Source organism: Coffea arabica, chromosome 6c (genome assembly GCF_036785885.1).
Source record: "Coffea arabica cultivar ET-39 chromosome 6c, Coffea Arabica ET-39 HiFi, whole genome shotgun sequence".
In the NCBI taxonomy this organism is placed as follows: Eukaryota; Viridiplantae; Streptophyta; class Magnoliopsida; order Gentianales; family Rubiaceae; genus Coffea; species Coffea arabica.
In genome coordinates this window covers 29,387,649-29,459,737 of record NC_092320.1, presented here as the reverse complement: position 1 = coordinate 29,459,737, position 72,089 = coordinate 29,387,649, and the positions used below count along the sequence as shown (strand labels likewise).

At 35.9% G+C, this 72,089-nt stretch overlaps 1 protein-coding gene and 1 long non-coding RNA gene across 2 annotated transcripts; one reads left to right on the top strand and one right to left on the bottom strand.

Annotated features, from left to right (window-relative positions):
• The first annotated feature begins 36,606 nt into the window (after nt 1-36,606).
• Nucleotides 36,607-40,665, top strand: LOC113694127 (glucan endo-1,3-beta-glucosidase 8). The gene is made up of 2 exons (XM_027212980.2): nt 36,607-37,689; nt 39,431-40,665. The coding sequence occupies exons 1-2, from the start codon at nt 37,346-37,348 to the stop codon at nt 40,527-40,529; spliced, it is 1,443 nt and encodes a 480-aa protein (XP_027068781.1). The 5' UTR covers nt 36,607-37,345; the 3' UTR covers nt 40,530-40,665.
• Nucleotides 40,666-41,987: 1,322 nt separating this feature from the next.
• Nucleotides 41,988-45,650, bottom strand: LOC140008592 (uncharacterized). The gene is made up of 2 exons (XR_011816096.1): nt 45,199-45,650; nt 41,988-43,017 (listed from the first exon to the last, which is right to left on the bottom strand). It is a non-coding gene; the product is annotated as an uncharacterized lncRNA (long non-coding RNA).
• Nucleotides 45,651-72,089: the final 26,439 nt, after the last annotated feature.

The following is a 72,089-nucleotide window of genomic DNA, read 5'->3' as shown; positions in this document are numbered from 1 at the left end:
ACAGAGTTTCCTTCTTGATGTTCTTCATCCTTTTGGACGTCCGACAGCTTCCTTTCGGACGTCCAACATGAGTGCCCTGTTTTTGCTTCTTCTTTTGGTTGATTTTCTTTCCTTGACACCTTTGTACCTGATTCTCTAAAAAGTAAAACACTTATATTTGAAGAGAAATAGACAAACATTTCAAAGTGTTTTGTGATCATCAAAATCAAGAATAACATTCTCCCCCTTTTTGATGATGACAAAACAATGGTTTGAAATGAAATTTGATGATTACAAATAGGCTCCCCATTTCTTATTTGACAAAAGCTCCCCCTTACTTAGTCAATCATAGAACAAAAATTGAAAAACTCCCCCTCACAGGGCTACTTCATAGATTTATTCAATCATCCAAAAATAGTTTATCCCCGATATTTTACCAACTGTCCAGCCAATTCAACGCATCCCACACATATCCATATTCATATCTACATATTTCTCCCCCTTTTTGTCATCACAAAAGTCAAAAGGCAGTAACATGAACAAGAACCAGTAACATGAACAAGAACTAAACATTCATAACAAAATAGCTTACGAGCATCACAAACATTACATCCACATATCCAGTTTTGAACATTACAAGCACCAGAATCAAAGAAACAAAACAAAAAAAATCTGAGACAGCCATCTAACATCCAGCAAATAGAAAACAGTTAAACAGAATGCAAATGATCCTAATAGGGCTAGTGATCCTAAATGGTAAACTAAGTGGACCCAGGCGTCCTTCGAGTAAGCAGATACTGAGAGAGATCCCCCTCCTCAATGTCTTCATCATCTTCAGCATCTTCACCAACTGGTTTCTTACTTTTGTCAGATGTGGATGGATCATGAGGTGCCATGGGAGTAGAGGTGAGGTCGATGAGAGCAGGACTCATAGAGCGAATAGGAGCTGATGAACTGGGATCAGTAGAGCGTGGCTCTTTGCCATGAGGAACTTCCTTAACCACAGGTGAGGGAAAGAGAAGATTCTTTTTATCCAGGAAGTCTGCTTGTTGCTCGAATGACATGGTGAGCATGAGACCATATTCAAGAAGTAGAATATGTTGTTTAAGATCTCGAAAGAGCTCAACCACTTCAGAATTTGAAGAAGAAGATGCCTTAGTGGCAGTCTTCCTAGGATGAATAGAAATCAGTGCAACAGAGGATGGAGTCTGAAGGGGATCATGTGCAGCCTTAGATCTAGGTTCATTAGACGTGACCCCCTTATAAGCCCACATATTATCCCTAAAGACAAGATTCTTGCGCTCAAAATAAGCCTTAGTAAAGGCAGAAGAAAATGTTTCTTTGGGACAAACACGAAGGATGGGTACTTTGAAAAACTCAAAAATCTTTTGAAAAAATTTTCCATAAGACAGTTTCCTATGAGAATCAGTGGTAAAGCAAAGTAAAAACTTGCACATGACAAAGCCAAAGTCAATGCGAATTTTTTCTCGAAAACAATAAAAAAGATACGGCTCCATTTTATTGACATCTGTCCTATGACCATCGGTAGGCACAAGCAAATTTGAAATGATTGAGAAAGCAATGAGATTCACAGGAGCAAGGTCATTTAGTTTTGTATCAGTAGGGGCAGAAAACTTCTTTTGAAAATAAGATAACATCTTAGCACTATCAAAGTGATTATCAGCAGTGGGATACTCTTCATAAGAAAAGAAATTGACAATTTTACTTTTGCATCCTGGTTCAATAACAGTATTTAAAACAACATTCACAATCTCAGGATCAAACACTAAATCTACCACATTTACCCTGGACATAATTTCAGTGTGGTCAGTGCTTTTTCTAAAATTGGCAAAGAATTGATATAGCATTTCAAGGTAATAAATGTTAGGCATTGAAATGATATTTGACCATTTCTGGAATTCAAAAAGATGCAAAATGGACTCTAAACCTATCTTGCGAAATTCAGATGGATTTATAGTACGTTGAGGAATGAAACCTTTTTGGGATATTCAGGAGTGTTTTTCTTTGGCAGCATCATCAAAGAATGGGGAGACTGTGGTTGATTGGAAGGGCGGTTGAGATGTAGTCCCTTGTCCGGATTCAGGCTGAGCAGAAGGCTGTGAAGTTTGAGCCTTTACTGCTCCCTTTTTGACACATTTGGAGGATCTTTTGGCCCTACGAGAATCAGCATCCTCATCCCTGAGTGTGTGTTTGCGTCCGGCAGGCACTTTTCCTCCTCTTAGATTCACCATTGTGTGAAATGCATGAGATGTATGATGCTAATGATGCACACAGTAGTATGGGAGAGAATCACACAAGAATTTTGGGGTAAACGAGCCTTGAAGAAGATTGAACAGAATGGTTATGGGAAAATAAGGTTTTGAGGGAAATTTAGGAACTGTCGAAATGTGATGAGATTTGGTGAAAAGATCAGGAAGATGAACTTGCAATGATCAAGAAAAGTTTTTGGTTGAGTCAATTTTGGAATAAGTGCTTCAGAATAGCATGAATTGAGAGTGAAAAGGAGAGACAATTTTCGTCCGAGAGAGAAGAGAAGAAGAAGGGCCTGAAGCAAATGAGGAGGGAAGTTACTTTAAAAAGTGTACCGTTGCACTGTCGGACGGTCAAACGAAGTCGTGCATCCGACAGTTTCGTCCGAACAGGTGCTTTCTGGAAAAATAGCTGAAGAACATTATCGGACGTCCGTTCATCTGCTTTCGGAAGTCCGAAAGCTTTGAACAGAAAAAATTTTAAGATGATTTTTGGATTATTCCTAATTTTGATCTTAGATGTATGAATTGATCCAATGGCAAAGCTTTTATAAAAATATCAGCAATCTGATCTTTAGAACAAACATAATTCACACAAACTGCACATTTTTAAATAAGATCGCGAATAAAGTGGTGCTTTATATCTATATGTTTTGTCCTAGAATGCTGAATTGGATTTTTGGTCAAATTGATAGCACTAGTATTATCACAGTATATAGGCATGCAGTCATATAACAATCCAAAATCATTCAAGGTATGCTTCATCCATAAAAGTTGAGCACAGCATGCACTAGCGGCAATATATTCCGCTTCGGTTGTAGACAAAGAGATTACATTTTGTTTTTTGCTAAACCAAGAAACTAAGCAATTACCAAGAAAGTGACAAATTCCACTAGTACTTTTTCTGTCCACACGACAACCACCAAAATCCGCATCTGAATATCCATATAGAGCAAATTCACAAGATCTAGCATACCAAAGACCATAGTCTAATGTACCTTTCAAATACCTAAAAATCCTTTTAACAGCGTTCAAATGTGATTCTTTTGGACAAGATTGAAATCTAGCACACAAGCAAACAGCAAACATAATATCAGGTCTACTTGCGGTTAAATAGAGTAGGCTTCCAATCATGCCTCTATAGTGCTTTTCATCTACATGTTTACCTTCTTCATCTTTGTCAAGTTTTGTAGAAGTGCACATTGGAGTTCCAACTTGCTTTGAGTCCTCCATGCCAAATCTTTTCAGTAATTCATTGGTGTATTTTGCTTGATTTATAAAAATTTCCTTTAGGGCTTGATGTATTTGAAGTCCAAGGAAGAAATTTAATTCTCCCATCATACTCATTTCAAATTCACTTTGCATAATGGTGGAAAAATCCTTGCATAGATACTCATTAATAGCACCAAAAATAATATCATCTACATATATTTGCACAATAAGAAGATCATTTAACACTTGCTTAGTAAAAAGTGTGGTGTCCACAATACCTCTTTCGAAACCATTTTCAATCAAGAAATCACTCAATCTTTCATACCAAACTCTTGGAGCTTGTTTTAGTCCATATAATACTTTTGAGAGTTTAAACACATGACTTGGAAATTTTGTATTTTCAAAACCGGGGGGTTGATCCACATATACTTCATGATCAATAAAATCATTTAAGAAGGCACTTTTAACATCCATTTGAAACAATTTGAAACCTTTAAAGCAAGCAAAAGCAAGAAACATTCTAATCGATTCTAATCTAGATACGGGAGCAAATGTTTCATCAAAATCAATTCCTTTTTCTTGTGCATATCCTTTAGCAACTAATCTAGCTTTATTTCTTACAACTACACCTTTATCATCCAACTTATTTCTAAATACCCACTTCGTGCCAATGATAGGTTGATTTTGAGGTCTATCAACTAGTGTCCAAACCTTATTTCTCTCAAATTGATTAAGTTTCTCTTGCATTGCCAAAATCCAGTTTTCATCCTTTAAGGCATCATTGATATTTTTAGGTTCAAAAAGAGAGACTAAAGTAAAATTGTCTATCAATTTCTTAGATGAGAAACGAGTCTTTACCTTCTCGGATGGATCACCAATTATAAGCTCTCTTGGATGATTTTGGCTAAATTTCCAAGCTTTGGGAAGGTCTTTGAATGAATCATCATTCTTGTCTTCATCTTCTTTTTCTTGATCTTCATGAGCTTCATCCTCCATTTCCTTTGCTTCCGGTTTAGAGTTTCCTTCATCTCCAATTGTTAGCTTTTTCATTCCTTCACGAATACCTACATCATCATCCTCACACGAACTTTTGAAATTATCATCATTAGTTTCATCAAATGTTATGTGTATAGCTTCTTCTATCACAAAAGTTCTTCTATTAAAGACTCTATATCCTCTTTTGTTCTCACAATACCCCAAAAATATTCCTTCTTCAGATTTTTTTTTCAAACTTACCAAGATATTCCTTTAAATTCAAAATAAAATATTTACAATCAAAAACTTTGAAATATCCAACCGTAGGTTTCTTATCAAAAATCAGTTCATAAGATGTTTTATTCAAAATAGGTTTCAAGAGGATTCTATTCATCACATAACATGCGGTGTTTACCGCTTCAGCCCAAAGATATTTTGGCAAACTACATTCACTCAACATAGTTCTATCAGCCTCTTGGAGTGTCCTATTTTTCCTTTCTACAACACCATTTTACTGTGGAGTTCTTGCAATAGAAAACTCATGTGTTATGCCATTATGATCACAAAATTCTGGAAAACCACAAAACTTGAATTCCGTCCCATTATCACTTCTAATCCTAACAATTTTTAAACCAAGCAGATTTTGCACTTTAGCAAACAATGAAGTAAAATTCTTGAAGGCATCATCTTTATGAGCAAGGAATATCACCCAAGTATATCTAGAATAATCATCAACAATCACAAAATAATATCTCTTACCTCCCAAGCTCGTAATTTGAGTAGGACCAAATAAATCAAGATGCAAGAGTTCCAAAGGTTTAGAAGTTGATACACACTTCTTTGATTTAAAGGAAATTTTTGTTTGCTTCCCAAATTGACATGCATCACAAATTTTGTCCTTTTCAAAACTGATTTTTGGCAAGCCTCTAACCAACTCTTTTTTCGAAATTTTCTTTAGTAATTCCATGTTAAAATGACAAAGTCTCCTATGCCACAACCAAGGATCTTCATTTGAAGCTTTAAGACATTGGAAGGTAGATGAATCAATTTTATCAAGAACAACAATATAAATATCGTTAAACCTCTTACCTTTGAACATAACATTATATTTAGAGTCAAGCACAATGCATTCATGCTTTTTGAACAACACATTCAAGTCTTTATCACATAATTGACTAACACTAAGCAAGTTATAACCTAAGTTATCAACTAAGAGCATATTATGAACAAAAGTTTCACTATCCTTACCAACATCACCTATTCCAATTGTCTTAACTTTCACGTCATCACCAAATGTCAACTTTCCACTTGATTTTAATTTTAGCTTTATGAACAACGAAGGATCACCAGTCATATGCCTTGAACAGCCACTGTCAATGAACCATTTGGATTTGTTAGAACCTTTTCCCTGAACAGAGAGAGTGTTTGGTGCCCTTTAACTTTTGGGTCCACAATAGTTAGCATTGTGTCTAACTAACCACATGCATCTCATTCCTTTGTTCAGATTTCTTTTCACATAACAATCTCCTTTCAAATGCCCTCTTTGACAACAAAAACTACACATAATAGAAGAGTCTTTAACATGTAATGGTTTGATAAATCTCAATCCACTCCTTCTATATGTTGTGAAACAATGTGCATTTTTGTTGTGTGCTAATGTTCTTTCATGAACAGTAAGAAAGGTGGTTAACATGTTCTTTTTGAGATAATCTTGTTTTCTAACTTTTAAGGTCTCATCCAAATTGTCCATTATTTTATTCAAATTACCATGTCTTTCCTTTAGCATTTCACAAACACTTGTCTTTCTATCAAGTTCATTTTGAACATCAAATCCGGCTCTTACAAGACACTCATTGTCAGCCTTTAGTTGTTTATTTTGTTGAAAAAGACTTGCATTTTTTTGAATGAGAAAAACAATTTTCTATTTTAGCTGCTTGTTTTTATCATAAGATTCCTTCAAGGCATTATGCAATTTTTTAACAAAGGATTCAAGATCATCATCATCTTCATCATCACTTTCAGATTGAGAGTGTATAGAAGTTACCTCATTATCTCCAATAGCCATGAAGGCCATTTGAGCTGATTCTTCTTCTTCTTCAATTTCGTCTTCGGAGTTACATTCATTCCATGTAATCTGGAAGTTGTTGAATCTCAGCTTTCGATCAGCTTTTCCATCTTTCTTTTTCTTTAGGGAGCATTCGTTTGTATAGTGTCCAGGCTGTCCACATTCGTAGCATTTGTCCAATTGTTTCTTGTTGAATTCTTGTTTTCCTTTGTTCCTTGCGTTTGAAGACTGAATCTGGAATTGATTGCTAGGTCCTCCCCTTCTAAACTTTCTTTTATTCAAGATTCTCTTGAAATTTTTTGTGATGAAAGCAAGATCGTTGTCATCACCATCCAAGTCTTCATCATCCAACTGAGCTGGATCATCTTCACCTTGAGCTGCCTTTAGAGCTATGTTTCTCTTTGCTCTCGCGTCCTCTTCCTCCTATACTTTAGTTTTCAACTTCAACTCATAGGAGGTTAGTGAGTTAATGAGAGATTCAATAGACACAGAATTCAAATTCTTATCCTCCTCTATTGCAGGCACTTTACTTTCCCATTCTTTGCCCAACGTATTGAGAATTTTCCTGTTTTTCTCTTCCAAGGTGTACGCTTTGTCCAACACCTCGAGATCTTTGATCAAGTCATTGAACCTGCAATATATTTTGTCAATATCCTCAAAGGGTTCTATTTTAAATGATTCATACTTTGTGACCAAGATAGACTTTTTCTGTTCTCTCACGTTGTCATTACCCTCATGAATTTCTCTTAGCTTATCCCATATTTCTTTGACAAATTTACATTCTTTTACTCTAATTGATTCATTTGAGTCTAAAGCACTATAAAGAACATTCATGACTTTGGCATTCAATGTGAGATTGGCTCTATCTTGAGCATTCAAATCAGCTCTTGTTTTTGGCTGAAATTTTCAGCTAACATAATTGGAACCAGTACTTTATTGAGTTTATGCACTTTTTCTTTAATAAAAATTTACCTTCTTTTCTAGTAGTGATCAGCCAAGTAAATTTAAAGACGAGAGCAATGTTGATCAGAAAAAAGAGTGTATATAAGCAATGAGAATTTTATTAAACAAAAGGAATAAGATAGAGTATCAAACCGATTGTTTACCAAGCTTTTCTCAAACTTGAAAACCAATCACAAAGATGAGCACCTCTCTTTGATGAATAATAATTAACTCAATGTACAATGGAGGGATCACTTCCTCCTTGCCCCAAGCCTCACTTAGTCAAGTTAGGAAGTTTTACTATCACTCAGATAACCCTCAACAAAGCTGCACTTTTAAAAATTTCAAACACAAGAGAAGTGCTTACAAGAACTTCACACTAGGAGAACAAATCTTTCTTAGGAAACTATTTTCTAGCTAAAATATCTCTTGAGATCTTGTAAATGAAGTGTGCAAAAGTCCATCCCTGGTTCAGAATCGTTTGTATTTAAAGGGGACCAAAAATGGACTTCATTAATGCTTCTAACGGATAGAAGGCAGATGAAGAGTCAGCTAGCCGTTGGGGCTGTCAGACGTTCGATAGCTTAATCATCGTTCGATCCCATCGTCCGAAAATCAGCCAAGTTGTCGTTCGGATGTCCGATGGGATTTTATCGTCCGACAGCTTCTGCGTCCGAACGTCGTCAGAGAGTCATCAAAACTTTGCAAAATTTTTCGGACGTCCGACGCGATCGATGTGCGTCCGAAGCGTGTGTCCGATCCTCCCGGATGTCCGATGCTTCCTCACGAGCGTCCGACAGAGTTTCCTTCTTGATGTTCTTCATTCTTTCGGACGTCCGACATGAGTGCTTTGTTTTTGCTTCTTCTTTTGGTTGATTTTCTTTCCTTGACACCTTTGTACCTGATTCTCTAAAAAGCAAAACACTTATATTTGAAGAGAATTAGATAAACATTTCAAAGTGTTTTGTGATCATCAAAATCAAGAATAATAGTATTCTAGATTTCGGGAATAATTAGGGTGAACATATGACATTAGTAGAGTTGACTTACAATAACAGTTACCATTCTTCGATTCAAATGGCACCGTATGAAATTTTGTATGGGAGGAAGTGCCGATCACCGCTCTATTGGGATGAAGTTGGCGAAAGAAAGGTTCTAGATCCAACAACTATTCCATGGATGGAGAATGCACGAGAAAAAGTCAAGTTGATACAACAAAGACTCCAGACTGCTCAAAGTCGACAAAAGAGCTACGCGGACAATCGAAGAAAAGATTTGGATTTTGAAGTTGGAGACCGTGTCTTCCTTAAAATCACACCATTACGAAGCGTCATGGCGGGTAAAGGAAAGAAACTTCAACCGAGGTTTGTCGGGCCTTTCAAAATCCTCCAAACAATTGGGAAAGTACCGTATCGACTTGAATTACTATCAAGTCTATCCAGGATTCTCAACGTCTTCCATGTCTCGATACTTAAGAAGTATTATCCCGATCTGACCCACATTTTGCAACCGGAGGAGATTGAGATAGATGAGTCACTCACCTATGAGGAAATACTTGTACAGTTGCTTGATCGAAAGGTTAAGGAGCTGAGAAACAAACAAATCCCTTTGGTGAAGATCTTGTGAAGAAATCATGGGATAGAAGAGGCTACCTGGGAGGTGGAAGAAAAAATGCAAAAGAAATACCCTGAACTGTTTGTGAATCAAGGTGCGAAATTTCGAGAACGAAATTCTTTTAAGGGGGAGAGAGTGTGAGAACTTGAAAATTTTCTTATTTTCTAGGCTTTATTTTATTTATTTACATGCATTTTCTATATTTTCTTTATTAGAAAAATTTTCTAGATAATTTTTATGAGTGAATATAGTTTTAAATCATTTTTCTAGTATAAGTTAGTTCATGAGATTTTAGAAGTGTATATTAGACGTGGGACCCGCTAGTGCGTTAAGTGTGAATTATTCGGCCAATTAGGTTAAATTTTGTATAAATGGAATAAATTACTAGGTGTTAGGTGATAATTAGAGGTTACCCATATGGATTAATTTTGGAGAGACAAAAGGATAGGTTTAAAGCCAAAAGGTGACATGTGTCACCTTTTTACTTAAGGTTGGATTTTGACCACTATTCATTAACTTTACTAAATACCAAAAATTGACCAAAAATCATCATCATCTTCATCCTTTTGGCCGAGCTCCATAGAGAGAAAAGAAAAGAAAGCCTTCAACTTCTTTCTTCCAAATCTTGCTCAATCTTGTGATCCAACCATAGAACTTCAAATTTATTCCATAAAAATCCTTTGTTAAGTAGTATTGCAGAAGGTGGTTGAGTGGTTTGGAAAGAAAAGGTGCTAAGTTGATATTTTTCTTGAGTTTACAAGGTGAGTTGCTAAGAAATTCTTTCTTTGTTCTTGATAATGTTAAATTAGTGGCTTTAGTGGCTAAATATGTTGATTTGTGGTAGGTTTTATGATTTTATGTGGAGTTTGTGAAATTTCTGATTTTATTCATGATTTTTCTGGTTTGATATGATAAGTGTTGATTGGCCATGGATTATGGCTTGATATGGTCTAAAATGGAGTTTTGGTGTGTTAATTGTAGTTATTTCTGGAAAATTTTCAACTTTATGCGAAAATTTCAGATTTAGGGTTGTAATTTGGGGCTTTTCTAGGGTTGTTGTGGAACTCTTGATTTGGCTTTGTTTAAAGGGCATTGTAACCCTAATAAGGTGTATTGAATGGCTTAGGACTTATAATTATAATTGTGGTTGTGTTGGAGGAATATAAATGATTGTTTGTAGGATGAAAAATCTGAAATTTTAGAGGAAATGCTGTCCAATTTTTAAGTCTAGTTGATTTCATGGTAATTGACTTGTTGTGAGTGGACATGAGTGCCTTTAGGGGTTGTCTAAACATTTGGCACCCCTTGTTCCGTATTTTGTTTCCAAGTTCTATCTTAGCCATGCATTAGTCGTTTTGATTAGGTTTATGACTCGTGTGCGAGTCTCAATTGTGTTTCTTGATGGTTATAGGACGTGCCGGTGACTCAAGGCGTACGGCGGGCGGAAATTTGTGACTTTTCTTTGCTTGACTTGGTGAGTGTACTACTCACATGATTGTTATTTCATGGCTTTGTTATACTTGAAATCTATGAGTGAAATACTTGTGATTACTGATGATATTGGTGGAGACAAGAGTGTACTTTATCACTCTAGTACTCTACGGCTTATTTGACTGATTACTGTATCACTTGAAATTCTCTTGATTATACTTGAACTGGTGTTGTTTGGATGTGTATCCAACGATTTTTACTGTTGACTCTGAGCTCAACTCCATTGGTGGTCAATTGAATCGAACCAGCAAGGACATGGTCGAGGAAAATTGACCACCAATGGAGTTGAGCTCAGAGTCAACAGTAAAAGTCGTTGGATACACGTCCAAACGACACCAGTTCAAGTATAATCAAGAGAATTTCAAGTGATACAATAAACAGTCAAATAAGCCGTAGAGTACTAGAGTGATAAAGTACACTCTCGTCTCTACCAATATCATCAGTAATCACAAGCATTCCAATCATAGATTTCAAGTATAACAAAGCCATGAAGTAACAATCATGTGAGTAGTACACTCACCAAGTCAAGCAAAGCAAAGTCACAAATTTCCGCCCGCCGTATGCCTTGAGTCACCGGCACGTCCTATAACTGTGACAGCCCCACCTTCCCCTAAGGCGAACCAGAGGGTTTGGCGCGGACCGCCTGCCCAACTCTCGCCGGGATTCAGTCGTTTACTTCAATCTAAATCGGAATAAAACCACAGGAATAACTATAGCAACAATCCAAAACTTAAAGCAAACTTATGTATATCCATCTCAAAAGAAGTACAACCACCACTATACAAAGGTTCTCAATTCCTCATACATCCAGCCCGTGCCAAGCACTAGGCGAGAACCATTACAAAAGAAATTTCAAAGAACTAGACCAAGCTAGTCTATACAGAACTCTCGTCCTTGCTCGCCTTCCTCTGTTAAGGAAAACAAAACTAAAGGCATGAGTTAAAAGCTCAGTGAGGTTCCGAACACATAAGCAAAAATAAGGCCAATGTGTTAACGATAGATAACCAATAATTCTAGAAACAAATACAATGGAAAGCGATAAACATTCATTAAAAGGATACGGGCTCACTAGGAGCCATTCATTCATTCATTCGTTCAATCATGCTCCTTTCATTCCCTTATTCCTCCAATCATTTGAAAATTTCATTTTTGTCAATAAAACCTCTCATTTGCATTAACATTCGTTCATTCATTTCATTCACCCCCTTCCCGGACGTTGGCCGGACTCCACCAGATTTCAAGGAAATACTTGAGTATACCACGTTCACCCAGGTCACCAAATCGCCCGACCGAGTCCGTTTCTGGCTCGAGTCGATTGGTAACAAGGGGCAGGGCCCAATTCAGCCAAAAGGCTTACATTCATGCACAACTAATCTTTCAATCATTGAAAATTTCACATTCGTTTAGGTCGAGTGCGATAAAGTACACACTCGCCTAGAAAACTCGTTTTAGCAATCATTAAGAGCACTTAACACATTATCAACAATTACAACAAGCCATGAAGTTAAGGGAGGTTTAACAAACAAGGAACACTCACCTATTTACGCAAAATAATATCCAAAATATCTTGCCGGGTAACACCGTTAGTCACCGATGAACCCTAATATAATCAAAAGAACACATTATACTTCAACTATCAAAGATTTAAGTGATTCCAAGAAAATTCGAATACGTACTAGTACAAAATATAAATATGGTTTTGGTAGTGAAAAGAGGACATTGAAACCAAAGAACATAAGTAAAATATTTGTAAAACTTAGACTCACTTGTAAAACTTTACAATCGTTATTTGAGTTGAAGTGGCAAAGGGAACGTAAATACTCTAGATGGTTCACGTGGTATTCGCTATCAAGCCTTACTCAAGTCGCAAGTTCATCTACTTAGTTCTCGAGCGTAAATTTGGGCAGCACGCCCTTTGTGTTTATCTATTTTCCAGCCATTTATGGCTTCATTCTTTTCCTCAATCAGTCCCAAATTCTCACACAAAATCATCTCATTACAATAGCTGTTCAATAGGCTCAAAGTCATACAAGTACAAAATCAAACTAGGAAAATGTTCGGAAATGAAGTTTAAGTTGGAAAACAAAAGACAGATTTGACGTTGTTTTGCGTAACGGGCACAACTGAGGCTACCCTTACCGTATTGAGGTGAAACTTATACCGTTTCGAAGATACGAGAAAGGGCTACAATTTTGATGAAGACAACTCAGTCCAGTTTGTAGTGTATCTAAGTGAAAAGTGCAATATACGAAACCAGAATCTCACAAACAGGTTGGCTAACCGCACTATGGTTTAATGACAATAACTCAGGCTACCGAAATCCGATTGAGGTGTACCTTATGAAGTTTCAAAGACAAGAAATATGCCTACATTTCTTATGAAGATCTTAAAAGCCAAATCATGCATTTTCATGGTCAAAAATGGAAAGCTCCATGAAAACAAAATTCTGGGCGCGAAACAGGGTTCATGGACAGTCAAGGGTATTTCGGTCATTTCAAATTCTACAGTGATCAGAACGAGATGAAATTTTGTAGGAAAATATAAATCATCATTATCTACAACTTTCATGTTTTGGCCAAAATCTAATTCGGTAAGGATCAGAGTGAAAAGTCCTGGTCAGTCTGGGTGAAATGTCTACCCTGTCCTCTGGACTCTTACCTAAAGCAGTCTGGGTATTTTCGTTTTTTCTCAGGCTACACACCTCAGATCGAGCTGAAATTTTACAGGCAGCTATTTAACACCATTTTATACAACTTTTATGTTTTAAGCTTAAGCTAATTCGGCCTCTAACCTGGCTGAACAGAAACGGGCAGAACATGAAACCCTAATCTGGAATTTTTTCACCCAAGCTGGAAATTTCTTTAGGCAAGTCCATCTAGCACATAATACCTCAATAATTCATATAGCAAAGCTCTCAAAACATGAACAACCCTCAAGCATCACATGTGACCAGAATTTTCACCATAAAATTGAAATTTACCATAAAACCACTTCAAACTATGAAATATGCTCATAAATCAACCAAAACTACAACTTTAAACCACTACTTGACAATTATTAGAAGCAAAAGGAATTTTCTTAGCAAATTACCTTGGAAACACTAGAAAGATGGTAGCTTAGGCTTCTTACTCCCAAATTAACTCCACAACCACCTAGAAAACTACCTTAACTATCATTTTTATGGAGTGATTTGCAAGGTTTATGGTTGAAGTTCAAGATTGGAGCAAGAAAGGATGGTACAAGATGAAGTTTTTCTCTTCTCTCTACCCTCAAAGTTTCGGCCAGCTCAAGCACAAAATGAAGATGATCTTGGTCAAATTTTGTATTTAGTAAAGGTAAGAAAAAGTTGGTCAAGTCCACCATCCAATCAGGTCGTAACACTTGGCACCTTTTAGGTTTAAGCTTATCTTCTTGTCTCTCCATACTAATGAATCTAGCAAATCTCTAATTATCTCCTATCATCTTGTAAATTAATCCCATAACGCAAAACTTAAGCTAGTTGTCCGAATAATACACGCTTAACGCACTAGCGGGTCCCACGTCAATACTACACTTCAAATTTAACGTACACTAACTTATATCAAGAAAATAATTTGAAAACTATATTCACTTATAAAAATGTATAGAAAATTAATATATTGAAGAAAAGTATAAATTTATAGACAAGGAAATAAAATAATGTCTAGAAAACATATAAAATTTTTTCCGGGTTCTCACAATAACCATCAAGGAACACAATTAAGACTCGCACACGAGTCATAAACCTAATCAAAACGACTAATGCATGGCCAAGATAGAACTTGGAAACAAAATACGGAACAAGGGGTGCCAAATGTTTAGACAACTCCTAAAGGCACTCATGTCCACTCACAACAAGTCAATTACCATGAAATCACATAGACTTAAAAATTGGACAGCATTTCCCCTAAAATTTCAGATTTTCCATCCTACAAACAATTATTTATATTCCTCCAACACAAACATAATTATAATTACAAGTCCTAAGCCATTCAATACATCTTATTAGGGTTACAATGCCCTTTAAACAAAGCCAAATCAAGAGTTCCACAACAACCCTAGAAAAGCCCCAAATTGCAACCCTAAATCTGAAATTTTCGCACAAAGCTGAAATTTTCCGCAAATAACTACAATTAACATACCAAAACTCCACTTTAGACCATATCAAGCCATAATCCATGGCCAATCAACACTTATCATATCAAACTAGAAAAATCATGAATAAAATCAGAAATTTCACAAACTCCACATAAAACCATAAAACCTACCACAAATCAACATATTTAGCCACTAAAGCCACTAATTTAACATTATCAAGAACAAAAGAAGAATTTCTTAGCAACTCACCTTGTAAACTCAAGAAAAATATCAACTTAGCACATCTTCTTCCAAACCACTCCACCACCTTCTTCAATACCACTTAACAAAGGATTTTTATGGAGTAAATTTGAAGTTCTATGGTTGGATCACAAGATTGAGCAAGATTTGGAAGAAAGAATTTGAAGGCTTTCCTTTCTTTTCTCTCTATGGAGCTCGGCCAAAAGGATAAAGATGATGATGATTTTTTGTCAATTTTTGGTATTTAGTAAAGTTAATGAATGGTGGTCAAAGTCCAACCTTAAGTAAGAAGGTGACACATGTCACCTTTTGGGTTTAAACCTATCCTTTTGTCTCTTCAAAATTAATCCATTCAGGTAACCTCTAATTATCTCCTAACACCTAGTAATTTAATCCATTTATGCAAAACTTAACCTAATTGGCCAAATAATTCACACTTAACGCACTAGCGGGTCCCACGTCCAATATACACTCCTAAAATCTCATGAACTAACTTACACTAGAAAAATGATTTAAAACTATATTCACTCACAAAAATTATCTAGAAAATTTTCCTGATAAAGAAAATATAGAAAATGCGTGCAAATAAATAAAATAAAGCCTAGAAAATAAGAAAATTTTTGGATTCTCACACGAAGGTATGTCATTTAAAGATGGTTTGAGGTGTTTAAAGGTTAAACTTGATGTTATAATGTTAAAAATTCAAATGGACATTTTGATGCATGAAATTGAGTAAAAGAGGAATGTTAATGTTTTTAATTCTTATCATATGATTTTTGACTTGTGTGGAGGTTATCATGCAACTAATACATGTATGCAAGCACCAAATGTGGATTATAATCATGAATTGGGGCATTGCAATTCTTGTTTTGATCAATATGGTGATAATTTGAGCAATTTTTATGCTTGTGGTTGGGATAGTGATTCTTCATGTTTTTATGATTATCCATCCGAATGTGTCCAATATGAATCAAAACCATCTTGGAAATGGGTAATAGAAAGGGTAGCTAATGCATTTTTACCTTTGGAATTAGAGAGTGAACCATTAGCTAATGATTCTAAGCCATCTTGGGAGTCAACTTTAGAAAAACTAGCTAATGTGACTTTCGACCATTTTGCTAGAATCGAGGAAATGATAGATGAATTAACTTCTCACTTTGGTAAAATACAAGAGCAATTGCATGCATTGTGTGAACTTATTTCTTCTAATGATATGCAAAATGATCCTATCATGAATGGTGGGAGTGTTGTATGTGAAAATAGATTATATTTTGGTGAAAATGATGCATCTAATATGAGTTTCAATGAAAAAGAGTCCATTTCACATGATAGTACCTTTGAAGCAAACATTGAACCTCAAGAGGTGAACTTTAACGACTCATTTTTCACCCCTCTTGACGAGTGTATTGAGAGTATAGGTTTTAAAGGTATTATAGCCCAAAAAATCCATGTGAACGTTCTTTGGGTGAGTTCTCAAGTGATACACATTCAAGATAATATCTATAAATCACTTGAGATAGGTAAGCCACTTCCATCTCTCATATCATTTGATTTTGTGACTTTTGCTATTAAGTCACCTTTTAATGATCCATCACGACCTAAATTGGTGGATTATTCATTGACAAAGCCTCCTCGAGGAATGAGGCAAAATAATCGAGTTAACGACTATAAACAAAAGCGCTTGTTGGGAGGCAACCCAATGGTTTTGTTATTTATGTTTATTTTGGTGTGATCTTATGTTTAAATTATGTTTTTGAGTTATTTTGTTGTTTTTCATTTATAGGCATTGGAAATAGAAGCAAAAGTGACCAAATGAGGTGAAAAAGGCGAAGTTTGATCAAGGAACTCAACCTCTCGATTTCAGTAATTGTTGTTTTTGATTCGTTAGAAGGGGTTAAAATGCATGTTTTGATCGTTTTACATGTACGTGTATTGAAGATTTTGGCAAAAGAATGATCTAGGATGCATTTTGTGCATTTGGAGCATTTGGGGTAAAAGTCGTATTTTTGGAAAGTTGCACAATTTCTACAGAAAAATTGTAGAAATTGAAAACGCGAGCTCAGAAATATGCGACTTCAAGTCGCGTATTCATGAGCCACGTATTCAATTCTACGCCAACAACAAAGAAAACGCGACTTCAACACGCAGCTCAACGTCGCGTATTCGTTTAAGTCACATATTGTATTCTGCATCATTAAAGCAGAAAACGCGACTCCAAAACGCGAGTTCATAGGCGTGTTTTCTGCAGTCGCATTTTTAAGGTTGTTTTTAAAGAAAAATGTAGGTTCCTTGATTCTCTTCTTCTTCTTTTCCTCGTGTATTCCCTTGTACCTTGAGTAGTTTATTGTGTATTTTCTATAGGTACATCACCAAGACAAAGGCATAGGAGTTACGGATCACCGTTCTATATTTGTTAATACTTTTGTTATCACCTTTGTTTCTCATTTTCCATTTTTAGATTTATATCACTAATGGATACAAATGGAACTCATGAAGTTGTGGAGATAAATGGATCAATGGCTCGTGAACTTCATGCTTTGACACTTCAATCGCAACAATAAGGGAGTATTACTTTCTTTATCTTAAGTTTCCCTTTTACATATTGAGGATAATGTGCATGTTAAGTGTGGGGGGAGAATTGAGGTTATATGCATTGTATGTGATTGACTTGTTGGTTGCAAAATTGCAAAAATGCCCCTAAAGTTTCAAATATTTTCAATTTTATCCAAAGGGTAATAAGTTCCATACCATTAGTAATTCAAATTCCTTCTACTTTTGAGATAAATATATGTGGCTTGAGAACTTCTTTTCTCATTTAACTTGGAAATGACTATTATGTGATTATAATTTGTATATTTATAGGAAAGTATATCTTGTAAAGTGAAGAAAATTATGCCTACATTTTGCATATTTGATAAAATTTCTTCTCTTTACTTGATTTTACATGGTTAAGTGATAAATATGGTCAATAATTGCAATACTCTTCTCATGATTACTCTTTAGAGGGCATTTTTATTATTTCTTCATTAAAAAAATAGAAAACAAAATAAAAACAAAAAACAAAAAGAGAATAAGGGTTGTTCTACTCCAATGGTTCTTGTACTCAGTAACCGGGGGTTTTCATCTACAAATGTCAACTTTCACGTTAAACGGTACTTGAATTAATAGTATGCAAGGCAACTTGAGTATGTGAAGTGTTGAGTGACCAGCGATCTTCATCTAAAAATGTCGATTTTCGCGTCAAAAGGTACTTTCACAACTTAAGTATATATTTAGCTATATTATATGAATAAATCCCTCTTTAAGTTTGAATAAGGGATGATCATGAGTTAGGAAGCATTTTATTGACCATATGAGTTACTTGCTTGTGAAATTGGGTAAGGATGAGAAATTGACTTGAATTTGTTATAATGGCAATATAATTGGCTCTCCTTTACTTGATATTATGAGTACTTGAGGATTAATGGATGATTGCATAATGGTTATTTACCTTGTTTTTGAGAAAATGAAGTTAATGGTGCACATATGTTTATTTTTAACATTTTGGATCATTATTGGTATGTATTTCTTATTGCTTGAGGACAAACAATAGTTCAAGTGTGGGGATATTTGACAAGTAGATATGTTACGTGTTTAAAGTGTGCCTTAATAGTTAGTTTTGGTGTGTTTTAGTTATTTTTATAGCTAATTAACTAAGATTCTAGTGAAAATATGCATTTTATGGTTTAAAGTGTGAAAATTGCATTTCTATAGATTTTTATGGTAAAAACTTCATGCTTTTGTAGGTTTAAGGATTCAATCATCAAATGGAGTGTATTGAGAAGATATTTGGATGATTGATGATGATTTGAAATGGTTTTAAAGAGAATACGAAGTGCAAAAGAGGAAATGCAATCAAGAACAAAAGGAAGCAAGTTTCACAGCTTTGACACCTTGTGGTATTTTAGTTATATCTTGAGCTACAAGTATTGGATTGAGGTCATTATTATACCATTTTGAAGATAAGAGATACATCTACATTTGGCATGAGATATCGAAGTCCAGATCCATCATTTTCCTTGTCAAAAAGTCGAAATATAGAAGCGCAAACTTTGTAGTCGTAAGCTGAAATAGAGCTCTAACCAGTATTTGGTATTTCGGTCATATCTCAGTCCACAGAACTCCAAATTGGATGATTCTTCAGGCATTGGAAAGCTAATTCAAAGTATACAACTTTTATGTTTCGCACAAGAGTTAGTTCGGCCTCCATCATCAAGAAACTAGAAGTTGAAGTAGTGCAGAAATGAAAACGCGACTCAATGAAAATGTGGGTTGCAGTCGCGTATTCTCAAGTCGTGTTTTCTCACCTGTTTTCTACAACTTGCTCTTCAACTTGCCTTGCTTTCACACAACTTTTCCAACTCAATTCTAGCTAGAAATTCCGGCTGTATCTGACCAAGAAAAGGCTGGAAAATTGGAGAAACAACTCAAGAGAGTTTCAAGAGTCAATTTTGCCAACTAGAAACAACTCTTCTTGACCTTGGATTCCTCTATAAATAGCAGCCTTTGGAGACCATTTTCATAACTTTGGAAGGCCAGAGAAACTCATCAAAAATGTTGCTTTCATTAGAGTTTCCTTAGTTCATTAATTACAGTAGTATAGTATAGTTAGTATAGTTTTTCTTTCTTGTATTCATAGTTAGATTTGGATGAAAATTAAGGAGCAAGATGGAGAGATTGATCTCATGTGACAAGGGTGATATCTCTTCTACTACTTTCTCTTTTGTATTTGATTTTATGTTTAGCTATAATACAAGTTTGATTTTATGTTTTTATCATGTTTAGTTGAATTTATGTCTAGAGTTATGGTTGAACTTGCTATATCTTGTTAGTGATGTTTATTTGGTTATTTGATGATATTATTTTGAGCAAGTTATTGATCACTTTTGCTTTTCTAATCATGATTAACCGGCCATTAGTTGTGATTATCTAAATGTGCTAAATTTGCAATGAGAATTGGAATTTAACACTAGTTCAAGGAAGTGATAAACCTAGGGAGTTCACTCACAAGAGTAAAGGTGCATCTTTGTGGCTTTAGTGACTTGTTTCATATAATTTTATAGAAGAAATGAACTTGTAGCTAATTTCATAACCACGAGAGTAGGTATGGTTTAGCTACAAGTATAGTTGATTCACTACGAGAGTAGGTTTCACATACATTAGGAAATTACGCCATAACTAGCGAAGATAATAGCATTCACTTAACCGATAACTTCATTTGCAAGAGTAGTAAGGAAATCCATATCTCTATGAGCTTTCTTGTATTATTTTCTTTAATTTTATATTTATGGTAGTCTAGATAATAAAGGAGTTCGAAAAATACCTGTAATTGCAATCTTCTCTGTGGGATCGACCCTTAATACCCTATACTCGCTCACGATTCGTATATTTGCAATAAATCGCGTGTGGGGTATTTAGGAGTTTATAAATGTAAAACTTGATTGTGGATGAACCAATTGTATATGTATACTCCGCACTCGCCAGAACTGTAGGCCAACTCGCAGGCGACATACGGATACTATGTCAATTGTTGATAGAAAGAGCCTAATATGAATAAAAGTGATGGGGGTCATGTATAGTGGGATGTTGGCAAAGTTTTAGTGGCACCGCATACCTAAAGTGCCATGTTTATAGTGGCAGCACATGGTCTGCCTACTACTTAGCTGAGTGAAGCCCATAATGAACCACTCCCAATCATCAGAACTACCCATGGCAACTTGCTGGGCTGTGGTGGAGGTAACCTTCTTAGAGGGAGGAGGTGGTTGGTTATTCTCCGGACGACCTCTCTTGGGAGCATCTTCCTATCCTTATTTTACTAGGCATCTAGGGAGGGCTGAATAGGAATAGAGTTGATATGTTGGGTAGGAAAGCCGCTCTGCTGTTGGCAGCTTTCTTGTGGAGGGTTGAGTAGGAGTCACAAAGGATAGGAGTAAAGAGAATTATCTCTCTTTAAAGAAGAAAAATAAGGGTTAGAACTCTTAGTGAAAAAAAGGAGGAAGGAAGAGAGAGGATAAATTACAATTTCCTCTTGGGGAATATCCCTATCCTGGTTACTAGACAGAGGATCGACTAGTTTGGCTATTAAAATTGACTAGAGAAGAACTCCTTGGTGTGTAATTTGGCTTTAGAACTTAGAAGCAAATCAAAGGTGTCCATGTCCATATCGGCAGATTAGGGATTGGTTTCGACTTTCCTTACCTTCCAAAAATTAGTAGGAAAAAAGTTGACTTTTATAAAGAAGAATTCATTCTTCCACCTTTTAATGGAAGGAACTCCAAAAAAATATCATGGGTGTTTTACTATCTTTGCTAGAGGAACGCAAAGCAAAATAGAACCACCTGGGTTGAGAAATTTTAAGCATATGGTACTCTTAGAACAAAGAAAGAGAATAAAAAATTACACAAAGAGATGGTAGATTAGAAAGCATAAGATGATTTTAATGAAGTTGGGGTGAAATTGGGTTATCCTAACCCTCCAGTAGGTCAAGATATCGAAAAAAGCATTAGCAATAGGAAGTCTTAACCCTGAGGCGAGCTGTTTCCTATAGATGACAATGTAGCAAGGAGGAGATCTGTTGCCTCTTTCGTTAGGGCTAGCTACCCGAGTTCCAAAGGACTCTGGGATGAAATAAGTGGTAGTTAACTTGTCCATGTTCCTTTGAGAAAGAGTAGAGGAGAAATTGGGGATGTGGCCAAAGTTGATAGAGACAGGGTCAGGTAGGTTGACCTGAGCGTTTGGGTGGTGACCTCGGTTGCTCATCTCGACCTGACTCTCTCCCTGTTTAGTATTGAACTCTTGTGAAGGATCATGTTGGAGGATTGGGGGCTGCTCAGTAGGGTTAGCTTGCTTTACAGAACTTGCTCTAAGGTCAACAAATGGGGTTCTGGAAAAAAAAGCTGGAGAACTCATAACTTCTATGGGCTTAGATAGTTCTAAGAGATACTCAAGATTGAAATTTCGGCTAGAAGAAATAGAGGACGAAGATGAAGAAGAGGAGGAAGAAGAAATGATTTCTACTCTAATAAGCTAGCAATCTATCTATGTTTTAGTGAAGATGTAGTGATAAAGAGTGATTAGACAAAAAGGAATTAGAAGAGAGACTTACTAATTAAGATGTAGAGATGAGATTGCTAGAAAAATGGAAGAAGGAAGTGTTCACTGGAGAAGAAAAGCCAAAAATTTTCTAGACGAATGGTTGTGCAAAAGTGAAAGCTTGGAATTGGGAGAAGAATATTGGAAGCCAAAAAGAGTAAAATAAATATAAGAAGTCTCCTATTTATAAAATGAAAATGGGGGAAGAATGTAGACTTTTTTGGACTTTTGAAAATCATAAAAGGTGGTTACATGTGAAATCTATAAAGGTGCGTGGATTTCTAAGGACAATGTGATTGGTGGACACAACTTCTTAGGGAAGTGGCGTCTGGAATGTTGACTGAGACATCCAGGAGGCAATGGTGATCTAACTCAACTAATGATGGATTGCCACGTATCTAGTTCATTAAAGGTTAGATCCATTCACATAAGAATAAAATTTGACCTGGGGGGCTAGTGAAGAGCTATATATTGCATGTATGCCACGCAGCCACCGAAGCTATCCCAACTTGGTATAAATCAAACTGACCCCAAACTCGAATCTTGGGGATAGGACAAGCTTCTGATTTCCTGAGGTTAAGGATGACCTTAGTTAGTAAATGATAATGACTATCTTTATCTTGAAAAGGATGGAAAATCATCATCTGAACTAATGTCTATCCAACCAAACAGAAAGAGGTAATTTTATCCATTTATCTTTTGTCTCTTTATCACTTTCTCATACGAAAACTTATATATAGAGATACATAACACCCATTGAAAAATATAATTTTTCTTCACAAATGGAAACTAACTTGAGCGTCGAAGTAACCTTGAGGACTTGACTCCAATGCTCCTCATGAATTGCTCCTTTCCTTGCAGGATTCTTAAAGAGTTCTACTTTCACATGATTGAGTTCCCTCTTTATCTGTCTAGTTCAGCTCTATAGAAGGAAATACAGTTTCAACACAGTTCATACCAAATTCACACTATTTATCAATTTATTGTATTTAATTTATCAATTTCATTTTGAATGTGATCAATAAGTCTGGTATGTACCTAATTATACTTACTCTAAATAGCTAGAGTAATTGCACTCCACAGTTGATATTTCAAATGAAGAGAATTAGAAATTGGATTGATGAGATTAATTGCAAGATACAAATATTAACAATTGAAAAATCTTGTTATATTCTTGTATTATTTTTTTCTTCATGTCTATGGCAATTATTTTGGTTTGTTATGTCTGTTGCTTACATGCAGCGAGATTCTAAAGCACTCATAAAATTTAGAAAAATAACAAAAAATTATGTATGATACCATAGGCTGAGGTGGACATTGGTGGTTGCTGGCGAAAATTGCCAGTAATAGGTGGCGAGTGGTGAGGAAAGGGCAAAGGAGACATTTTGGAAAAATGGAGTGCTTTGGATAAATATTAGCAATTTTTTTAAACAACTATAGTAAACTACAACAAAATTAAACATAAAACTATACCATATATAAAGTGAGAGGAATGAGTTTGGGGTAAACATTTATTGTCATTTTATGAATTTCAATTTTTGCCTTTAGCAAAATTACTTTTATTTTAGTTACCTATACACATATTGTCAAGATAATCACTCATGACCATTTTGCTTTTAACCATTTAAGCATAGGTTTTCAACATAGTTATCCCTAACCATTATAACTATTGGTATGAAATTATTTTATGAAAAAAATTTAAAAGATTAAACCTTGTTTTAGTAATAAAAAATTTATATAAAATATATGACCATAAATATTATATATATTTGTATTACACACATGTCAAGTGTGCATTTAGTACTAATTATAATAAAAAGTGTGTTGGGATTGCTCAATTTTGCTAAATAATATTTCGATAGCATTATAAATATATTTTTCACTCCACCTTTTTATATTGTTAACTACTGTTTTATCTGACTTACATCACATTACAAAAGTGTTACAATAATTATTTCAAATAATATTTCCAATAATACTCTATCCAAACACTAACCACCTGTTTAGTAAATACTCTGGAATGACAATGGCAATGAATATCAAAAGGCCCTCAATGGTAATAGGTCTTGGCTATTCCTTTTCACTTGTTTGGTAGTTGTATTGCAACGGGAATCTATTAAGTATTTTTCAATTTTTTTAAGTTCACAAATTAATTTCTTTTGTTTTCTTCAAAATTTTTCTTGCTACCAAATCGGGATCCTGCAAAATCACCTCCTGTCTCCACCTATTCTGTAAAATCACACACCCATACTTCCCAAACTTCAAGGATTTCTCTCAAACTCTTCAAATCATCTCCATCAAACTTAATAAAAGCAAACTTTCAATTGAAATTGGTCAAAGTTCTGTAAATATGAAAACCAGCACCATGAATACCAACTGGGATATGCAGCATCCCAACTACACCTTTTCCAAAGCTAATCCAATTTTGTAAAATTCCATATCAGAGTCCTCTCAACAATCACCCAAACTAAAATAAATAAATAAATATAACATCTCTCAAGCTCCTATTGCTTGATCCACTTTGGCGGAAGACTAGATGAGTAAGACAAGAGTGCAAGCTAACGGGTAAAACAAGAAGGAGAGTTGGGTAATGGAGATGGAATATAATTAGAAGAGGGAGAGAACGACGGAGACAAATCTTTGGAGAGTTTCTTTTCCTATTATTTTGGTTGGGCGGTTAATGAGAGGCAAAAGTGCCCAATTTACTCTGGAATGGTGATTGAAGAATTTTATGTCTTCCATTACCATAAATTCATTGCCATAGTAGAGTACCAAACACTATTAGTCACTATCATTAAAGGTCATACCCATTGATTATGCTCAAAACCCCCCCAGGTAAATGGGTGGTAAGTTTTAAACAAACACATACACTACTTATTACAGTGTACTCCCTCCGTCCCATATATTTAATCATGTTTAGGGACATGTGTTTTTTATGTATAGTATATTTCACCAAAAAACAATTTTTTGTTTCACTTTTGCCCTTAATTATGTGTTGGTCAAAATAAAAGTAGAAAGCAATCCTATCATGTGACGCCCCCACTTCTCCCAAGGGCGAACCCAAGGGTAACGGCGGGACGCCTGCCCAACTCTCGCCAAGACTCGGTACAATCCATAATTCAAAAGATCGGAATACTTCAAATAACTTCAATACATAATTAAAGGACTCCAAAATATCTCACACTTACAACTAGTTAGCCTTCAAGCTTAAATACAACCCAACGGAATATGTACTATAACCATCCGTTATAATACAACTTAAAGTTTTCAAAAGAAAACAATCTAGTACTATTCACGAGCACTCTTGGTCTCGAATCCTGTTAAGGAAAACAAAACCGTGGAATGAGCTACACAGCCCAGTGAGATTCCAAGACACTCTAGCAGTTCTAATAAATCAATTAATTTGAGCATACCACATATATGGTTCAAGGTTGCATATTGGGCACCCTAACATGAGATAGTCATCATTGTACGAGCACTTTGAGCATGACATAAGCATGGTCCAAGGTTGCACCTTATCACATTAGCATGATACAGTTATCATTATGTAAAGTAAACACACATTGAAGGATACGGTATTCCAGTGGAACCATTTCGGTCAACTGCACCTTATAACTTCAGAATCCCCTCGGTTTGTCTGGCCATCACCTTATCCCTCCAGTGGTAGTACTCGAGTATACCGAAACGGTGGTTTAGGGTTCTAACCTACCCGACCGAGTCCAGTCCTGGCTCGAGTAGATTAGTAACCAAGGGCAAGGCCCAGTTCAGCTTAGAGCTTACAACATGCACAAGTAATCAAATAAATCGGTGAAAGGTAAAAGTTTATCATTTTAGTAGGTCGAGTGAGATAAAGTACACACTTGCCTTAACATGGTGGATAATTTCATATGAGCAATTATTAGTAACATTTAACATATAAACACATAAGCAATATGCGGTAATTTCATATGAACATATAATTTACGGTAATCAAGTAGTCAGGTAATCAAGTAGGTTGATAAACGGTAAGTAATTACGGTTAACGGTTAACGGTTTACAGTAAGTAATTACGGTTAATTGGCAGATATTTTCCATTTTAATAGGCCGCCATTGGCCATTTCCCACTTTTACCACTTAAGAGTCGAGGAGATTCACTCCAACCAACTTATGCAACCATAGCATAATTAATCATTTAAACACTTCACGTAAATATGCAATTCAAGTATTTCATGTCGAGTAATTCAAGTATACCTTACTTAAAATATGCATAAGTGTGGTAAATACTTAACATGTAGCATTTAACACTTAATGATCATGGAATAAGCATGTCATAGACTTATTCAAATTACGTACTCCTATATGGAACACTCACTTGGTCAAAACAAGTGAGTAAGCTCCCAAACAAGTGTTTAGGTGTTGGCTCCGAGTTCCTTTTGAAGGTCCCCTTGAGCGTCTGAGCAAGTAATAATTAACTTTACTTAAAATCGTGCATTTACCAAGAAGGATGCACACTCAATTAGACTAAATCAAAGTCTTAAAAGAAAGCTTCAATTCTCTCTACTCGAGGTTCAAGAGTGGAGTTTTAAAGTTCAAAAAGAGTCTATCATCGTTCATGAAATCGAGTTCAAAACGTTCAATCTATATCGAGAAAAAAAGTCAAGGTTCTGAAATTGCATTTTCTAAGAAATTGGCAAAATTCAGCTTTGTATGTCAAACTTAAAAAAATCATGTCTTGCACTCAGTAGGTCCAAAAATGAAAAATTTGGTACCGTTAGAAACTAGTTCCGAAGTACTAAAAGTTCCTAGAAGACACTTTTCTAAGATTCAAAATGGAAGATATTCGAAATTTGGCCCAAAGTTGCTGTTTTGGAAAGTCAAGACAGATTTGAGTTGATTTTCAACAAAGTTTGAAAATTCGGCAAAATTCACACAATGCGAACTAGCCTCTAAAATTTGGAACTTAATTAGAGTTGTAATCAAAGTTTAAAACAAAACAAATGGAACAAGAATCGAAGTTTTAAGTGCCAAGATATAGCAGCTCAAAATTGACCAAATATTCCTCATTGATCAAGAATTTCCAGATTTGAAACATGAACTTCGGGACTTCAGTTGGACATTGAAATAGACTCGGAATGGCACAAAATTTGGTAGTATTACTCTACCATATAAGGGCTATTTCTCTGTCAAATTTTATATAAAAATTTGTTCGGGAAGTCGGTTAACAAAGCCACTAAAGTTCCAAGAATTTCCAAAGTAATTCTGCCTTGTACTTTGTTGACCTTGGTCGATCAATCCTTGGTTTTGATGATTAACAAACCAAAATGTAGATTTGGGCTAATGTTTTTATGTGAGTAATTTGTTAAAACAGATTCGTGTGGCATAAAAGAAGAAGCAAAAACAGGGCACTCATGTGGGACGTCCGAAAGGAAGCTATCGGACGTTCGAAAGGATGAAGAACATCAACGGACGCACGCATCGGACGCACATCGATCGCATCGGACGTCCGAGAAATTTCGCAAACATTTGATGACTCTCTGACGACGTTCGGACGCAGAGTTCGGACGTCCGACAGGTGGTTTGGACGCAGGGTTCGGACGTCCGACAGGCCACCGGCTAGTTTTGACAGCATTTAATATTTGACCGTTGGAGAGCCTTTTGGAGCCATTTCTCACCTTCTATAAAAACCCCAAAGCACAAGAAGACAAGGGACTTTTGCCAACACAAAATACAAGCTTACAAGTGAGATTTTTGAGTAGAAAGATTCTTTGTTGGTTGTATAAGGGGTTGGGAAAGTTGGGTTGTGAGGTTGCTCAAGTGAAGGTTATTCTCTAGGAGGAGTAAAACCTTGGTGAAGGTGATTCTATCACTTGAAGTGGTAAAACCTTGGTGAAGGTTGCCTCATTTGTATAAAATAGTTCTTAATTGGGTGAGTGATCTTTCAAGTGTAGGTTGTTGAGGGTTAACTAGAATTGTTGTAAAACTCCTTGGCTCAACCAAAGTGTGTTTGGGGTGAGGAAGGAGTGAGCCTTCACTTGTACATCTTGGTTAGCATCGCCATTTATTGAAGAAGCTATTGGATTCATATTTGATTTGCATTTCTTATCTTTTCTCTTTAATTAAGTTTTCTTTATGGTGCTTAAATTTGATATATCTTTGTGCATCATTGTGATATTGTTTGTACTCATTGGGTTGCACCGGGCACTTACAATTGGTATCAGCGCTTGGTCTCTTTTGATCAAGCTTAACCGCTTAGAGTAAAGATCATGGCAACCATAAAAGTTTCTTTTTTAGAAGGGCAATCTATTGATAGACCACCTATGTTTAATGGTTCTCATTTTAGCATGTGGAAACAAAGAATGATGATTTTCTTACAATCCGTTTATATTGAATTATGGTATGTGGTAGAAGATGGTCCTTATGAAGCTAGAATAGTTGACTCTACCACCAATTTGAGTAGATTAAAGACTAGACAAGAATTGAATGAAAAAGACAAGAGATACCTTTCTTTGAATGCCAAGGCCATGTGTATATTGTACAATGCTTTAGATGTAAATGAATCTAGTAGGATTAAAGGTTGTAAATCAGCTAAAGATATTTGGGATAAATTGTGTGTATTTCATGAAGGTAACCAAGATATTAAAGAACAAAAGAAATCTTTGCTTGTTTCTCAATATGAATTTTTCAAAATGCATCCTCTTGAAAATGTTGATAAGATGTGTAGTAGATTTTGTGACATTATTCAAGATCTTAAATTGCTTGGAAAAGAATATTCTTTGGGTGAGAAAAATAGAAAGATTTTGAATGCCTTGCCAAAAGAATGGGAAAACAAAATAAATGCTATAGAAGAGGCAAAGGATTTAAATTCTATGTCCATTGAATCTCTTGTGGATACCCTAACCTCTTATGAATTAAAGCTGAAATTCAAAGTGCAAGAGGAAGAAAATGCAAGAATGTATAAGAGAGGCATAGCTTTTAAAGCATATCAAGTGGGGGATAACCCATCCTTCATGGGTAATGAAATCATGGAAGAGGACAATGATATAACTCCTCACATCAAAACTTTCAAGAAGATTTTCAACAAGAGATGTTCAAGAGGAGATTGCAAAGTCACATGGGATGAATGCAATTCAAAAAGAGAAAAAGAAGAGTTGGCCCAAATGGCACTAATGGCCGTTGGAGAAGATGAGGTAAGTTCTTATCACTCTTTTTGTGATGAAGATAATGAAGATGATGAGGTGAAAATTCTTATGATTAAAATGCATAAAAGTTTGAGAAAATCTTATGCTAAAAATAAAGATTTGAAAACAAAAATAAATGATTTGTTGGAAGAAAACTCCAAACTTTTTCAAGAAAACAAATGTTTGAGAATGGAAAATGATGATTTAAAAAATCAAAAAAGTGTTTTTGATTGCAAAAATAATTTGAAAAGGAAGTTGGAAGGGAAAACAAAGTTTTATGAAAAAATGTTGGAGAAACAAAATTTGTTAAAGAAAAGAATTAATGACTTGAACGAGTTTCTCCAAAATGAAAAACAAAAGTTTTCTCAAACAAAAGAAAACAAATCTTTTCAAGGCACAAATAAGTTTGCTATGATAAGAAGTAAGAAAATTAGTTGCATTAAATCCACCTATGTGCAAAATACTTCTATCATGTGTCACTTTTGTTACAAATTTGGACATATGCAAAATGATTGCTATGTAAAGAAAAATATGAGAAAAGGCATGAAATTCATGTGGATTGCTAGATCATGTCGTATTAACTCCCAAGGACCCTATAAAGAAAGGGTACCAAATGAAATTTCTCATATTTAGGTACATCATGAAGATTTGATCCAGGAAGTGCTATATGGTTGTAAGTACAATTGAAAATTTTGATATTCAATATGGTTTTGATTTGAAAAATAAAGGGGGAGTTTGTTTTTTTTTTTTTTGATTGATGCCAAAAGGGGGAGTAGGATTTATTGAAATTTCTTTGTATGTTGGCACTTTCTAAGGGGGAGCTTTATTTGAACTTATTTGATAAAAAAAATCTTCATTTTGTTTGTCATCATCAAAAAGGGGGAGATTGTTGACCTTGGTCGATCAATCCTTGGTTTTGATGATTAACAAACCAAAATGTAGATTTGAGCTAATGTTTTTATGTGAGTAATTTGTTAGAACAGATTCGTGTGGCATAAAAGAAGAAGCAAAAACAGGGCACTCATGTGGGACATCCGAAAGGAAGCTATCGGACGTCCGAAAGGATGAAGAACATCAACGGACGCACGCATCGGACGCACATCGATCGCATCGGACGTCCGAGAAATTTCGCAAAGATTTGATGACTCTCTGACGACGTTCGGACGCAGGGTTCGGACGTCCGACAGGTAGTTAGGACGCAGGGTTCGGACGTCCGACAGGTGGTTCGGACGTCCGACAGGCCAACGGCTAGTTTTGACAGCATTTAATATTTGACCGTTGGAGAGCCTTTTGGAGCCATTTCTCACCTTCTATAAAAACCCCAAAGCACAAGAAGACAAGGGACTTTTGCCAACACAAAATACAAGCTTACAAGTGAGATTTTTGAGTAGAAAGATTCTTTGTTGGTTGTATAAGGGGTTGGGAAAGTTGGGTTGTGAGGTTGCTCAAGTGAAGGTTATTCTCTAGGAGGAGTAAAACCTTGGTGAAGGTGATCCTATCACTTGAAGTGGTAAAACCTTGGTGAAGGTTGCCTCATTTGTATAAAATAGTTCTTAATTGGGTGAGTGATCTTTCAAGTGTAGGTTGTTGAGGGTTAACTAGAATTGTTGTAAAACTCCTTGGCTCAACCAAAGTGTGTTTGGGGTGAGGAAGGAGTGAGCCTTCACTTGTACATCTTGGTTAGCATCGCCATCTATTGAAGAAGCTATTGGATTCATATTTGATTTGCATTTCTTATCTTTTCTCTTTAATTAAGTTTTCTTTATTGTGCTTAAATTTGATATATCTTTGTGCATCATTGTGATATTGTTTGTACTCATTGGGTTGCACCGGGCACTTAGGATTTATTGAAATTTCTTTGTATGTTGGCACTTTCTAAGGGGGAGCTTTATTTGAATTTATTTGATAAAAGAAATTTTCATTTTGTTTGTCATCATCAAAAAGGGGAGATTGTTGACCTTGGTCGATCAATCCTTGGTTTTGATGATTAACAAACCAAAATGTAGATTTGGGCTAATGTTTTTATGTGAGTAATTTGTTAGAACAGATTCGTGTGGCATAAAAGAAGAAGCAAAAACAGGGCACTCATGTGGGACGTCCGAAAGGAAGCTATCGGACGTCCGAAAGGATGAAGAACATCAACAGACGCACGCATCGAACGCACATCGATCGCATCGGACGTCCGAGAAATTTCGCAAAGATTTGATGACTCTCTGACGACGTTCGGACGCAGAGTTCGGACGTCCGACAGGTGGTTCGGACGTCCGACAGGCCAACGGCTAGTTTTGACAGCATTTAATATTTGACCGTTGGAGAGACTTTTGGAGCCATTTCTCACCTTCTATAAAAACCCCAAAACACAAGAAGACAAGGGACTTTTGCCAACACAAAATACAAGCTTACAAGTGAGATTTTTTAGTAGAAAGATTCTTTGTTGGTTGTATAAGGGGTTGGGAAATTTGGGTTGTGAAATTGCTCAAGTGAAGGTTATTCTCTAGGAGGAGTAAAACCTTGGTGAAGGTGATCCTATCACTTGAAGTGGTAAAATCTTGGTGAAGGTTGCCTCATTTGTATAAAATAGTTCTTAATTGGGTGAGTGATCTTTCAAGTGTAGGTTGTTGAGGGTTAACTAGAATTGTTGTAAAACTCCTTGGCTCAACCAAAGTGTGTTTGGGGTGAGGAAGGAGTGAGTCTTCACTTGTACATCTTGGTTAGCATCGCCATCTATTGAAGAAGCTATTGGATTCATATTTGGTTTGCATTTCTTATCTTTTCTCTTTAATTAAGTTTTCTTTATTGTGCTTAAATTTGATATATCTTTGTGCATTATTGTGATATTGTTTGTACTCATTGGGTTGCACCGGGCACTTACATACTTCAATTTTGCTTTTTAGAAGCTTTGTTCCCCACAATCAACTTCAATTAATTCAAATATTGAAAATAATGCTCCATAAAAATCCATTAAGTAATTTAGAAGTAATTGACATCAAAGTTTTCGAAATATAACTTCCCAAATCAGATTTGACCATTCGGCTAAGAGAAAAAGAAAATTTTCCAGATTCGAAGAGCAACTTTGGAACATCATTTGTATATCGAAATGGTCTTAGATTGACACCAAAATTGGTACAATTCAACTTCCATGTGAGGACTACTCCTCTACCAAATTTCATTTGAAAATTCACATGGGAAGGTAGTGAACTAAACTACCAAAGTTCAAGAAAATCCCAAGATCAATCTGTCTTTTGCTTCCTTCTTCATTTTCAATCATTTTGCCCAGTGAAAATGATTCAAATCTGGCTCATTTATGAAATAAAGGTCTAAGAAATACCCAAGATACATTTGGTAGGTGATTAACACCAAGAATTTCAAGATCACAAGTCCCAATTCAAAAAGAGTCATTCAACTAGCCAAAAAGAGGGTTTTTCATCACTAAGTCAGTTTCGAAGTTCAGCCACAACTCACTTAATTCAACTTAGAATTAAGTGTGGCTAGTGGCGTTGAAAACTAGATTCATAAAGATACAATTTCTTAGAAGAAATTGTTTTCAAAATCTGTCCACAGCTAGCTCATATTTGAGCATCAATTCACTGCTCAAAACAGAGCTCCCAGTGTAGACGCGAAACAGGATAGTCATGTTCAAATGATTGGTATGGACTACTCAGATGGAACTAGGACATGCATTTTATACTATTCGAAATCTGGGAATGTCTAGTTTCCAGTGCCACAAACGGAATTCAATTTCGACATCGAAGTAAAAAGTTATAGCTGTTTGAAAAACACTGCCAGAGCAGTTACGGAAAATATTCCAGTTTTGCTAGACTTCCGAAATCACCACATTTGGTCAAGCAAATCACGAAATTTTTTGATGAAACTTTGTACACAACCTATATTACACATATACATCAGAAACAAGTCATTAGAACCACAGAAATATTGCTCTAAGGGCCACGGCATGTACAGGGGCAGAAATGGAAAAATTCCCCCTTCACTTCCTTTGAGCTTTCTTTCAACAATACAACCTATTTCCACTAGATTAAACACTAATCCAACCTTAATAACTCAAAACACAACAAATCAGTCCATCAAGCCATAGTGGGAGTTCATAGAACCCACACACCAATTTTCCAACATAAATAAAGCTACTCATGAGAATCCAAGAGCCCATAGGTGTAATATAACTTCCACAAACTAAGATTTTGGTAGTTGATCGTTGTTTACCTCTCTTGATGAACAAAGCAGAATTTTTCGGCCTCTTGAAGCTCAACAAAACCGTGGAAAGCAAGCACTCTTCCTAGCTTGAGGTGGTCTCCAAGTAATTTACAAGTTATAGCTAAAATTTGGGCTGATTTGGGTGAGGATTTTGTGAAGAAATGGTGAAGAATTTTGGAGAGCTTTGAGTTGTTTTCCTTCCCGTGGTGGCTGGCTGGAATGAGAGCAAGAGAGAGAGTGTTTTGATCAAAATGAAGGTTCCAAGAGAAGCTTTAATGTGTGGCTATGATTTGTTCAAAAGTCAACCCTCTCTCGCGCGCCCGCGCGCGTTTCGTGCTCGATTTCTCTCGAGTTTGTTTCACTTGTGCACTATACCTCTAATGCACTTTTATTCATATTATTATTATTCACTCTTAATGGTCTAAAAATAAAAGTCTAAAGTCTCTCAATTAAATCGCACGCGCAAAACGCGTACCTTCGATTTGTGCGCGGTAAAGTGAATCTCCAAGAAATTCTTATAACGATAGTATCACTAACTAATACTTGAATACTTAAGTATAAAATTACCTATTTTAAGACTAATGTACAAGTCTCCAATTTTCCAAAATCATTGTATTCTCGAATCGATTATTAACTCCAATCGAGTATTCACTATTCTCACTTAACAGCTTTCAAAAATTAAATTTCGAAACGAGTCATTTTAAAAATATAAGTGAGTCATAGTTCCATGAAATTGGGTTTAAAAAGGTTGAAATAAAATATTTGGAGCAAATGGGCAATTAAATATTTAAATAAGCTAGTAACAGGAGTTTAAAATAAGTAAATTTTTGTGAGTCCTCACATATCATATTTGTTTTTATGTATCATTAATGAAGGACATAAGGGAAATTTCGAAGTATAAAATCTATCTATATCTATATACATTTGAGAAGGGATTTTTAGCAACAAATCTCCACACACCTTCCCCATCCTTAATTCTATTTTTCTAACATTTTACATTTAATTTATTTCGTAAAATACATCATGTCCACGTTTCAAGCATACTACCACATTTCCATCAAACAAAACTCCACTTCAACTAACACTCTTCCCTTCACGCACCTTCCCACTTCAATTAATACTCCTTCAATTAGCAATTTCACTTCGATTAAAACTTCTCCAACCCAATAATAAGAGATAACAATATAATTTTACAAAAAATTAAAAATTTACCATCTCTTTCAACTTTCTTATGGTATCAATCTTAACCCTCAACTTAATTTCACCATGGAACATGCCGCCTACAAATATTTCACCAACGCCTAAATTTCAAACTTGCCAGATTGCAAAGGAGGAAACATTTGCAGTCACACATACGATAACAATTAATTAATTAATGAACAATTATCTACATATTATTTTGAATTAAAAATTGTAATCTATACATTTTTTGAATGATTTTAGGTCAAATATTTTTTGATGCTTGCTTACATTCAAAGCATTAACATAGACAATATGTTTCATAAGTTATGCAAAAATTGTGGACAACCATGTCAATCTTATTTTTCAAAAATAATGTGTATCCATTGTAATGACGTAGTCAACACTATTGTCAGGTAATTATTGTCATATATCTTTAATTTTAGTTACATTTTTTATTGCATATCACAATTTATTCTTAATAAATACAATATTAATATACAAGTTAGAGATTCTAGTGGTAACCTATACCTTGCTCTTCAAGACAGGCATGCACGATTCATATTTTGTTGTGATGCTTCTTATCGTACAGATTTAAAAGGGAAGGTATAAATTATTTATACGTATATATTTTTATACAATATTATTTACAAACTTTCTAAAACAAATGATAATTCTAAATTCTGTATGCTTTTAATTGTTAGGAAAATGGTGGTACATCGTTCGACCAACACATTAATTCATGCAAAAATTGTGCATTCTCATTTATAGTACGAATTCCACAAAATTCAACAAAATTAATTAAACCACCAATATTGACATTCGTACTTAGAATTGATTGGTGTGAAGAATGTTCCAGCCTTTATAAAAGATTATCAAATCGAAAGTAAAATATTTGTAAGTATTTCATTTACTTATCAAATTAAATATTCAGTTACATTGAATTAAACCCTTGTGTTGCTCAATTTGTGATATATAGATTTTTACTTTTTTTTTTCAGGATTTGACTTCCATCAATGTGGTAGTTTATAAATAATAAGGATGTTTTTATCATATGTTGAACTATTGCTACAAAATCTCATTTTTTTAGTTATGCTTTCATGTACCCTAAATTATACGAATGGACAACCATTTTTCGTCAAAAAATTGTTACATTTTTCATGAACATATTTTCCTATCACCTTTTTACCTCACATATATCAAATCGCTACAGTAATTTTTCTACACAAAATTTAGAAAAATACAATCCAAACACAATCTCTTTTTAAATTCCTTCATCGATTATAATTTCTTCCAAAAATATGATCTGTTTAGACTAGTAATTAAAAATATCAAACATGATAAATATTTCAAAATGAAAAAAAATGACACGTGGGACAGAAGGAATGCATGATGCGCGTGATTACGGGACCCGGGTAGTCTGGACGCGCTACACCGGCCGGCTCCTGTATAATTGACGTGCAGCAGCAAGAAAGAGAAAAAAGGAAAACTTGTCGGTTCCTGATTCTCTCATTAAAGTAACTTTCGATGCTTACTGAATAATGAGTCTACCTTTATCTTAAAGGGCGTTGCTTTCTACCCAGGAATCACATTCTCAAAAGAATACCAAAGTAAGGCTACTTTTCCAAATGTTTGTCCCCTGTAACCGTAACCTCGCTAATATAGCCGTTACCACTCCGAACCCAGGAATCTCCTCCATTCTCATAGCTGACGTTTTTTAAAAAATTTGTGAATTATTTAATGCTATCTAATTTTGTCTTCACTAGAGCAAACTCATACCCACCTCAGCAATTCAAGATTCAACTTGAAGAAAAATAATTTTAAATCACCATGATCACGCATCAGCAGTCAGAAATTAACCAATCTGCTTAATGAGTAAGGAAAGAAATGAAGTCTCTCCCAACTTCTTTTTCCTTCCGGTTTCTTCTAATTCTTTATCTATTTTCTCCAAAGTCATTATGTAGTGAACAATTGTACACTTCTTATCTTTTCCTTTCCTTTCCTTTCCTTTCGGTTTCTGTTATTTTTTTCTTTTCCCTCAAATCTGGATTGTTTCCCATCTCTTTCAAAATAGAAACAACTGGGAAGTGGGATTGATTTTCCTATTATTTTTTCTTCTTTTGTATTACCAATTTTGCCCAAAAATCCGCGTTTCATTTCTCTCTCACACACAAACACACGGTGTGGATTAGGATGGGATTCAAAGAAAGTGCGACGGCAATACCACTATGTAATGCCCCACGTTTTTGTCAACTCATTTGTTATCAATACACAGTTTTTGGCAGTTTTCGGTAACAGCAGTGGTGGATCGAGGGAGCCACACACGTCCCGTTCTCCAATATATATATTCACATTCCTTCTTCTTCACCTTTATTCACATTCGTCATAAAAGCTTTTCCGTTTTTCTCGGATATAGTTATTAGTATCTTGATTTATTCACAAAATGATATTTGGGGTTTTCTTATTTCATTGATTACTTGGAAAAAAGCATTGGATTTTGGCTGATTTTTCGTACCCACCTGCCAAAATCCATTTCTTTCTTTTCTTTTTCTTATAAATCTGAATCCCTCCTCTTTGTTTTTTTCTTTTTCTTTTTGTCCCTCTTCTCTTCTCTTTTTTTTTTTTTTTTTATTTGACAAAAAGAAGAGGAACCTTTATTTATCTTGAAAAAGTCTTGGTTCACAAGTGATAAAGATTGTATTTTTACTCATAGGGAATAATAAATTCCTCTGCAGGGCTGATTTTCAGTTCTTTTTTGGCTGAAGATGTCAAGAATAAAGCTTTTATTTAGCTTGTTGGTATTGGTATTTGTTGGGATTAGTAATGATGTGGTGGGTGTTGAAGGGCTTGGTGTGAACTGGGGTACACAGGCAACGCACAAGTTGCCTCCTAAGGTGGTAGTGCAAATGCTGAAAGACAATGGAATAACAAAAGTGAAACTGTTTGATGCAGACGCATCAACTATGAGTGCTCTGGCTGGCTCTAATATTGAAGTAATGGTTGCTATTCCTAATGACCAGCTTCTTGTTATGAATGACTACGATAGAGCTAAGAACTGGGTTAAGCGCAATGTCACTGTCTACCTTTTCAATGGAGGTGTTAACATAAAGTAAGTCTTCCTTTTTGGGTTCTTGATTTTGTCTTTGAATGGAAAATAGTCATTCTTATGCTTTGCTTAAGTTAGTCTCTTGGAGATTCTGGGATTTCTGCCGCTTATCTTGGAAAGCACACATCTTTCTGTTGATTGTGTCTGTTTCTTTTGGTCAATGTGTTCTTGGAAGAATCTCCTTTAGTTGTTTTCTTGATCCAAGTTTGAGTACTAGATTTTTAATTTTTTTTCTTGTTTGATTTGTGATAGGGTTGTTTATAGCCGGTGTTAGGTAGTAGATTGGTCATACAGCATAGCTTTGGCTAGGGGAACTTCTGCAAAGACTACTTATGGCCTGCTTGATTCGGTTAGATTTGAATCCCAATGGGGATTTCAATATAGTTTGGTTGAATCAATGCTACTTTTCAAATAATCAATCCACTCGTTGGTGTTGTTTAACTTTCCAATCGACAGTATACCTGGCAACCTAGTTGTCCAGACTTGGGTTTTCCCTTTTTGACTTGTTCCCTCGCCCATATTGTTTAACTTTCCAATCTGCAGGGCGCGGGGCAGGGATGCTTGATCGGCTGTCAGATCAATTGTCCCTCCCTGAACAGTGTAATATTTTTTGAACGTCTTGTAACTTTAAGTGACCTGTTTGTACATCCGACGCGTGATACTCTGTTACTGTTTATGTGGATCCTATACATAATAATTGCATCTTTGTTGTGAAGTTTTACAAGTAGTTCACGTAGAGGTATACACCGTTCAAAAATTGTTCCACCGTGAAGGATGGTTGTGGCTGGCAACCATCTGTGCCCCTAGTCCCAATCTGCGGTATATCTGGCAAACTAGTTTTGCAGACTTGGATTTTCCCCTTTTTGACTTGTCCCTCATTGCAATCCAAGCCTTCACCTTGCTCAATTTTATCGATTGCTTGCATTGCAAATGTTATTTTTTTCTCTTACCCTTGCTCGATAATTTCCCTGTTTACTATTTATGGTATCTAATCTTTCATAAAAATCCTACTTTGCCTGGACAAACTTGTGCTTTTCTCTCATGGTGATCTGTGTCATAGAGCATCAAATTTGGCTTGGTATTTAGGTCTTGGCAATTCGCATTTTTTATCTTACCAAGGCCGTAGTACCTGGCACCTGCCTGTGAATATTGAATTTACCCTTTTGAATGCAGAGTGCTAGCCAGTCTCGCCAGAAAGGTGGTTGTTAATTATTCGCATACATTATATGAACTTGCTGAGCACCTTCCAGGTTGTTATCTTCTATTGTCTTTCTTCAGAAGCAGTGGGAACTGTTTATAGTTGTTTGTGGAGTTCGATTTTAACATCCTTCTATAGATCTGGGATTCGTAGATTAGATTCTAATTTTTCATTAGGGAAGGAACAGTGCATACTTAGAAATTTGAGGATGACTTTGTTGGACGTCTTTTTCTTCAAGGTAAAAAGTAGATGTGAATCTTGGGACCACTCAGGAAAGATTTTCATGTATTTATCTATTTCCAACTAAGATCAATAAGTGGTTTTGTACTGGTAATCTGCATAGAATCATATATACTATGCAAAACCAGAATGTTGGACCCCTATTGGCTAGCTAGGATTTTACATTGGTTACTACTAAAAACTTTTCACCTTTTAGGGTTCTCTATGGGTATTTGGTTTTAGAAGTTCATGTTGTTGTACAGATACTGTGCTGCATTGCATTATAACCTATCTGTACTTGTACTAAAATTTTTTTCTCTATCACAGGTATGTAGCAGTTGGTAATGAGCCATTTCTTGCATCTTACAATAACTCATTCGTGAACACCACATTCCCAGCCCTTCAGAACATACAAAACGCCCTAAATGATGCTGGGCATGGTGACACCATAAAGGCAACTGTGCCGTTAAATGCTGATGTCTATTTTTCACCAGAAGGCAATCCTGTTCCCTCTGCTGGAAGATTTCGGGCAGATATCAGTTCCCAAATGACCCAGATTGTTCAGTTCTTGAACCAAAATAATGCACCTTTTACTGTAAATATTTACCCTTTCTTGAGTCTTTACTTAAACTCACACTTCCCAGTTGACTATGCCTTCTTTGATGGGGCTGCTAACCCCATAGTTGATGATGGAGTTCAGTACACAAATGTCTTCGATGCCAACTTTGATACCTTGGTTTCAGCACTAAAGGGATTGGGGTATGGAAGCATGAATATTTTGGTTGGAGAGGTTGGATGGCCCACTGATGGGGACAGGAATGCCAATGTAAATTATGCTATTAGGTTTTACAGGGGTCTTCTCCCAAGACTTGCCGCAAATAAAGGAACCCCACTTCGGCCTGGTTATATAGAGGTTTACTTGTTTGGACTTCTAGATGAAGATTTGAAGAGTGTAGCTCCTGGTAATTTTGAGCGCCATTGGGGGATTTTCAGGTACGATGGACAGCCAAAGTTTCCTATGGATCTTTCAGGTCAGTTGCAAGACAAATATCTTGTGGGGGCGCAGAATGTGCAGTATCTTCCTGCTAAATGGTGCCAGTTCAATCCTAATGCAAAAGACTTGAGCAAACTCGCGGAGAATATCAATTATGCTTGCACATTTGCAGATTGCACAGCTCTTGGGTATGGTTCGTCTTGTAATGGTTTGGATAGCAATGGGAATGCATCATATGCATTTAATATGTACTTCCAGGTCCAGAACCAAGGAGATTTGAGCTGCAATTTTCAAGGTTTAGCTATGGTGACTGAGCAGAACATATCTCAAGCAAATTGCAACTTCACCATTCAAATTGCGACCTCTTCTTCCATGAAGTTGTTGCCGGTAGCTGGATTATATTTAGCAGCATTCACATTTCTATTGCTATAGGCATCTTTCTGTAGATACCTCACCTGTATTATTTCTGATACATTCATTTGAGGCATTAATTTACACTAATACAGCTGGGCCCTTTTTTGCCCTGCAGATTCATTTAATAAGATTTTGCATGATTGTTTTCTTTTCAGGATGACTTCTCCATTCAAACAAGTTGATCGAACTTGTGAAATGTTGAAATAGTTTTTAGCATGCTGATGCTTAACATCTACTTGATTTATGATGTCAACTGTTAAATTAACTCTAGCAAGACTGTGAGCTCATACTTTGCTGATCAAGATAGTCATTGTGCATACCTTATCAGCTGTAATGAAATCATGCTACCGAAACCTGCCTTTATAACTTGGTTTATTAGTAACTAAACTACTGTCAAATTTCCAATTCTTTGTTGGTTCCATGATAAATTTTCTTGTTAACGGTACCGGTAGAACAAGCAGAATATGATACACCACCCTATGTGCAGGATAGGAAGAGGAAAAAAAGGGGAGTGGAAGGATTGGAATGGATTCGGGCATCACAAGTTTCAATTCAATTTGGTTGTGTAAATCTAATAACAGCGGATATAAACTTGTACAATTTCGAAAGTAGGCTAGTACAATTTTGGGTGTAAATTCGTACGATTTGGTTGTAATTGTGATTTCTACATTATATCAAAGTTATGCCAGTTTATACCAGATGATGTAAGAATTACATAATTGGTTTAAATTAGACAACAACTTAGTTTGTAAGTCTAGAATCCGATTGGAGTAGGGAAGCAAAGGAGGGAAATGAATCCTTTCTTTGACAAGGAAAGCTGGTAAAGAAATGATAGATGACAACACAAGTTGACTCAGTTGGCAAGGATGGATCACTTTTTCATAAAAAGGTCATGTGTTCGAATTTTACTGTTGATGCGAGATTTGTGTTGCTGGTGATCTGTAAGAACTATTCTAAGCATGACCTATGATTCGAGAGGCATGCACTGATCCGACTTATGATTTCGGAAACATTTCTTGACTCGTCGTGGTAATTGGAACCGATCTCACCAAAGTTTTCTTTACCAAAAAAAAAAAAAAATTGATCAAACGATGGGTTGCAAATTAGGAACATTCACGTGATACGTACAACTTGTTTTATTCTGAACGTATAGAGGAATAATGGCCGGTTGTTCGGTCTATAATCATTTTATTACTCATTGACAGATTGTGGGGGCCATAATGTTTTCGCAAACTGGATATGTGGCGGCCTCACTTCCCCCTAAGGCGAACCAGAGGGTACCCGCCTGCCCAACTCTCGCCGGGACTCACGCAAGCAAACCGACCACTAATCCACGTATAACTTAAAATCAAAACACAATTTGTCATCCGGACGTGCCAAACCTTTAAACGACTGGAATATTAAATCACATTAATTTCAGAGATAACATTACCAATGAACATCCAACCGTTCACTCTTAAATACATCTCCGACTAGTTCAACACAACCTACAAATATACATTATAAACCATACAGCAAACTCATCAAGCTCAAATAAATTCATACAAGTCAAAACTTAGGGTTTGCACTTTTCCAGCTTCAAGTGACAACCCAAAACAAAGATACAAGTACGATTCGAAATAATATTTACATAACGATAAGATAGACTTCAAGTTTCTCAGTTTCCAGAACCTTTTAAGGAAAACAAATATCGTGTGGTGAACTAACGCTCAGTGGTGCCCAAAACATGCAATCATATAAGGCAAGTAACGAGTATTAAAATTCAACAATTAGGAAAGCGTATAATAGCACACGGTAGGATACAGGGCTCTCAGAAGCCATTCTCCGCGCTTGATCAGAAATTACCGTAGTTGACCCTCCGTCAACTCTCATTACTAACGGTCCATGTAGAACTCCTTATTTTACTTAACTCCGGCCACCGATCATACCCCAGCTCCGGGCCCGCACGACAAAATAAAAGAGAGCGGTAGTACTCGAGTATACCCCCTGGATAAACTAGTCGAGTGATTCACCCAATGACGTCACAAAATAAGAAATTACCAGGTCAGGATAAGAGGCCCTCCCACCCTTAAGGTGTGGTACATTCCCTTGCCTAGTGATTTAGTACTTGAGATAGGATAAGAGGCCCTCCCACCCTCAGGTGTGGTACATTCCCCTACTCAGTGCTTAGCAAGTATTCTAAGGTTTTAGCATTTGAGTTAGGATAAGAGGCCCTCCCACCCTCAGGTGTGGTACATTCCCCTACTCAATGCTTAGCAAGTGCAAGCAGGATATTTCACGAAAATATTTCAAGCAAGTCACCACTCGAAAGAGCTAGTGCGATAAAGTACACACTGCCCACTTCGATGGATCAGAAACCATTTTCCAATTATCACATATCAAGTCAAGAAAGCACTTTAATCAAGTAGGCATAGAACAAGCAAGGACACTCACCAATTCAAAAGTAATTGAGTGAGAAATCTTTAATTGTCCCCTCTGGGATTCTCTTCAAGACTACCTTGGGCACCTGAAGCAATTTGACAAGTATTTTTCACTCATAATCACTCATTACTCAAGAAAGGAGTTACACTCATGTAGACTTGTCAATACCTCAAATTAAGAACCTTAACCACTCAAAATAAAGGTTCAAAAATAAGGTTTTATTAACACAAGGAAAAATAATTTCCTTCATGAAATCAAGTTTAAAGCGACCAATTATCATCAAGAAGGAATAACGGGTTTTCAAAATTTCAGTTTATAAGAAATCGGCAAAATTTCAGCTTTGCACGTCAAACTTAGAAAAATCAGATCTTGTACTCAGTAGGTCCAAAATTGGAAAACTTGGTACCGTTGGAAACTACTTCCAAAGTACTAAAAGTTCCTAGAATACACCTTTCTAAGTTGATTTTTGGTCAACTTTGAAAATTCGAAAAACTTCACTTGTTTGGAACTAGCTTTTGAAATTTATAACTCTATTAGTGTTGTAATCCAAGAGTATAAAAAAACAAACGGAACAAGAAATGGAGTTTTGAATACTAAGATATGGCAACTCAAAGTTACCAAAATTCCTTTGTGAAACATGGGTTTTTCAAACTCGAGTCATGAACTTTGGTAATTTATTTGACCCATGAAACGGTCTCGGAATAACACCATAATTAGCAGTATAATACTACCATATAAGGGTTGTCTCTCTACCAAATTTCATAGAAAAATAGGCATGGGAAGTCACTTAACAAAATCACTCAAGTTTCCAAAATTTTAAGGCAAAGCTGCCTTGTATATAAAAATTTCCTTTTCTAAACTTCTGACCAAGGAAAATCCTCTAAACATGGTTCATTTACATAGAAAAGGTTTAAGGGTCATCCCAGAACAACATTTGTGGTGGTTAACACCAAGAGACTAAATTTGCAAGTCTACACTGAGCCTTTCATCAAATCTGTCCCAAAAAGGAGGGTTTTCAAGAACAGAGCAGGTTTCATATTTTGATCACAGGTCACTCAAATTAACTCGGAATTTGGCATGGTTTATGGCATTGGAAAACATAGTCATAGAGCTATAATTTCACAGAAGAAATCATTTTGAAATTCGGCACACAACTAGATCGAATTCGAGCCACTAGTTGTAGCCTCAGCATTTTGTTCTTGTAAAACAGAGAAACAGAGTAGTCATCTTTAAATGGTTGGTTCGGCTCACACACATGGAACCAGAACATACATTTTATACCGTTAGAAAGGCTGGGATATCTAGTTTCAAATGCCGCTAACGGCACTCGATTTTGACATCGGAACACAGAGTTATGGCCGAAATGCAAAAGCGGGTCAGAGTATTACGAAAACAGTTTTCCAGATTTACTGGCTTCACGAAATTGATCCCATTGACCAACCAAACCCCAATATTTTTAAATGAAACTTTATACACCATATATTCAACATATAAACATGATATATAAGTCATGAAACCCTCAAAATTCTGCAAAAAGGGGTGCGATTGAAACAGGGCAAACCTAAACATTTTTGAACTACACATCCCTTGAAGTCGAGACTAGCTAGGTATCATTAATCTATCCATTTAAGCACTAAACTAGCATTATATCCATCATCAATCATTAATCCAAGGGTGGGAGTTCATAGAGCCTACCATCAAAAATTTTCGACATGAAATAAAACAAATAACATGTAATTTTGGCAAATAATTCCACCACAATAAATCTGTTGTCGGCTAAACAGAATTCCAGCAGTTAATTGGTCATAAATCCAACTTTTTACTCGGCTAAAACATGATATTAAGTACTCAATTTCGGCATGCAATTACTTAGCTAGTCGATTAACATTTCTAGTTCAAAAATCCGATTCGGTCAGCAACAAGAATCATCCAAAAATCCAGAAATTTATTCAGTTTTCCTCGGCTAAGCTTGCATGTAAGCTGATCAATTTCATTTTTATTTTTTTCTTGCTTAACCGAGCCAAGGAGCTGTATGCAAAGCTTAATCATCTTGTTCTTAGTTAGATCAACGCATTTATCAGCTCAGACTACTACAAAGAGACAGAATTGAAGCTGTATTTCCCAAAACAGTCTCACGGCAATTCCAATTTCTTCCTAATCAGATTTTCTCATGCCTTGATTGCATCATCCGAGTGCACAGCTCAACAGGCATGTCCATAGATAGTTCAATCTATCACTAATCAACTTATTCTAGCTCAGTAATTACCTCACAAAGAAGATTATATGCACGGCAGAAAGCTGAAGTTTCTCCCCTCTTGGTTCACACGCGATTGAACGTGATGTTCCTGGTTGCAGAGGTTGCAATAGTTGCGGCTGGAACTGATGGAAATGGTGACAATTAGCAGCTGGGTGAGGTTTAGAAAATGCAAAGGAAACTCACGCACGGCCTCTCCCTCTCTTTCCTCAAGCTCACTGACAGAAACAGAAAAGATTTCAGCTCGCAGCTTCCTTTTCTTTCCTCTCGAATTGCAGAGTGCGGCTCAGTCTCTCCCTCTCTATCTCAGTCGATATTAACGAGGTGAAGGTGGAGTGTGGTCTGAGGTGAATTGTTGCAGAGGAGGTGGAATGGAGTTACAGTAGTGGTTTGTGATATAGAAATGAGGAGGGAGAAAGGTGGTGCCGCGGTTTTGAGAAGGGGTTGAGTGTAGGAGTGGTAAAAGTTTTGCATTGGCCGGTTAGGGTGGTGGAGTTATAATGTTGTCCAGAAATTTTGATTGGTTTGCATGGTAATTTGTGAGGTAGTGGAGGGTATTTTGGACTTTTCACTTTTCCTTCTAATGACCACTTAAGCCCTTGATTCGAGCATAATCTCACGAATTATCCCCATGCGTGATTTAAACTCCTAATAGTGTACTAATCTCGCGAGGGTTTCGATTATCGAAATTTTTACGTCCTACGTGTACCTAGCATACTTAAACCATTTTTATCGAAATTTATCGATTACAATTTAATATTAAGGTTCCTAGTAATTCCTAACATTATTACCTAATTATTTAAACTATAAAAATCAAGTTTGACCTTAATATATAAATTTAACATTCTTAATATTCGTTTATCCTTTTATATCAAAACTTATTAACTTAATCATTATTAACGCTTAAGATTAGCTATCGGAATTCAAAGAAATTTAATTGTTAAATCAATGAAATAATTTACCTTCGAAATATGAATTTAATGTAACAAAACTAGGAAATTTAATAGTTTAGTACAATTCTTTTATTTTGCACATAAAATTTATTTCTACGCACTTATTTAAAACAATTAGATTTAATGCTAAAATTTATTAAAGAATTAAAAATGCAAATGAAACATGCACTGATATTTATATATATATTTTTTTCAGGGTTCTCACAGGATAAACTGTGCCATAGCTGGCTAGTTAAGAACATGTTATTTGTACCCGGATACAAGTTGTTTTAGTCCGTTCTATAATTGCAATATACAAATTGATAAACAAAAAATGGGTGACAACAGCGAGATTTACTTGAGACAAAACTAAGTTTCAGATAGACGGAACAGATCGAACAAATAATAGACGAAATAGGGAACAAGCAAATAAGGAGTGCTCAAATATACGAACTAGAGAACAAGTAAGGGTCCATTTGGTTCATGGGACAATACAGAATTGGATTAATCATCCTATGTCATCCCATGTTTAATTACATTTTACACATGAGATGACTCCTCCCAATTAGGTGGTATTAGTCATCACTAAGAGATAGTATGATGAAAATTTAAACTAATTTATTCTTATAAATAATATAAAATTTATACTCTCATAATTATATAACCTTACTCTTGCACGATAATATAACATGAATGGACTAATTTGCTACTACTACTAACATAATAATATTTGGACTAATTTACCTTTGGTAATGATACAAATTCATACTGAATATTATATAATCACACTCTCACACAATAATATGATAATAATGGATTAATTTGTCCCTATTAATTATATTAAATTTTTTTACTATTTTGCCCCTATTCATTATTTTAATTTTTTTGATGAATTTACCCCTATTAATTAATTTAAATTTTGATTAATTTGCCCCTACTTAAATCATAATAAAAGGACTATATTGCCCTTACTAACCTTATTTTCTTAATCAAATTCTATATAAGCTCAAGTTCGGCCCAAAGAAAAATATTCTATTGGCTTGAAATTGGCTTATTTAGAACTCTTAAATGGGTTGAATTTTATTCAATTTAACCCTAACTTACTCAAAACTCGACCCATTATTTAATTAAATTTAAAATTGAGCTTCAAAAATTAGGTTACAACCTATTTTTAACGGCCAAATGAGCTGAGCTTGAGTGAATGCAAATTTTCATATATCAAAACCCTTGATTTACTTTATAATTCTAAAGTCTAAAATTATTTGATTTAAATAAAATTTAGAAATTATTTTTATTAAAATGATCATGCAAATTAAGGGGTATTTTGGTCATTAAAATAATAATCCTGTCTTATCCAATCTCCAACCAAATACAAGATAGGATTATTTCCCAATATATCCTATCCAATCTAGAATCAACCAAACACTAGATTATTTGGATTATTAATATTAATTCGAGGATGACTCAATCTAGGATTAATAATCTGAAAATAATTCATCCTATCTCATCTAGTTCATGAACAAAACAGCCCTAATAAAAAAAGGTGTGCGACCACTATTTTACCTTTTTATTTGAGAAAAAATCGTTCAAAACGTTTCTCACATTTTGTAAATGAATTTTTTCGTCATTCACTTTTAAAATAGTGTAACTTTACATACCTTATAAAATTAAGTCAATAAAATTTAGTTATAACTTAGGTTTTTGACCACTTTTTATTATGAATTTATCATGTAACCTACACATAGTTATTTTTTTGAGGCAAAAAGGTTAAATCTCATTTGTAGTTAAAGAAATGGCTCGATGCATAATCATTTTTACCCCTAAAAAGTTAGGATATGACGTGAATCATATTATTTTTCTCCTAAAAAGTGGGATTTGATCTAATTCGTATTCATTTTGCCTCCAAAAAAGTGGGATTTAGCCTTTTTAGACGTATAAAATGACTGCATATGAATAACATTGTGATTTCAAGCTAAATAGTGATAAAAAACTTAGATTGGGACAAAATTTTGCTAACTTGAATTTGTAAATGACATAAAATTAACAATTTAAAATGAAGGGCAAAAATTTTACATGGGGAAATGTGGTGGACATTTTAAATGATTTTATTTTATTTTTTGATAAAACATGATAAGAGATTTCATTCAACCATTTTGCATAAGTGAACATTGTAGGGAGAACTGTTTCAAATGAGATTCTTCTCATAAGTAGTCAATTTCTCAGGAACTCGGACCCATATGGGATAGCATAGGTGCCTTCCTTCAGGGCCAAATACAGCAATCAATCATCTGTTTAAACTTTAAAGTCTAATGAAGTCGCTTCTCCTTTGAAACCGTTTCCGCAAACCTAGATGAAATCATCAAACGCAAGTCTTGGAAAAGCTCTGCTTCCAACGATTAGGTGCAGAAATTTTGGTAAAGTTTTTTCTTTTATCTCATTAATCTTCTTGGTTGGGTATTTGTTGTATTTTGAACATCTGGAGCTTGGAGCACTAGATTTAGTTAATTTGTGCTGCAAAAATTTTGGGGCTACTTTCTTTAGAACTAATGCAAATTAATAAAGGTTTATTATAATCCACCAGTTGTTTGATAATTTGCCTCTTTCAAACTAAGTTCAAGGGAATTATGTCGTTTGAGAACTAGCATCATTGTTTGGTCCCAGACATGGCAGCCCTCCAGCCACCTGCTAGGGGGCAAGTTCCGCATTCTCCAATCTTTCTTCGGAAGTCGTTTGCTGATCTATTCTCGAATAAATCTTCCACACCGTCACTTTCTGTTCAGGCCACTCCATCCATGCACAAGGGTGAACCTGCTATTTTGTTCTCACAAGATGCCTTAGACAAATTGCCGGCTCCTTACAGATTTGCGCTAGTGGGCAAGTTCTCCAGGGGGCGGCCAAAACTGAAGGACATTAGAACTTTTCTTCTCAAGCTGGATTTGCGCGAGGCAGTCACGGTTGGGCTGCTCGACCCACGACATGTGTTGTTACATTTTCATAATGAAGCTGATTTTCATAGATGTTGGTCTCGGGGGATCTGGTATGTGCATGGATCCCCTATGCGAGTCTTCAAATGGTCGCCTGCTTTCCATGTTGATCGAGAACCGTCAGTAGTTCGGATGTGGTTTCAACTATCTAAACTTCCATTACATTTGTTCCACAAGGAGGCACTGTTTCAAGTTGTGGGAGTGCTCGGCATTCCATTGCTGATCGATGCAGCGACTGTGGCTGTTTCTAGACCAAGCGTTGCAAGGGTCTATGTTGAAGTTGACTTATTGAAACCGTGGCCTTCGAGAATCTAGATTGGAAATGGTGCGCATGAAGGCTTTTGGCTAGAGCTTGTACCAGAGAACATCCCTAGATACTGCTCTCATTGCTATCGCTAGGGATACATGGTGGATGAATACCATGTACTGAATCCGTCATTGCGGATAAAGAAGTCAGGAGGAGAGATGCAAGAAGCTGGGCATCCTCCTCGAGTTGGTTTTGGCTCCAAACAGTGGGTTGAGGTTCAAGATAAGGAGGCGTCGCAAAATCTGATGGCGGAGGGTGGCACACCCGTGCAGCCGGTTGTTGCCGTGGATCACGCACGGAGCACAGGAAAGGAAGCTGCTGATCTGGGCAATATCCCGGAACCTACTATTGTGGAAACGCAGGCAGTGGATGAGGCGCTGCCTCCTCCAACTAATTCATCTGCGGCATGGTGCCGGAGGATGGAGCAGATGCTGGATTGCAGATTTCAACTTCGAATCCACTCGAGGAGGGAAAATTCACTGATCCGGGGTCTGACGATGACCATTCCATTCATCCAGGTAATGGCACATTCACAGAGGCTGCATCGGAAGATAAGACGATGGAGGCTAGCGACTACTCACAGAAAGTTAATGGAATTACGTCTGTTGTGGCAAACGATTCGTTCACGAAGATAGACCAAGTTCATGACCCACGTGATATAGTGTCAAGTGGAGACCCAACCCTTGTGGGTACAAGTACAAGTACAAGAACAGAAACGAAATCCTCTTTGCCTCAAAATCCAGTGCCACAATTTAAATATGTGTTCGAAGAGATTAAATGGGAGAAATTACATGGTACGGTTCCCCTACCACATCAAATGCTTTTTATTCGTTCAAGTATAACATGCAATGACGACACAAATGAAGAAGAAGAAGAAGATTCACAACGCCAAAAAGACAAAGATCAAGACTAAAACCTAGTTCAAGAGCAATTTACCCAAGTGATTTCAAAGAAATCGAGAAAACAACTTTCAAAAAAAGGTAAAACAATGCAAACACGTCAAGATGTTAAACCAAATTCCCATGCTCACTCGCAGTCACACAAATGTGGGGCACCCTCATGTGGATGATTTCTTTTGATTGATCTGTTATGTCTTTAGAATTCCTTCATATGTGCGTTTTATTTTATTTTTTATCATTACATGTTTCTTTTCCTTTAACAGAGGTCACGTTTGGCCCCCCTCTAAATCGTTGTATTTTTTTGGGTTATAAATAAATTAAGGGATGGCATCCCTATTAAATATATATATATATATATATATATATATATATATATATATATATATATATATATATATTCAACCAGACATTCAGACAGTACAACTGATGAAACATCAGGAGGTGGATTTCCCTTTATTTGAATTGAAATATTTATCATATTCCTCATTTACTTTTGGATCGATTGAGTTGTCTTTTTATAATTTTATTAGTCATGATCGTAAAGCACACGAAAGCATTTGTCAGCAGTACTACTACGGGTTTAAAATTGCGTGCCAAATACAAATTGCCTCCTGTAATCATTAGCTACTGGCAAATTACCCTCGTATTCGTGAAACTTATAAATTACTCCTTGATGATCAAAAGTCAAATTTATGAGATAATAAAGAGATAATAAACCCTTCATTGTAGACAAATATCATTTTTTCCATTTTCTCTTTTTTCTTCTCTTCCTTTTCTTTATTATATTTATACTTCTTTTTCATCCTCCTCTACTTCTCTTACTGCATACAAATTTCAATAATCATGTGCTAAAAACTTTTTTTACAAGTAAATACATACAATTATTTTCTTACTAAAAGTAATTAATCATCATATAAGAAGTTAAAAAACATATATTTTATATAAAACATTTAAGTATTTCACACTAGTTATGTATTCATTGGTTAGCTAAATGACATAATGCATTGATTCTTAATATTGTATAGAAATTACACAACGTATTTTACAGATATACCTTTTACAGATATCATAATCATTTATGATAATGGGATATTTTACATAACAACAATGTACATTTAAGCCTAAACTATGGAAGAAAATATGTTGAGGGAGAAAAAAAAAATCTAAACATAATAAAGAAAAGAAGGAGAAGAAAGATAAAATGAAAAAAGGTCGCAAGATAATTCTCCTAGAATGAGGCCATTATCATCTTTTTATCTATCTCATAAATTTGACTTTTAGTTATTAGGAAGTAATTTGTAGGTTTTGTAAACATTGGGGATAATTTGCTACTAACCCACGATTATAGGGGGTAATTAATTTGTAATTCAGCTTTTTTTAAACTGCTGAAAGAAAAATAAACTATGGAAGAAAAAGGAGCAGGTCTAGCATTCGTTTTTAGCAAGTGGTGAGCCAAATGACGTGGTGATTAGAAAAACGTACTAATCCTCTTCTTGGATGGTTTTGATAGCTTGGACAGCAAGATTTAGTTATTTTCTCTTGTAATTGATCAGTAGGTGGGAACTGGGAATCGCTTGTTTATATATATTATTTGTGTAATGCCTTTCGTATTTTGATTTAAGTTGAATCCTTCGAATGTATTTTATGGTCCTATTACAACATTGAATGTAAGAATTTATTTTCATTTTGATGTAATTATAAATTGAAGGCTTTTGTCTGTTTTGTTACTTGAATGCCTTGTGTTCTTGTGATGAATTTCATAAGATGACTATATTATGGTCTCAGACATGGCTAGATTTATTCATGACTTTTCAGATTTTTATATCTATTAAATTATAGATATATTATTTTTAATGCATGTTTAACCTGTCATTAATGTACATTTTTGTTGTGTAAATCAAATTGCATTGGACGATTTCCAACAATCTAGTTAATAAAATTTACTTTTTATCCAAAAAAAGAAAAAAATCTTCCGAGCACGTGGCATGATATGGTAGACAACTTCCTAATGTTGAAATGTAGTTCCTATCGAATTTTCTGCCCTTTAGTCTAGTGAATTAGGAAGAACAGAAAATAAAACAAGTTGTCATATACGAACGAAAGGGAACAGACTAGAGGCACTTTTTTTTTTCCTTTTTTTTCGGGGAAAAGGTTTGGTCTCTTCAATCGTCCATCGGAAATTCAGACTGAAAATTCTCATACAATTAAACCAAAAGCTTGTACAATTGACAAAGCAAGCGTGAAAAACTAATTGAACTAAAAGCGAGCAAAATGTTTGAATTCAAATCCTTCAATTATTCGTCGCAGATCATTGTCACATACCAAACCAAGCTAAATTTATACAAAGCTTATACAACTTATACAAATGACAAAGCAAGCGTGAAAAACTAATTGAACTAAAAGCGGGCAAAATGTTTGAATTCAAATCCTTCAATTATTCGTCGCAGATCATTGTCACATACCAAACCAAGTACTACAATTACTATAGCGATTTTTTTTTCCATTTTTTGTCCTAATCTTGTTCTTTTTTTTTTTGTGTGTTTTTGTTTCTCCATTTTGACATGCCACCAGTTTCTCCGTTCTGTTATTATTATCTACATGATTAGAATAAATTTACCTTGGGGGGGGGGGAGAATTGAACCTACTATCTTTAAATTTTAGAATCTCAACTTTAATTATTAAACCATAGCCTCATCAACCTTATTCTTGTATTTCTATTGTAATTAATATTTGTTATTTTTTATTGTTGATAATTTATTTATCATTAAAATTTTGAATGATTCTTTTCATTGGACTACATTTTTAGCATTAATTGAACTAGTAGATTAAATCTGTTTCAAAATTTGAGCAACACATAATTTACAAATTAAATTAAGTTGATTGTCCCAATTTAGTTAGTAAGGACATTAGCTAGGCAATTGTGGTGCCTGATAAGTGACTATTTTGGACAACCTTTTGATGAGATATTTTGTCATTTTTAGTCACTTTTGGGAAGTTAAAGGAAGAAAAAGGTAATTTTGGTTAGAATGTGTGTTAATAGCTAATTAGGGTTTTGATGTGATTTTTGTCCCTCTTACTCGAATGATTTTGATGTTTTTTGGTAGGAGATAGAAATGAACTTTATCTTGGATAGGATACAAACTTGCAATATGTATATTGAAATCCTAAAGTTTGAAAAGGTGGAGATGTGACAGCTCCACCTCCCCCTAAGGCGAACCAAAGGATTCGGCGGATCGCCTGCCCAACTCTCGCCGGGATTCAGTCGTTCACTTCAATACTCAATCAAAACCAGAATAAACCCACAAGAATAAACATAACAATGATCCAAAACTTAAATGAAATTTATATACATTGCTATCTCAAAAGGAAGTACAAACGTAGAATATACAAAGGTTCTCAATTCACCAAACAACCAGCCCGTGCCAAGCACTAGGGCGAGAACCATTACAAAACCAAAGAACTAGATCAAGCTAGACTATACAGAGCTCTCGTCCTTGCTCGCCTTCCCCTGTTAAGGAAAACAAAACTAAAGGGATGAGCTAAAAGCTCAGTGAGGTTCGAAACACATAGGCAAACAATAAATCCAATGCATTCCCTACATATAACCAATAATTCAAGATACATTTACACTATAAAGCGATAAACACATTCATTAAAAGGATACGGGCTCACAGGGAGCCAATTATTCATTCGTTTGTTCGTTCGTTCTCCTGTCATTCTCCTTATTCCTCCGATCATTTAAAAATGCATTTTTGTAAGTAAAACCCTCGTTCGTTCGTTCATTTCGTTCACCCCCTCCTGACGTTGGCCATGTTCCACCCGACAACAAGGTAATACTCGAGTATACTAAATATTCACCCAGGGTCACCATATCGCCCGACCGAGTCCGCTTTTGGCTCGAGTCGACAGGTAGCCAAGGGCAAGGGCCCAGTTTAGCCAAACGGCTTACATTTATGCGCAACTAGCATTTAATCATTGAAAATTTCACATTTATTTAGGTCGAACATGATAAAGTACACACTCACCTAATAAAATTCATTTTAACAGTCATTGATAACATGGAACATGTAATCATACATCCACAACAGGCCACATAGTCAATGGAAATATAACAAACAAGGAACACTCACCTATTTACACAAAATAACGTGAAAAATATCCTTCCGGAGATTAGCCTCAGTCACCGAGAAAACCTAAGATTAAACGAGAAAGAATATTACAGTTTATCTACCAAAACAATTGAATGAAATCGAAGAAACCCGACTAATTACGAGTAAAACGTATAAAGATGGATTTAAAGTGAAAAGAGGACATTTGGATCCGTGAACGGGAATAACTAGGGTTTCATAAACCAAACTCAAAAGGGTTATAAAAGTTCCAACGGAAAACACTTGGACCAAAGATAAGTCGTGTGAGAGCCTGTAATTTTGCTTTAAAGTACTCGGTTTTATTTTTTTTTCTTATAATTGCCTGTTTTTCCACATTTTATTGATTTGAGAAATTGGGAAAATAATTTTTATGAGTAAATATAGTTTTTGGATGATTTTTCTAGTATCGGATAGTTTTTGAGAAATTAAGAGCGTATACCGGACGTGGGACCCACTGGTGCGAAAAGTTCGGAAAACTTCAGTCAACTAGGTTAAGTTTTGGATACTGGATTTAATTTATCGGGTGTTAAGAGATAAGTAGAGGATGCTAAGTGGATTGGTATGAGGGAGACAAAAGTTAGGCAAGCATTAAATGGGGTGACAAGTGTCACCATATGATTGGAGTGACTTGTAAGACTACTATTCCTTTTCTTACCATTGACCAAATAAATCACAAAATTAACTAAAATTCACCATTTTTCTCTCCTCTTTGGCCGACTCTCTCTCTCACAAAGAAAGAAAGAAACTCTTCAAGTTTTGATTCCATTTAGCTCAAATCCATCCAACCAACCATTGAAACTTGCAATTTCTCCATAAAACCTCTTCAATTAGTGTTAGTGAGTTGATTTGTGGAGTTATTTGGAAAGCTAAGAGGACCTATTGCTCTCTCTCTCTCTCTTGTTTCTAAGGTGAGTTGTGAAGAACCACCCTCCTCCCTTAATTGATGCTTAAATCATGATTAGTGGTAGTATGAGATGCAAGTTTATGGATTATTTCTTGATTTGTGGTTGAAGTGATGAAGTTTTATTATTTTTGGGGATTTTTCTGTTTTAATATGAACATGATTGTGTGGCTATCTATGATGATTGGAAATGGTATATAATGATTCTAGAAGGTGGAAAAAGTGGATGATTGCAACCAATTTCTGGTTTGGAAGAAAATTGAAAAAATCAGGGTTCTAATGGTTACATTCTGCCCGAATTTATAGCTCCTAGTTAGAGGCCGAATTGGCCTTGGCTTAAAACATGAAAGTTTTAGTTAATGACATTTTAGAGGTGCCTACAAAATTTCAGGTCAATCGGAGTAGCGTAGAATGAGAAAAGTCGAAATTACCCTTGCTGTCCTGGTTTTACCCGAATGCTAGAATTGCGCCTGTAATTGGTTGTTTTGGCTGGAATTGCTTCTGAATTGGTTGTTGAGGTCTCCTGATAAAATGTAGCCCTGTTTCTTAGCTTTCAGTTGGTTTTGGAATTTCTGGATTTGGACTTGGGTAGGCTGAGTTATGATGTTTGCACTAGAACGTGTTCTGTGAATCTGTTTTTCCTATTCTGGTGTAGTTTCTTGCATTTTTGACCTGGTTACACTTAAAACTGGGTTAAGTGACCTTCTGTAATATTGTATCCCTATCTTTTAGCTTCGAAATGGTGGGTCTTGCATCTTCATCTGATAATCGTAGTACCTTTGGTGCCATTACCGTAAAATGAGGTCAAAAACTGTTTTTTTAGGGTTAAAGCTAAATCATTTCTGGATTTTTCTGGTTTCCTCTATTGTTTATGTATGCTTATGGAATCCTATTTCAGTTGTATTTGACCTTGATTTATGACTTGTATTCGAGTCTTATTGTGTTTATTGGAATCTAGTCATTTTCCTAGCTAAATTGTGTACTCGAATGACTTTAAGCCTAGTGAACGGCTTTTGGAAATGAGCTTATTTTGTGTGAGATGTTGGGACTGATTTGAGGAAATAATGAAGCCATTAATGGCTGGAAAATAGGTAAACACAAGGGATTTGCTGTCGAAATTTTTACTTGAAGGCTAGTTTTGGTCCAAGTGTTTTTTTGCCGCAAAATTTTATAACCCTTTTTAGTTTAGTTTTGCGTTTGGTTTATGAAACCCTTGATATTTCCGACCATCAGTCCAAATGCCCCGTTTCGCTTTAAAGTCATTTTTATGCGTTTACTCATCATTTATTGGGTTTTTTGGATTTCACCTAATTGGTTGTGCTATATTCTTTCTCGTTCAATCTTAGGTTTTCTCGGTGATTAAGGATTCTATCCAGAAGGATATTTTGCACGTTATTTTGCATAGTTCGGTGAGTGTTCCTTGTTTGTTAAATGCTTCTTGACTTCATAACTTGTATTATTGATTGATAACGTGTTAAGTGCTTTTAATGATTTCCAGAACGAGCTTTCTAGACGAGGGTGTACTTTATCACACTCGACCTAAATAACTGTGCAATTTTCAAGGATTTAATAATTGAAATGCTAGTTGCGCATGAATGTAAGCCTTTTGGCTGAACTGGCCACTGCCCCTTGTTACCGATCGACTCGAGCCAGAAGCGGACTCGGTCGGGCGATATGGTGACTTGGGTGAACGTTTTGGTATACTCGAGTATTACAATGTCCAGGAGAGGGTGAATGAAATGAACGAATGAACGAACGAACGAGGGTTTATTTACAAAAATGAAATTTTCAAATGATTGGAGGAATAAGGGGAAATGTCAGGAGAACAAATGAATGATCGAATGAATTGCTCCCTGTGAGCCATATCCTTTTCATGAATGTTTTATCGCTTTCCGTTGTAAATGTTTCGTGAAGTAGTGATATGCCATGTTAGCGTATTGGATTGATTGTTTTATTATGTGTTCGGAACCTCACTGAGCTTTTAGCTCATCCCTTTAGTTTTGTTTTCCTTAACAGGGGAAGGTATGCAAGGACGAGAGATCTGTATAGACTAGCTGGTCTAGCTTTTGATTTTTCTTGTAATGGTTCTTACCCTAGTGCTTGGCACGGGTTGGTTGTATGGTGGATTTGGAACCTTTGTATATTCGACGATTGTACTTCTTTTGAGATCGTAATGTATATAAGTTTCGTTTAAGTTTTTGGATCATTGCTATACTTTTCGTATGGGCTGGATCTGGTTTTGCTCGAGGATGGAAGTGATCGACTGAGTCTCGGTGAGAGCTGGGCAGGCGGTCCGCCGAACCCTTTGGTTCGCCTTAGGGGGAGGCGGGGCTGTCACAAGTCGCAATCCAACTAGATAGGCTAAGAAATATTGTTTTCGGAATCGTTTATGTGGCTAAAAGTCAATATATAAAATCAAGCTAGGAACATGTGCGGAAATAAAGTTTAGCAAAAGACAGATTTGACGTTGTTTTGCGTAACAGACACAACCAAAGCTACGCTTATCGGATTGGGGTGCAATTGATACCGTTTCGAAGCTAAGACAAAGGGCTACAATTTTGATGAGATCACTTAGTCCAAATTCCAGTGTAACCCAGTCAAATTCCCAATTCACAGAACCAAATTCCAACTACCAGGCCAGTTAACCGTACTACCTTCAAATGGCCATATCTCAAGCTACCAAAGTCCGTTTAATATGTTCTTGGAGGCGTTGGAAAGCTAAGACATAGTACTAAAACTTTCATGTTTTGACTAAAAGCTAGTTCAGTAAGTATCAAGGTGAAACAATGCAACCAACTTAGTGTACTGTCAAAACTGTCCACTAACTTTACTCCTATGGCAGTCAGGGTATTTTTGTCCTTTCACAGGTTACGTTGCTCCGATTGAGCTGAAATTTTTGTAGGTAACCATAAAATATCATTCTATACAACTTTCATGTTTTGTGCTAAGCCTAATTCAGCCTCTAACATAATGAACTGGAACTGGGCAGAACTGAAGCTACAATTTCCAGAAATCTAGAATTTTGTTATAGTCAAGCTATAAGTCACATTTTTACCTTACAACTACCACTACTTTCTCCTTTACAAGATTATATACCATATATATATATCATATAACACCTAACCCACAAGAAATATAAGTAAATCAATCAAAACCCTAACTCAAAATTCATCACTCCAATCATCAAAACCATTAGAAACAAGCATCACAAGCACAATTCTAATATTAATGTCCAACTTAATCATGATTAATGGAGAAAGAAAGGTTAATCAACCATTATACCTCAAGACAAGAGCTTGCAAGAAGGATCCTCCACTTCTCCTTGAAATTTTTTGGTTCCTCAAGCTTCTCAAGCTTCCAAACTAGTGATTAATCGGTTTAGTTTTTCTTGTTCTCACTTAATCAAGCAAAACCCAAGATGAAATTGAAGTTTTCTTTCCTCTTGGTTTTCCTCAAGGCTCACGGCCCTCTCTCTCTATTTTCTATGAGTTTTTGCTTTGTATTTCTTTTGATTTACTAGCTTAGAAGATATTTAAGCCAATGGTCAAAGTATGCTTTTTGTCCACCAATAAAACTTGAGCACAAGAAAAGCCTAGAAGCTCTTAGATTACCAGTACACTTACTTTGCTAATTCTCACACTATGGCCCCAACAACTTCCAATCTTTGCAATTAACTCTAGCACCTTGTATAATAATAACACTTAGCACAAAATCACGTAATCACCAAAATTTTATCGCACTAGTGGGTCCCACGTCTATAATGCGTTTCAAATTTAACATACACTAACTTATACTAGAAAAATGATTTTGAAACTGTACTTGCTTATAAAAATGCATAGAAATTTTAATATTTTAAAGGCAAGTATAAAAATGTAGGCAAAAATAAAATAATGCTTAGAAAATGTGAAAATTTTCGGGTTCTCACAGGAGAGTTTCAGCGTTGATTCGAATCACATGAACAAGAAATTGGAGAAACTTGTCGAATAAGGGAGTTGGAGACTAAATCCCTAGCAGAATCCTTGGTTGGATTGAGGGATTTGAGGTAGTGTGAAGCTTTGGCTCAACAAAATGGTGGCGAAATAGGGGAGGAATCCGGCTGCAAATCCCTGGCCGAATTCGAAATAGGGGAGAAATTGGTTCAAGGATTCTTGGCTGGATAGCCAGGAATCCGCGGCTAGATTCTTGGAGGGATTTCGGTCAACTTTTGTAGTGGCAACTTTCTCAACTTGATCTTAAATCAATTATTTCACTACTTTTGAGGAAGGTTTTGTAGACATTTTATATCGACAAGTATGAGATTTTAGCCTCATTTTCTTGACTTTGTTTCATCTATAAATATATGTTGTATGCAAGAAGTAGTAGATATTTTCTCTCTTTAGAATAGAGAAATTTGTTGAAGAACTTGGAGGACATTCATTTATGGCAAACTCATTTTCAGAGGATTAATAGAAGATCTTTGAAAGCTTTGTTCTTCTATTGGCTAAGTTTGTCTCAACTTCCTCTTTATTTTGATCAACATGAGTTGTTACAATGAATCTTTTTGCTTATTTGCTTTACTTGTTATGTTGAACTGGGTTCTAGATTTAGCAAGTAAATGAAACTAATGATTTCTTGATAATGAGTGTAATGTGATTTACTCTTATTGTATTTTGTACTAGCTTGTCCATTTATTCATGTTTTAACTCTTGTAATTACTTGATCATCAATTACAAGTCATTAGTTGTTGTTATTCAATGAAAGTTGGTAATAATAATAGAAAGGGAATAAATGGAATTTAAGGAGTCGGCTCACGAGATTAGAGGTGAATTTAAATGGATTTTCTAGAACATTTCATGTAGTAAGTGAACTAGTTTTAGATCTTCATCACAAGAATAGGGGAGTTTGAGGCTAGTAATAGCCAACCCATCATTAGAGTGAGTTTTGATAAATTTTGGAAATAAATCCCTTTTTAGACAAGAATAGTAGCAAGAGTTGAATTTATTCACTTTTGTTTTTGTGCCATTAGTGGAATCTACAACCTAGATTCTTAGTATTTGGTACATTTTCTTCATTTGTTTCTCTACAAACCATTTAATTTAAGTTATTAATTAGTTGAATTATTTGCTTTGTATTGCTTTAAATTTATATTAGTCAAAATAATAGAGCCCTAGTACTTGATAGAAGTTCCTTGTGAGATCGACCCTTATGCATCCTATATTATAATCATGGCTTGTATACTTGTAGTAAAACAAGTGTATTTTGATGTTAAACTCGAGCGCTTATTAAACTTGAGTGCAAAATGTGTTAAGTTTGTCTTTGTATCCCACATGAAAGTTTTACAAAGAAGTCTCTTCTCATGGTGGTTATAAATATAGTAGGCTTAAATGAGTTTAAGTATGTTAAGAGCACCAACCCAAGTGCTGTATGCACTAGTCCAAGAGAGTTTTAAGGGGCCCACGCCCCAGTTTGAGAGGAGGTTTGGTTAGGCATTAAACCAAAATAGCAAGTTATGGTCCTTTGAGCCGTTAAGCAATTTATACTATTTAGACTTTTTGTGTTTTCAATTTTAGGTGGTTTTGGACCTAGGAATTATTTTCTAGAATTTTATACTCTCTTTCTATTATAGTAAATTTGCTAGATCTTCACCCTTGGACATAGGTCAATTTGATTGAACCACATAAAATGTTATATCTTTCTATTTATTTTATTTGCTTTGTCGTTGTCTTTATTAAGTTGCCAAGAACCCTATTGTACTTGTTGGTCAATTTTTTGGGACCAGACCTAACAAAATGGGTGTGTTTTGGTATATTATTGTCATAATCTGGAAACGGGTGGTTAGCACTTTAAAAACCATAGTTAATATTTGGCAATCGGGGTTTTATTAGCCTACCATGTATCGTAATGCTAGGAATTTTGTTAAAAGTTGTGATGCATGCCATAAAAATGAAAATATTTCTAAGAAGAATGAAATGCCTCTGACTGCATTCTTAAAAGTCGAATTATTTGATGTATGGAGTATGAATTTTATAAGGCCATTTCTTAGTTCTTTTAATAAAATATACATTTTAGTAGTTGTGGATTATATTTCCAAACAGCTGGAAGTAATGGCTTCACCAACTAATGACACTAAAGTTGTACTTAGGTTTCTCAAAAAGAACATTTTTAGTACATTCGGAATACCAAAGGCAATAGTGAGCGACGAAGGTAAACACTTTTACAATAAACAACTTGATTCCTTGTTGCTCAAGTATGATTATAGGCACAAGACATCACTCCCATATCATCCCTAAGCAAATGGACAGGCAGCTCTCATCTTGGAGAAGACGGCGAACAAGTTAAAGAAAGATTGGGCAAGGGAGTTAGATGATTCTCTTTGGGTGTACTGGACGGCATTTAAGACACACTTGGGGATGTTGTTGCATCATTTAGTCTATGAAAAATTTGTCATTTACCTGTAGAAATAAAATAGATAAGGCATATAAAGTTACTATAGCCATTAATATGGATTTTAATCTTACAGATGGTAGAAGATTGCTTGACTTGAGTGTTTGGAGAAGTATTGCCTAAATGCATACAAAAATGCCAAGATGTATAAAGAGAAGATCAAGCTTTGGCATGATAAGCGTATTACTCCTAAATAGTTTAAGAGGGGACAAAATGTACTTGTATTCAACTCATGCCTTAGGTTATTCCCGGGTAAACTCAAGTCAAGGTGGTCAAGGCCATTTGTGATTACCTAAATTTTTCCCTATAGAGTGGTGGAAATCATGAATGAGAGAAATGCGATATTTAAGGTCAGCAGATAGCCTTTGAAATCCTACTTGGTAGGCAACATGATCCCTAAATGAATATATTCCTTTAAGCGATCTTTCTTTTACTTGAGAAGTTTTAAGACGACTTTAAACAAAGCGCTTGTTGGGAAGCAACCCAACAATTTCTTGTTTCTAGTATGTTTATGTTGATTCATTTGTGTTTATATGTGTTTCGTATGTTGCAACAACAAGGACTCGTGCCAATTCATCTAAAGTACAAATATGCATACAATGAGGCGAAGAGGGAGTTTTTCATGTTCATTTGATGCAATTCATGCATTCCCTATAACAATTAAGCGAATGCATAATCAGGTGTTTTCAAATGTAATTTTTGGTGGTGCTTGGGCAAGGGATTCATGGATTTTTGGTATGATAGGTGGTTGTTGAAGGTGCCCTTGGCAGATATGGTATCTATCATTGATCCTCCTCATATGCTAGTGGCAGAATTTTACAGAGATGATGGCTGGAATGTTGAGTTGTTAAAGGCTTGGTTGCCGATGGTGTTGCTTAGACAATTCAGGAGATTCACTTGTTTTTGGACCAAGATGATGTCATGGTTTGGCTGGACTCTTCAACGGGCAGTTTCTCTATTAAATAGGCTTTGGAGTCTTTGCAGTGAAGAAGGAATTTATCATTGGTGGATAGACATCTATGGAATAGTATGCTACCATTAAGAATACCATTCTTTGCTTGGAAGGTGTTATGGAATCTAGTTCCTTTGGATTTAAATCTAAAGAAGAGGGGTTTCGTCTTGGCTTCTCGATGTTCTTGCTATTCATTGCATGAAGAATCTGTGTCTCATCTGTTCCTTACTAGAGTAGTAGCGGATCAAGTTTGGAGTTTTTTCTAGAGACAGTTTGGTTTTTCTTCATTCTAGTCCTTAGTCACTCTCTGCAATGTGTCTATCCTGGTTTTTATCTACTTCATTTGTTTCAGCAGATCATATAAGGATTGTCATTCCATGTTTAATCTTGTGGTTTTTATGGAAAGCTCAAAATGAATCGTGGTTCAAGGGTGCTCATTTTGAGGCACCAAAAGTAATTTCAAAGGCAGGAAGTTTTGTTGAGCAATTAGGCCAGGCAAAGGTTATTTCTCCATTGTACTTTAAGGGTGATTCGGACGGTCCTTGAGCAAGCTTTGCTATTAGATTGTTGCGAGTAACTAGGTGGTTTGTGGTCTCTTGGCAAAAACCCCCGTATGGTTTTGTCAAGCTAAATACTGATGCCAGTGTCTCAAATAGGAAAGCTTTAGGAGGAGGGTTGCTTAGGGACCATGAGAGGTAGTTGATCTTTGCTTTTATAAGGAGTTGGGGGAGGTTGATGTACTGACAGCTGAAAGTTTGTCGTTGTTGCATGGCCTTCAATTGTGTAACAATGCTCAAACCTAGAGTGTGACAGCCCCACCTCTCCCTTGGGCAAACCCTAGGGTATCAGCGGACTGCCTGCCTAGTTCTCGCCAGGACTCAGTCGTTCAAAGTACTAATATCATCAATGAAACGAATGTAACATTTGACAATGCAGGGGATTGAAACACTAACTCAAACATGATCACTAATCCAACAATTCAGCTTAGTACATATATCATCGTATGCCAACTTACCACGCTTCACTCAAAATTACATAATATAAATCACCCTTAAGAATTTAAGCTTACAAGTCTGCTTAAACGAAAGTTACAACCTCAAAACGCAAGAACGGCAAAATAAAGATAAGAAAGCCCTCGATCAAATCCCTTCCCGATCTGTTAAGGAAAACAAGGGGAATGGGGTGAGCTAAAATCCAGTGAGGTTCCAGGTAAACAAGTAAACACATAGCCACATAAAATCACAAAATAGCCAACTAAACACCGTACAGTAAAATAACAGTTTAATCACAATTCAATTCAAGGATACAGGTGGCTTTCAAAAGCCAAAGGTCCACTTGAGCTTGATCATAATTGCCTCCTGTTGACACTCCGTCAACACTTGTAACAGTATATAGGTCCGTAGAACACCACTTTCACCAGTCTCCGTCCCCCAAACAACCCCCCACCGGGCCCGCACTCCATAAACAGTAGTTTGGTAATACTCGAGTATACCAGGAATCCGAGTTTCCAATGCTCAAGGATTCCAATAAAACAGTATCAAGCCGAGGATTTTATCACTGGTGGTGCTGGACAACACAACAAGCAAGCACAACGGCTATGCTTCACCAGGGACCTCCAGGCAAGATTCAATTTCCAGTGAACAGTAAACAGTCCTCAAGGTTTATCGGCCTTCTCGACCAAGCCCTTGCTGGCTCGATACAACCGACTCACCTATGAGGTTGGGTACCCAAACAGTAACAGTAGTTGGCCGAATGTCATCCACGCAACTTAAGCATGGTCATGTATAGCAATATCTCATTTCATATTACTTCATTCAGTAAGTAGAGCCTCAGTGGAAAACAAGGAAGGTCAAGTGCGATAAAGTACACACTTGCCTTGATTTTAACTAAAACAGTGTTTGGCTCAAACAATAGCAAATCAACGATTTCAAGTATGCAAGTATTCCACATAACAAGTAGCAAGTAGTGAAACACTCACCTGTCAAGCAAAAATAGCAATTGACATCAAACATCTCAGTTACGATCACCTTTGTTTTCCAAATCTAGGTCAACGAGCGAAACCATTAACAATTGGATTTGTTCCTTACTCAAGTATAGGTTCATTAAGAGACCAAGTGAGTAGCCTAAGCTACTTAATCTATCATGCAAATGAGGTCCAAACCATGGGAAAAGTTGATAAGAAAACAAGTTTGGTATGTACATGAAAGTTCGGCAAAAGAAGGGTTTCACCGAAGCTCAAAAGTTTCATTACGGTTAAACTGTCTCGCCCGACCAGCCTCGGGAAAATGGTCACTGTTCATGGTAGGAGAGTCAGAATTAGGTTCCGTCAATTGCGTTGGAAACTAGGTTCTTAAGGTTAAAGTTTTCGTGAAGAAACCATTTCCAAAATCCCAGCTTAAGTGGCTCAAAATTAAGAAGCCAAAAGCAATTTCTGGACTGCCTCGGATGAACAGTACCGCACGGGCAGCCGACTTCCACGACTTGCCACGGATTGCTCGGGACGAACCAGAACATGAGCCAGGTACCATTTTAAAGCTCTAAGAGTCTATTTTCCAATGCCACAAATGGCACTCAATTCAGATCAGTGAGTAAAGCGTTATAGCCTTTACAACATCGCGGGACAGAAAGTTTCTGGACCTAGTCCAGTTTTGTCCCTTTGCTTGCAACTCAAAATTTACTCAACCAAATTGGCTAATTTTTTGTAGACAACCTCTACACACATAACCCAACATATATCACTCACATTTGTAGCCAAAATATGCATGAAACATCAGGGCAAAAATCGGACAGCAAGCTGAACAGTTTCGGTCAGCATCCTTAATTCTTTCCCAACTTTCACTCTTCTCATTATTTTCACCTTTTGCACATCTCAAGTATTACATCTAACCATATAAGGTTTTAAAACATATCAATACCTCATAAACATAAATGAATAAGAGTTGAACATTTCATCAAACACTTGGTGTGCATACTAACAATTCATCCACTACTTGTTTAATTCAAGGGGTTAACTTTCAATTCCAACCACAACAACTTGCAATTCATGATTAGAGCTTATAGTAGATGATCTAACACATAAAACCCCCAAATTAAAGAGTACTTACCTTACTTACAAGGTGCTCAAATCACCAAAACAATCCACCAAAATGAAAGCTTCAAGCTTGGAACAACCACAAGGATTGGAGGAAAGTTTCTCACTAACTCTAGAATGAGTTTTACTACTCATTCACACCCTCAGTAATTACAATCCACCATAGAATCAAAGGTTTTCCCTTTAGGTTCTTTGTTCGGGTAAATTAGGGCTTTTTGCGTATTTTGACCGTGTGCTCACTTGGTGAGATGTGTGCACTAAATTTGGTGATTAAGAGTGAGTTTTAGATGATATTAAGTGTGTGATTAGAAGTGATAATAATAAGTTAGTGAATTATAAGTTAAAACCCTAGTACACGCGATTTAAGAAAAATCGGCTCGAACTGACGGGTACCGTTTGTTACCGGGTAAACACACCACTTGACCCATACTTTATTACCTTAATCTTCTCATTTTATTTCAGCTAATTAACCCTCAAAATATCTCATACATCAGCCATAATATTTGACCAAGAAAATAAGAGAAAAGAAAAAAAAATGAGATGGATTTTGGTGGTGACAAGTGGAGGCTATCCAAGCACCTTTGACCCAAACCAAGACCAAGTCTTATAACCTTTCTTAGCCTCCAATATTCTCCATTTTTCCAGCTAAAAGCTGTGAGCTTGAGGGAGAGAGAGAGCAAGAGAAAGAACTCCATGTCATCTTGAGTTTGATCCATTTGAGTGAGAAAGCAAGATTCTAAACCGATTAAATCCTTCTTTGAGCACTTGGAAAGCTTGGTGTGCAAAAGAATTAAAAGAAGAGGTGGTGGATAACTTTTATAAGCATCTTTGAGAGGTATATAGGCTGACTATCACATTTATTTTCCTTAGTCTTGTCTAAATTGAGTAGTAACTTGTAATCTTGCTTGTGATGCTTAATTCATGTGATTTTGGATGATTGTAGTGATGAATTTTGAGTTAGGGTTTGAATGGTTCACTTGAAATTCCTATTTTTTGGATGGTATATGGTATATTTAAGTTTGTATAAGATGTTGTGGTAGTGATTGAAGCAAGAAATGAAGAGATTTCCCTTTGAAACCCCAAATTCCAGATTTCAGTTTTTCACCTTCCCTGTTCTGACCGGTTTTGTTTGACTAGATTAGAGGCCAAATTAGACTTAGTACAAAACATGAAAGTTGTAGAGAATGATGTTTTATTGTTGCCTGAAAAATTTCAGCTCAATCGGAGAAGGGTATCTTGTGAAATGACAAAATTGCCCCTGCTGCCCTGCTTCTGTCAAAATGATAATCAGCCTTTGTAAGTGGTTAGTTTGACCAGGAATATTACCGAATTGGTTGTTGATGTCTTCTTAACAATTATAGTCTTGTATCTTAGCTTTCAAATGGCTTTAGAATTACCTGAATTGGAGTTGTGTGTGCTGAGATATGAGTGAATGAATCAGGACTGCTAGTTGAATTTCACAGTGAGCTTCGAACTAGAAAATTTGGAGTTGTTTTGATAAATTTGACCTAGTTAGCGTGAGAACTTGACCAAGTAGTCTTCATCAAAGTTATAGCTCTCTGTCTTAGTTTCGAAACAGTATAAATTGCACCTCAATCCGATAAGCGTAGCCTCGGTTGTGTCCGTTACGCAAAACAACGTCAAATCTGTCTTTTGTTTCTTGACACAAACACCATTTCCGCACATGTTCCTAACTTGATTTTGTACTTGTATGACTTTGAGCCCATGGAATGGCTATTGAAATGGAGATTTTAAAGTTTTACGAGTAAGCATAAGTTTTACAAATATTTTACATATTTATATTTTGTACTAGTCCGTATTCAAATTTTCTTGGAATCACCTAAATCTTTGATAGTTTAAGCATAATGTGTTCTTTTGATTATATTAGGGTTCATCGGTGACTGACGGTATTATCCGGCAAGATATTTTGGATATTATTTTGCGCAAATAGGTGAGTGTTCCTTGTTTGTTATATTTTCATTGACTATATGGCTTGTTCTTGACTATATGGCTTGTGGTGGATGTATGATTACATGTTCCATGTTATCAAGGACTGTTAAAACGAATTTTACTAGGTGAGTGTGTACTTTATCGCACTCGACCTAAATAAATGTGAAATTTTCAATGATTAAATGATTAAATGCTAGTTGCGCATGAATGTAAGCCATTTGGCTGAACTGGGCCCTTGCCCTTTGTTACCGGTCGACTCGAGCCAGAAGCGGACTCGGTCGGGTGATTTGGTGACCCTGGGTGAACGTTTGGTATACTCGAATATTACCTTGTAGTCTGGTGGAGCCTGGCCAACGTCCAGGAGGGGGTGAAATGAAATGAACAAACGAATGTCAATGAAATGAGGGGTTTTACTTACAAAAATACATTTTCAAATGATTGGAGGAATAAAGGGAAATGTCAGGAGAATGAACGAACGAATGAATGAATGGCTCCCTGTGAGCCTGTATCCTTTTAATGAATGTGTTATTATCGCTTTCCATTGTAAATGTTTCTTGAATTATTGATACTCTATGTTTAATGTATTCAATTGATTGTTTGATTATTTGTTCGGAACCTCACTGAGCTTTTAGCTCATCCCTTCAGTTTTGTTTTCCTTAACAGGGGAAGGCGAGCAAGGACGAGAGCTCGGTTTAGACTAGCCTAGACTAGTTTCTGATTTTGTAATGGTTCTCGTCCTACCTTTTGGCACGGGTTGGATGTATGAAGAATTGAGAACCTTTGAGATAGTAATGTATATGTGTTTTGCTTTAAGTTTTGGATTATGGTTATACGAATTCTTGTGGTTTTATTTCGAAATTGATTGAGGTATAATTGAGTCCTGGCGAGAGCTGGGTAGGCGGTCCGTCGGACCCTTTGGTATGCCTTAGGGGGAGGTGGGGCCGTCACAATGGAAATGTTTATGGTGTGGTAGTGTTGAACACCAGATTGCAACCTGTCCTCTCTTCGGTGAGACTCAGTAGTTAGATAGGTCAAACCCTAAACAACCAAATGTAGGAGGGAGTAGACCCAGAGCGCTTGCCAGAGTGTATATCTTAAACCACCAGCAAGTGCCTAACCCATCTAAAGTGGTAGAAGGTACGATTCATGTTTTCTATTGTTTGGCTAAAAGTTTGGCTATGGTGAGACCAGGAAGCTAAAGACGGACATGCAAGAAAAAATACCCTAAGTTATTTACGAAGAAATATATGAAATTTGAGGTCGAAATTCTTTTAAAGAGAAGCGAGTGTGAGGACTTGGAAATTCACCTATATTTTCCTTATAATTCTCTTATTTTGAATAAGTTAATTTATAAATTTCTTTTTCTACTAATTTTACTCTCTCAATAGTTGTAATAAGTACTAGAATCGAAAGTTTAATTTTACTTTTATAGTTAGAGTAAACTAAGGTTTTCGCGTATTTTGATAGTGTGATTAGTTGGTGAGGTGTGTGTACTAAATTTGGTGGTTAAGAGTGCGCATTTGGTAAGAGGAAGTGTGTGATTAGAAGTGCCAAAAATAAGTTAGTGAATCATAAGTTAGAACACAAGCACGAGAGAGTTAAGGAAAATAGGCTTGAACCGACGTATATCGTTTGTTACCGATTGAGTACACCAGTTGACCACTATTTTCTTACCCTAATTTCCTTGTTTTTATTTCATATAATCAGCCCTAAATTAATCCTTCATTCAGCCGAAATTCTTGACCAAAAAAAGGGAAAAAGGAAAGCAAATCTTGAGCGACAAGTGTCGGTAATCCAATGAGGGATTGACCAAGACATTTTTTTCCATCGTATCTTTTCTTTTGGCTAAGTTTCTTCCATTTTTTCCTTCATGTTGGCCGAACTCTTGGAGAGAAAACAAGAGAGGAGAACTTCCAACTACATCTTCAATTAGCCTTGTTTGAGTTGAATCACAAAAATCTAAACCGATTAAACTTGCACGAAGGGAGTTTGAAAGCTTGGAGTGGTAAATTTCTTGGGAGAAATTGCTTGGTTCTTCACTTTTCAAGAAGTTTTGGAAGGTATAAGTTTATCAACTTCCATTCTCTTTCTTATTCTTGCTAAATATGGTGTAGATGGCATGAATCTTGGAATATTATGGATGATCTTCTAGTTTTAGTGTAGATTAGTGGATTTTTATCTAGGGTTTTGCCATTTTAGCCTTGATTGATGTTGTCCAACTATCTTGTGTTGGTATGGAGCTTTAATATGGAATTTGTAAGGTGATTAGTAGCATGATTGTGACTTTTTAGCGCTAAAAGATGAATTTTCAGCTTTGCAAAGAAATTTTTAGCTTTGATATTGGATGATTATTTGCTATAATTGGGCTATAATTGGCCTAGATTAAGAAATACCTTTGTATGTTTACTTGTGGTGATTGAGTTGGGCTGATTTGTGAAGAAAATGAAGCCTTGAAATGGGTGAAAAATTAGGTAAACACAAAGGGAACGGTGCCCAATTTTTCTTTCGTGTGATAAGTGAGTGAAACAGAAATAGGGATGTGATTTGGGTTTGATTTGGGACTTAGTTATGTAGAGATACTTAAGTTGATCTTGTGGGTGACTTATAAGCTAAAATTTTTGCTCAAAAGTATATATTTCTCAAAAACAAAGTAATGGTCACTTTAAACACGATTTTATAGTTTCTTCCGCCAAGTTGCGAACTTAAACATTTTAATCGGTTCTTTATCGAAATCAAACGAGCGAGTATCAATTTTTTAGAGTTTGATAAATAAAATGAGTACTAATTAAACGAGTTTTATTTACTTAATTTTCTTTAAGCGAAACTCTTGTATTTTGAATCCTAATTGATTTCAAACTGTTAAACGGTATTTTATTGCAGCTTTGAACTCCAGCCAAGGAGTTGAACTTGAGCGTGGTCTTGAAAAGCAATAAGTCTTTGATGAGTGTTTCTAAGTGCATGATAGAACTTGATATTTGAAAGAAATACATGACTTGTTTGAATGGGTAAGGGTGTACTTTATCGAACTTACCCTAATGTGATTTCTTACTGTTTATTGGTTATTATTGACTTGATATACATGTGTATAACTTGAATACTACCTGGGATCCTCACCCTATTGGTGAGTCAGTCGAATCATGCCAGTAAGGGCTTGGTCGATGAGACTGGCAAACCATAAGTACTATTTATTGTTTATTATTTATTGTGTAATCCTTTGGATACGGTCCACTGAATTTGGTATATTTGAATATTACCATCACTCTTAATTTGGAGTTCGGGTCCGGTAGGGAGTTGATCGGTGGATTGAAATTGGTGTAAAGTGTAGAACTACGGTCATGATTTTTCTTCTTTAAACGTTGGCGGAGTGTCAACGGGTTCAGATCAAGTAATGCAACAGGAATTTGGCTCTTGAAAGGCATATGTATCCTTATACTTGAAAATGTTGTATATTTAGTCAATTTATTACTCATAGCGCTATTGTTTAATTTCATGAATTTTTATACTGGCTATTTTGATATTTCAAGTTTTATATATTGACCAATTTGCCACTTGGGTCTGCATGAAGTTGTGGAACCTCACTGAGATTTGGCTTACTCTATTAGTTTGTTCTCCTTTCAGGGGGTACGAGCATAGGCATGAAGATGGACAAGCTAGTTTTGTCTAAACTTTTAACTTTTGTAATTCTTTTAGTGCTAGTGCTCGATTAGGGTTAGAAGTACAACTAAAACTTGAATGTTTTGTTATATTTGGATATGTATGAATCATTGAAATAGAAATAAATGTACATGTACGTTCCAAACTTGGGAACTGTTGTTTCCTTTACTTTTGAGCTTGTAACTTGTTTTCTTGAAATGAGTGAGTGAGTCCTGGCGAGAGCTGAGCAGACAGTTTGCTAAACGCTGGGGTACGCCCTAGGGCGAAGTGGGGTCGTCATAGGTGAACTTCACCGTCTTCCAATTCGACGGAGCGGTGCGCTCATGGTGGAATGTTGTTAGGGTGAAATGGGGGACAAAACAAACTCTCTGGACTTGGGCAAACTTTGAGAGAGAGTTTAACGCCAAGTTCCTTCCACCCATGATACAAGAAAAGTGGGAGGACGACTTTATTAGGTTGAAACAAGGGTTGCTAAGTGTGGTCGAGTACGAGGAGCGGTTCACCAAACTTTTTAAATTTTCCCCTAAACTAGTGGTCATATAGTGCAAAAGAATAAGGAGATTCATTCAAAGGTTAAATGTAAAAATTCAAGAGTCTTTAGCAGCAGCCCAGATTGTCACTTTTACGGATGGCTTGGATAAGACATAGAGGGTAGAGAATGC

Coding starts and splice junctions, on each gene's coding strand:
- LOC113694127 (XM_027212980.2), top strand. CDS start 37,346: ATGTCAAGAATAAAGCTTTTATTTAGCTTGTTGGTATTGGTATTTGTT. Junction 37,690..39,430: donor AATGGAGGTGTTAACATAAA/GTAAGTCTTCCT, acceptor TCTCTATCACAG/GTATGTAGCAGTTGGTAATG.